At 50.9% G+C, this 51,587-nt stretch overlaps 1 protein-coding gene across 1 annotated transcript; it reads left to right on the top strand.

The window, feature by feature from the left end:
* Positions 1-6,010: 6,010 nt before the first annotated feature.
* EPS15L1 (epidermal growth factor receptor pathway substrate 15 like 1) lies at positions 6,011-51,231 on the top strand. Its single transcript, XM_056867538.1, has 23 exons — positions 6,011-6,115; positions 9,735-9,782; positions 16,921-17,016; positions 17,163-17,222; positions 18,423-18,548; positions 23,588-23,647; positions 23,905-24,144; positions 24,448-24,605; positions 24,792-24,948; positions 25,613-25,675; positions 26,182-26,267; positions 27,695-27,767; positions 28,439-28,600; positions 29,263-29,460; positions 30,477-30,641; positions 31,578-31,713; positions 31,818-31,868; positions 32,317-32,456; positions 32,646-32,706; positions 33,097-33,179; positions 34,563-34,695; positions 40,619-40,830; positions 51,084-51,231. The coding sequence occupies exons 1-23, from the start codon at positions 6,011-6,013 to the stop codon at positions 51,228-51,230; spliced, it is 2,760 nt and encodes a 919-aa protein (XP_056723516.1). The 3' UTR covers position 51,231.
* Positions 51,232-51,587: the final 356 nt, after the last annotated feature.

The raw sequence follows: 51,587 nt of genomic DNA, 5'->3' as shown, positions 1-51,587 counted from the left end.
ATTCACGTAGCACGGTACGTTCGGAAGCACTCATGGGATAAATCTTACTTTTAGGCAGTTTTTCATTTCCCACTACTTCAATAGCACAGTCTGTTTGGCGGTGGGAGGGCAGTACATCACATTCCTGCACATCAAGAACGTCCGCAAAGTCTTGATATTCAACAGGTAGTGGAGAGGATGAGGGAATGGCAAAACTTACGGTGTCGCTAAATCAAAAGGATGATAATGAATTTGCAAAAGAATGGGAGGCATGGTCTAATTATTGTAGAAATGAACCTAAGTGTGATATTAACAAACATATTTTGATCTAATTCAGAGCTGATGTATTGGATACGGATGTTTCTGTTATAATTGAATTAGATAAATAATACAAAGAGAAACAATGTAAATTAAAGGATCAGAGGAGGGGAGAGGGGAAGTTAAAGAATAATACTTTTTAATACGTGAAATGGAATGTATAATGATTTGGAAAAAATAAAAAAAATTTATTAAAAAAAAAAAAGAGAGAGGATGAGGGGGTGTCTGAGACTAAAGCCGAGGTCAACGGAGGTACAACAGCCACCTCGAGACGGTGTTGGTCGCAATTAGAATCAGAGAACTTTATAGTCCCAGCCCCCCAGTCAATATAAGGGCTGTGCCCCTTGAACCAGTTAATCCCCAACACCACTTCGTATCTGATAGGGGCTATCGTGAAGTCTATTTGTTCCCAATGGTGGCCAATGCCCATCGCCACTCCGCGAGTGCGACGATCCACTGGCCCACCCTTGAAGTCACTGCCATCCATTTGGGCGAACTGGATGGGAGTTGGCAGGGTTTCTGACTTGACTTTGAGCGCTTTAAAAGTGGCCTCGTTGATCAGGGAGCGGGCACACCCGGAGTCTATGAGCGCTTTGACTTGTAACTGGGGGGCCCTTTTATGGTGCCGTAACACTACGTCCACATACACAGTATCTTCGATCTCACCTTCACTGGAGCTTTGGGTTTTGCAGGAACAGCTCCACCTGGAGATTGGCAGCTTTACTCCCCAGGATATTCATCTGTCCCCTTCCAGCATTGTTTTCTGCCAGCGGGTCAATTTTTTTGTTTCCTTTGGCTTTGCTTCAATGGTCTCTCCTCCTGCCTTATTTTTTTTAAGTTGCTGTCCTCCTTTAAATATGTAATTCAGCTTTGTTTTTAAATAGATTTTATGGTGTATTTTATTATGCTGTTTTAATTGTTGGCATTTTTGGTGGCCCTGATTGGGTATCAAGGCAGCATGTAGATGTTGTAAATAAATATAAATAATAAAACGGGCCCAAAGTGGCTAAGAGTCCCCCTCTTCTGAGCGCCGGGGATCTAGAATGTGGAAACTCTGCTGAGCTTACCTCTCTTTCTAGCATACTCCCGGTTTTCTTCTGTGGAAGTTGGAGCCAGCGCAGTTTCCTTTTGATGGTTTCTTGCTTGTCCTGTTTTTTGAATTCCTTTTTTGGGAAGAGCTTGCTGTGCTGGTTGTCTTAATTACATTGCTATCAAGAAATTATCCTTTTAAAATGATAGGCTAAGCAGAAATGCCCTGACCTTGATGGCCCAGTACTAGCCTGATCTCATTAGATCTCAAAAGCTAAGCAGGGTGGGCCCTGGTCAGAATTTGGATGGGAGAACTCCATGGAAGACCAGGCCTGCTGCGCAGAGGCAGGCAATGGCAGACCACCTCTGAACATCTGTTGCGTTGAAAACCCTACAGGGTCGCCAGACGCCAGCTGCGACTTGATGGCCCTTTTCACCACCATCAAGCAGAAATAGATTTGGGGAGAGGAGGTTTTAACTACCCTCATATTGACTAGATAAATGCATGCTCCAGTCAAGCTAACGAGGTAAAATTTCTACACATCCTCAGTGACTAAATGAATTCTTCTCATCTGTTTTCACTGTTGAAGATATGGGGCAAATACCTTCTCCTGAACAGATATTTTGGGGAGGGAAGAATAAGGAACTGGGGCAAATAGTGGTAACAAGGCAGGAAGTCCCTAGAACATCTAGAAAAACTGTAGACTAACATGTCACACGGACAAGATGGCATACATCCTAGAGTTCTTCAAGAAATGGAAAACTGCTGAACTTCTAACAGTGATATGTAACATATCCCTTAAATCAGCCTCTGTACCAGAGGACTGGAGAATGGCCAATGTAACACCCATTTATAAAGTAGGTTCCGGGGGGGGGGGTCCAGGAAATTACAGGCCAGTTAGCTTAACATCTGTTCCAGGTAAATTGATGGAAAGCATTATTAAAGATAGAATTGTCAAGCATATAGAAGGGCAAGCCCTGCTGAGCAAAGGCCAGCATGGCTTCTGTAAAGGTAGGTCCTGTCTCCCTAACCTATTAGAAATTTTTTTTAAGTATCAAGAAGCATGTGGACAGGAATGAGTCTGTGGACATTGTGTATTTAGATTTCCAAAAGGCTTTTGACAAAGTCCCCCAGCAAAGACTGCTAAACAAACTTCATAGTCATGGGATAAGAGGACAGGTCCTCTTATGGATTGAGAGCTGCCTGAAAAATAGGAAACAGAGTAGGAATCAATGGTCAGTTCTAAATGGAGGGATGTGAGCAGTGCGGTCCCTTAGGACTGGTGCTTTGCAACCTGTTAATCAGTGACCTGGAGTTGGGGTTGAACAGCGAAGTAGCCAAGTTTGCAGATGACACCAAATTATTTTGGGTGGTTAAAACAAAATCGGACTGTGAAGAGCTCCAGAAGGATCTCTGCATACTGGAAGAATGGGCATTAAAATGGCAAATGAGATTCAATGTGAGCAAGTGTAAAGTGATGCACATTGGGACAAAAAATCCCAACTTCACATATGCACTGATGGGATCTGTGCTGGCAGCGACAGACCAAGAAAGGACTCTAGGGGTGGTCGTGGATCGCTCGATGAAGATGTCAACCCAGTGTGCGGCTGCTGTGAAAAAGGCAAATTCCATGCTGGCCATAATTGGGAATAGAGAATAAAACTGCTGCTATCCATACTGTCCTTGCACAAATCTATGGTTAGGCCACACTTGGAATACTGTGTACAGTTCTGGTCACCACACCTAAAGCAGAGCTTGAGAAGGTGCAGAAAAGAGCAACCAAACTGATCAGAGACTAGAGCAACTGCCCTATGAGAAGCAGTTAAAACGCTTAGGGCTGTTTAGCTTGGAAAGAAGGCAATTAAGGGGAGACATGATAGAGATCTATAAAATTATGCATGGTATGGAGAGAGTCTTATCATAGGGTTTTCAAGGTAAAGGTTGGTCAGAAGTGGTTTACCAGTGCCTTCTTCTGCGCAGTGCTAACCAGGGTTAGCAAGGCTGTCAAAGATAGGACATTTTGGAGGACGTTGATTCATAGGGCCGCCATGAGTTGGAAGCAACTTGACGGCACTTAACACACACACATGGAGGGAGTGGACAGGCTTTTCTCCCTCTCATGATACTATAACGCAGGGTCAGAGGGTGAGAGATTCAAAACAGATAAAAGGAAGTATTTCTTCACACAACACATAGTTAAATTGTGGAACTCCCTGCCCCAGGATGTGGCAATGGCTGCCAACTTTGAAGGCTTTAAGAGGCGAGTGGACATGTTCACGGAGGAAAGGGGTATTCATGGCTACTTGTTAAAATGGCTACTGGTTGTGATGCTTCCCCATTCTCTCCAGGATCAGAGGAGCAGGCCTATTATATTTGGTGCTTTGGAGCACAGTGGTGCTGCTGCAGTCGTCTTGTTTGCGGGCTTCCCAGCAGCACCTGATTGGCCACTGCTGGCCTTGATGGACCTTGGTCTGATTCAGCATGGCTTTTCTTGTGTTCTTACGTTCTTATGAGGTTGAGAAGGACTCGCAATAATTGTTTTAAACTACAAGAGGAAAGGTACTGGTTGGATTTTAGGGAGAATTATTGTACAGTGAGAGTAGTCCAGCAGGGGCAACAGAAAACAACTAAGCACCATCCTCTAAATCAGTGGTTCCCAACCTTTTTCGAGTCGCGACCCCCTTTTACAATTGCCAAGTAACCTGCGACCCCCGCCACATTTGCATAAAGCCCCCCATTCCTTTTTACCTCAGGCTCGCCTCCCCCATTGGTGGGGGGGGCGAAGAGACACAACAAGTGCCCCCTTTATCCTTTCCACCTGAGGTGCACCCCTCCATTTTGTGTGTGGGAGGGGCCCGAAGAGAAGCAACAAGTGCGCCTCCCTGATTTTCCCTCAGGGCGCGCGCCCCCCGTCCATTTTGGTGCTTCTCTTTCTCCGCACAAAGTGGGCCAGCTCGGCCGGCCCTCTGGTCTCTGCAGCCTCCTCCTCTTCCCGCCCCCGAAGGAGGAGGAGGAGACGGAGGGAGGGCCGGAGCGGCGCTAGAACCGCCCGCCGCGACTGGCTCCACTTCGCCCTTCTGAGGGGGGCTGACTCACCGGCAGGGAGAAGAGGCAGGCGAGGGGGCGAAGTCCCCGCCGGCCAGGGAAGCAGTGGTGCCTCCCGCGCGCGCCCCCAACTCCCGGCGCCGCTTCTGGCCACCCGGCCCCTCTCCTCCCCGCCGCTGCTGAGGTAAAAGCACGAAGGGGCTGCCGCAACCCCCCTAGAAAACACCCCCAGGGGGTCGCGACCCACAGGTTGGGAACCACTGCTCTAAACGAAAGCCCTTCAAGTACTTGAAGATGGTTATATCACCTCTCAGTTGTCTCTTCTCTAGGCTAAACATACCCGGCTCCTTCAACCTTTCCTCATAGGACTTGGTCTCCAGACCCCCTCACCATCTTCGTTGCCCTCAATCTGGAGCATGTCCAGAGGAACATGTCCAGAGGTCTACGTGCTTCTTAAACTGTGGTGCCCCAAACTGAACATGATTGTCTAGGTGAGGTCTAACCAGAGCAGAGTAAAGTGTTACCATCTCTTTGCGTGACCTGAACATGATGCTTCTTTTAACTGGATGATGTACATGAAGGTTCCTTGAAATGCTCCCTGTTTTCCTTTTGTCTGTTGTTGCATTCAAACACACTCTCCTGCCTCTACCTGGGAATCACCTGCTGCCTTTTGGTCCGGTTCAGCTCTGGCCTTCAGAAAAGGCCCACAATAGTTCATTGTTCATCCAAACCCCAATTAATCACACAAGATGGCACTTTCCCTTTTAGGAAGCTAAGACGACCTCAAGTTTTGATGCTTTAATTTTCCTTACTGGATGTTGTGGGTTTTTTGAGCAGTGTTTCTTACCTTGTGCTGTTGACGTGTCATATTTGAAGGTTACCCACGTGCTCTCCCTGCACAGAACTGGACAAATCTCACTGGCAAAACAAGGCTTAGAAGTTACAGTAGGAAGTCCCTTCCCCCGACCAGTTCTTTGACCATCACTTATCCAGTATATGAGCTGTCCTTTTTTGCTATGACTGCGGGGCTCATGGGCCCCTGCCTTTGTGGATGCTGGGCTTTGTGTGGATGGAGTGGGTTTTCACTGACCTTGCTGCTGCTTGAAGGCCCTCCCCCATTGGTGCCCAGGGTGTTGCTAGCTGTGGGGAGGGCAAATGAGAGGCACCGTGCTGGGCGCAGGAAAGGGCAGCTGCAGGGGATCCGGTGCTCTGACTTGGCCCTGAGCAGTGCTTCCTTTGGCGGCTTTGCCCTGTCCACTTGCTTTCAAGCCCCGGCCTTCCCACCAGGTTCTTGACCAATCCTGCTTCCTCCTCTGAAAAATGGGGAGAGGGGCTTTCAGGTGTGGCATTCCAGATGATGGGGGTGGGGTCCTGGCCGGACCTGGCTAGTAGGCACAAAGAAGTACATCCTCTCACCCTTTTTTCTTTTACCTCCTGCGTAGCTTTCTGCTGGGAGCCCTTCGTATGAGACCTATTACAAGCAGGCAAGTTTTTGAAGTTTCTACCCCCCCACACCAAAAAAAACCCACATTCACTTCTGATTTCCTTTCTCATTTGCTGGGTAGCAAATGCCTCTGGTGTGATTCGAGTGGCGGAAGCTCTTTCCCCCCTACCCCTCCTGGCTCACCTTTTGTGTTGATGTTTGTCTCACAGGTGGATCCGGCGTCCGTTGGGAGAATCGGGGCCAGTGAGGCTGCTTTGTTCCTTAAAAAGTCCGGCCTCGCAGATGCCATTCTTGGGAAAGTATGTGCTGCCTGTGCTTTGAAAGGGGCTGGGTCTTGTGTGCTTTGTTGAGGGGGTGTGCATGTGGTGGCTCTTCTGATGGCATGGTATATAGGGGCTAGTTTGAGGAGGAGGAGGAGGTTCCTTCTCTGCAACCTGATAGGTAGGTGCTGTCAAGATGCTTTGATTCGGGGGGTGGGGAAGGTGAACATAACATAAGAACATAAGAAAGGCCCTGCTGGATCAGACCAAGGGCCATCAAGTCCAGCAGTCTGTTCACACAGTGGCCTACCAGGTGCCTCTAGGAAGCCACAAACAAGACGACTGCAGCAGCACCATCCTGCCTGTGTTCCATCGCACCCAAAATAATAGGCATGCTCCTCTGATACTAAAGAGAATAGGTATGCAGCATGACTGGTATCCATTCTAACCAATAGCCATGAATACCCCTCTCCTCCATGAATATGTCCATTCCCCTCTTAAAGCCCTCCAGGCTGGCAGCCATCACCACATCCTGGGGCAGGGAGTTCCACAATTTAACTATGCGTTGTGTGAAAACATACTTCCTTTTATCTGTTTTGAATCTTTCGCCCTCCAGCTTTAGCAGATGACCCCGTGTTCTAGTATTATGGGAGAGGGAGAAAAACCTCTCCCTGTCCACTCTCTCCAAACCATGCATAATTTTATAGACCTCTATCACGTCTCCCCTCAGCCGCCTTCTTTCCAAGCTAAACAGCCCTAAGAGTCCTAACCACTCCCCATAGGGCCGTTGCTCTAGTACCCTAATCATTTTGGTTGCTCTTTTCTGCACCTTCTCAAGCTCTGTAATATCCTTTTTTAAGTGTGGTGACCAGAACTGTACACAGTCTTCCAAGTGTGGCCTAACCATAGATTTGTACAAGGGCAGTATATCAGCACTTTTATTTTCTATTCCTCGTCTAATTATGGCCAGCATAGAATTTGCCTTTTTTACAGCAGCCGCACACTGGGTCAACATCTTCATTGAGCTAACCACTACCACCCCAAGATCCCTTTCTTGGTCTGTCTCTGCCAGCACAGATCCCATCAGTGTATATGTGAAGTTGGGATTTTTTGTCCCAATATGCATCACTTTACACTTACTCACATTGAATCTCATTTGCCATTTTAATGCCCATTCTTCCAGTATGCAGAGATCCTTCTGGAGCTCTTCACAGTCCGATTTTGTTTTAACCACCCAAAATAATTTGGTGTCATCTGCAAACTTGGATACTTCACTGTTTAACCCCAACTCCAGGTCATTGATGAACAGGTTGAAAAGCTCCGGTCCCAACACAGATCCCTGAGGCACCCCACTGCTCCCATCCCGCCATTGTAAGAACTGACCATTGGTTCTTACTCTCTGCTTTTTATTTTTCAGCCAGCTCTCAATCCATAAGAGGACTTGTCCTCTTATCCTGTGACTATGAAGTTTGCTTAGCAGTCTTTGGTGGGGGACTTTGTCAAAAGCTTTTTGGAAATCCAAATACACCATATCCACAGGCTCATTCCTATCCACATGCTTATTGAGACTTTCAAAAAACTCTAATAGGTTAGTGAGACAGGACCTACCCTTACAGAAGCCATATTGGGTTTTGCCCAGCAGACCTTGCCCTTCTATATGCTTGATAATTCTATCTTTAATATTGCTTTCCACTAACTTACCCGGAACAGACGTCAAGCTAACTAGCCTGTAATTTTTTGGGTCCCCCCCTGGAACCTTTTTTATGAATGGATGTTACATTGGCCATTCTCCAGTCCTCTGGTACAGAGGCTGATCGAAGGGACATCTTACATACCTTTGTTAGAAGTTCAGCAATTTCCCATTTGAGTTCTTGAAGAATTCTAGGATGAATACCGTCTGGTCCCTGTGACTTGTTAGTTTGCATTTTGTCTAGACGTTCTAGGACTTCCTGCCTAGTTACCACTATTTGCCTCAGCTCCTCATTTTCCCCTCTCCAAAATCTCTGTTCAGGAGAAGGAATCTGCCCTGTATCTTCAACAGTGAAGACAGATGAGAATAATTCATTTAGTTTTTCACAATCGCTTTATCCTCCCTTACAGTTCCTTTACTCCCATTGTCATCCAATGGCCCAACCGCTTCCCTAGCTGGTTTCCTACTCCTAATATACTTAAAGAATTTCTTATTGTTTGTTTTGATGTGTTTAGCAATATGCCCCTCAAAATCTTATTTTGCATCTCTACTTATCTGCTTGCATTTCCTTTGTGCAAGTTTGTGTTTGCTTCTGTTCGCCTCCTTTGGGCAAACCTTCCAGTCTCTGAAGGAAGACTTTTTTCCCCTAATTGCTTCCTTCACCTTACCCGTTAGCCATGGTGGTGACCTCTTGGACTTATTACTACGTTTCCTGACCTGCGGTATACAAGCTAGCTGAGCCTCTAGTAATGTGGACTTGAGTAACCCCCAAGCCTTTTCAAGAGATTTAACCCTCTTAACCGTTCCTTTCAACTTCCTCTTTACCAGTTTTCTCATTTTAGAGAAGTTCCCTCTTTTAAAGACAAAGGTAATTGTGTGAGATTTCCCAGTCACTTTCCCACTTACATATAAATTAAATTTGATGCCATTGTGATCACTATTGCCAACTGGCTCAACTACATCCACATCCCGCACTAAGTCACTGGCAGCACCACAGAGTATTAAATCCAGGATCGCCTCCCCTCTGGTTGGGTCTGTGACCAACTGTTCGAGGGCACAGTCATTTAGGATGTCTAAAAATTTTATCTCTTTGGCTTGACCGGAGCATACATTTATCCAATCAATATGAGGGAAGTTGAAGTCTCCCATTATTACTACTTCGTTACCTTTACATGCTTCCCTAATTTCATTCTCCATCTCGAGATCACCGTGAGCCATTTGGTCAGGGGGCCGATAGAACATCCCCAGTCTTAAATCTCCTTTGGGGCCTGGAATCATCACCCATAAAGATTCTGTGGACGAGTCTGCCCTTTTGATGGTCTCTAGCTTATTAGACACTATGCCTTCCTTGATATACATAGCAACACCCCCTCCAATACGCCCTTCCTTGTCATTTCTATACAGTTTGTAACCAGGGATGACTGTATCCCACTGGTTCTCTCCCCTCCACCAGGTTTCTGTAATGCTCACTATATCTGTTTTCTATAATGCTTACTATATCGAGGTGCAATATAAACATTTTGAACATCTGTGACAACTTTGATTTTTACAAATCCTTCCAATTGCCAATGTAACCCCTGAAGTTATGTTGCTCAAGCTGTGTCTGGAGAGCCCCTAAAAGTCTCTCCTCTGCCTTGCTCTCCTTAAGGACGGCTCAGCAGCGCTACACAAATGCAAGGTCTGATTTGCCAGATTCTGGTAGTGGGGCTAAGAGAGGCACTGCCAAACAAGATTTCCAGTTCTGGGCTAGATGGGTCCTCTGACGGGATGTTGGCCGCTCCTCCCCAAATACAGGGAATGGGGGAGGGGTTGGCTGCAGGTGATTTTCTGTGCTGACCCTCAGACCCTCGGGTTCTCAGCGCAGAGTCAGGCTGCACATGCAGCGGGTTCCCATGATGATGCTTTTCCTTACGAGGAGGAGGAGGAAGAGAATTTTTAACACTGACTTATATTTTTGTGTTTCCTTAGATATGGGACTTGGCAGATCCTGAGGGTAAAGGATTCCTAGACAAACAGGTATGCAAGTGCGTGGTCCGGAAGAAGATGAAACTGTGTTCTGCCATAACAGGCCAGCCTCCTCTTGTGGTGTTCCCCTGCAATGCCAAACCCATAGCTGATAAGGGCTCCTCACTGGGAACATGTTTAAAATTGAGGCCTCAATCTCCAGGGCAAAGAAGGCCTTGTTAGCCGCTTGCTGAGTGTCCGACATCAGTACCTTGTTGCATCTCAGTAATAATAAACTTCACTCCAGACGTTGCAGAGAGTTTTTAAAAGTTTTATTAAGAAAGCAAACAGGTCTACACAAACTTAAGGTCAGAATGCCGATGGGGAGGATACAGGCTATCTATATAGAGAACACACACTAGAATTGGCTACAAGTAATCTTTGAAATTCAAAACATCAGGGTTCTTTCAAGTTTATAGAGGTGCCAGGTTTCTGGCAGAATTGACACCTTTAGAACAGATAGTTGATTTACACTAGGAAGGCTTTGAAGTGGAAGTGTTACTGCCTCCGGCCTTCGTCCCCTCTTCCCAAACTGAAGAGAACTTTCCCACGAGACAGGGAGGGGGGGAAGAGCACGGAGCTTGCTAACCGGGGTCCGACTGGGTGCCGTCGCTGACACTCCACCTCCCCAAAGACCCCTCCCAGGGTTTTCTCGGTTTGGCGGGGTAGTGCCGATGAAATTCTGCCACCAGGGTGGGGGCCATTACGTGCATAGCGGACACCCATTCATCGTGGCTGGAGTTCAGGTGTTTCCAATGCACGAGATATTCCAACTGGCCCCTTCGCACCCGAGTATCTAACACCTTGGAGATCTCAAAGTGCTGTTCCCCTTGCACCATAATTGGGGTCGCAGCTGCAGGTTCAGGGTGCCATTCAGGTGCCGATATAAAGGGTTTCAACAGACTCACATGGAATACCGGGTGCACCCCCTGTAAGGTTTTCGGCAGTTCCAACTCCATAATAACCCGGGAGATTGGAAACGGTCCCACAAATTTTTGACTCAGTTTCTTGCACGGACGTAAAGACCTGAGAGTCTTGGTGGAGAGGTAAACCTTCCCTCCGACTTTTAATTCCCATTGGGGCGCCCTGTGTTTGTCTGCCTGCGCCTTGTATCTCTCCTTTGCTTCTCCAAATTTTTTATAAGCCAGGGCCAAGTGTTCCTCACTGTGTTGGCCCACACTGACACCTCGGGGGGATCGCCGCCCTGCAGGAGGGGTACAGCCCCAAAGGCCCGAATTCCATTCCGTAGACCACTTTGAAAGGGCTTATACCAGTAGCAGAGTGTACTGAGTTATTATAGGCGTATTCTGCCAAAGGCAGCAGGTCGACCCAATTGTCCTGGTGGTAATTCACAAAACTGCGCATGTAACATTTGACTACAGTGTTAACCCTTTCGGTCTGCCCATCTGTCTGCGGGTGATAGGCTGAAGACAAGCCCTGCTGCACACCCACGTCCTAAAAACGCTTTCCAAAACTTTGACCCCCTGTCACTCATGACCTTCCGTGGGAAGCCGTGTAATCTGAAGACCTGGTGCACAAACAAGCGAGCCAGTTTGTGTGCAGAGGGCATTCCGTCGCACGGAACGAGATGAACTTGTTTCGAGAAGAGATCCGTGATCACCCACAGAACCGTCTTCCCCTGGCTAGATGGGAGGTCGGTTATGAAATCCATCCCGATTACCCGCCAGGGTGCTTCTGGGGTCTCTAGGGGTTTTAACAATCCAGGAGACTTCCCCATTAAGCGCTTGCTCGTTGCACACATGGGACAGGATTTCATGAACACATTGATGTCCTGGCACATTCCTGGCCACCAGAACTGCCTTCTTGCTAGGTGCAAGGTCTTCACAAACCCGAAATGCCCCCCGTTTTGGAACTGTGGCTCCATTCCAACACCTCTCGCCGCAGCTCCAGGGGGACGTAGTGTTTATCCTTGTGGGCACCATTCCCGTCCATAACCTGGGATAGGAGAGACTTATCTCCCCGCTCCCGCTGAAGAGCCTCCCCCCACCGTCGTGTGACGTCTTCTGGGAGGTCCTCCAGGACTGCCACGGATCGGAAGGTAGAGGCAGCCAACTCCTGAGGGGAGATAGGGACCGGCTCCTCCACCCTGTCTCCCCGCTCTCGCTGAGAGGACCCTGTCCCCTCCCCTGTGACTGCGCCCGGAGGATCCCCTGGGACCGCCGGGAATGGGGGGCAGGGGCAGCCCTCCCCTGAGAGGAATCCGAAACCGACTCTGTCACCGCTGCGTGGGTTTGGGCTCTGGTTAGAACTCCCACGCTTCTCCCCTCCGGAGTTAAGCCCAGGTGTTCTCATGTAAAGAGGGATCCCACCGGCCGTTCGACTCTACATTCATATTGCAGCATCCGGGACAGCCCGTCGGCCAGGCAGTTTTCCTTCCCGGGCATGTGTTTAATGGTGAAACGGAATTTGGAAAAAAAATCTGCCCAGCGCAGCTGTTTAGCCGATAGCTTTCGCGGACCCAATATAGTCTCAAGATTCCGGTGGTCAGTCCAGACCTCAAAAGGTACAGCTGATCCCTCCAGGAACTGCCGCCAGACCTTAAGGGCATGCTTAATAGCCATGGCTTCCTTTTCCCCAATCGGCCAGTTTAGCTCAAGGCCGGAGAATTTCCTAGAAAAATAGGCACAGGGTTTAAGCACCCCTTGGTCATCCCTCTGAAGGAGCGCACCTCCCATTGCCTTCTCCGAGGCGTCTACTTGAAGGGTGAATGGCTTAGAACAATCTGGGTGAGCCAGAACTGGCTCGGAAGTAAAGCGCTCCTTCAGAGTTTCAAATGCCATCAGTCCAAGGTACTTGGTATTGCACAAAGGTAGCCTCCTGCCCCTTCCCCTTGGTTTTGAGCAGATCGGTGATTGGCAAGGCTATTTGGCCAAAATCCTGGATAAAACCTCTATAAAAATTCGCGAACCCCAAGAACTGCTGGACCTGCTTGCGAGTTCTGGGGGGTTCCCACTCCCAGACCGCCTGAACCTTCTCAGGGTCCATATTCAAACCGTGGGGGGATATAACATATCCGAGAAAGGACAACTGGCTCTGGTTGAACGCACATTTTGACAGTTTGGCATACAAATGGTTGTCCTTTAAGCGACGCAAAACCTCCCGCACCAAACCTCAGTGTTCCTCGCGGTCCCTGGAGTAGATCAGAATGTCGTCCAGATAAACGATCAGTCCTTTAAACAGGAGGTATGTAGGATCTCATTAATTAATTGCATGAAACACGACGGTACCCCAGATAAACCGAATGGCATGACCATAAATTCAAATAACCCATAACAACAAGAAAAGGCCGTCTTTGCTTCATCCCCCTCCTTAATCCGCACCCGGTAGTAGGCTTCCGCCAGTTCAAGTTTCGAGAACACACAGACCACCTGGAGAGCACTCAGGAGGTCCGGGATTAAGGGAATGGGATAGGCGTTAGTCTCAGTAATAGCGTTAAGCCGCCTATAGTCAACACACAGTCTGAGATCAGAGGTCCCTGCTTTGGATGGCCGTATGAACCCCCGCGCCAAGTTCTTGTCAAGGAATTCTAGCAGCACCGCTTTCTCTTGGGAGCTCATGGGGCAAACTCGGGCTTTGGATGGCTTGATGTTCTTAAGTAGTTCTATAGCACAGTCCGTTGTGCGGTGAGGAGGTAATAAGTCACAGTCCTTCCCTTCAAACAAATCTGCAAAGTCACTATACTCCAGGGGCAGCGTGTGCGCCTCAATCGTAGCGGCATCCCCCCCTTCGCCTCCGGGCATGTAATCCTGGCCGTGTCTCTCGCATTGGGGAGCCCCAAACACAACCTGCCTCCAGTCGATGCTCGGGTTGTGTCCCGCCAGCCAGTTGCTACCGAGAACCACCGGGTAGGAGATCTTAGGCACTTCCGTGAAGTGGATCTGTTCCCAGTGGTCTCCCACCCCCAACAACACCTTGCGAGAGCGCAAATGGACCGGGCCCCCCCGCAGATCACTCCCATCCATTTGATGGAAATGCAAGGGCTGGTCCAGTTCTCGAGTCCCGACCTTCAGGCGTTCCTTCTCCACCACAGCCTGATCAATCAAGGTCCGGGAACACCCGGAATCCAGGATAGCAACAACAGCCACAGGTTCCTCTCCGTGGCGGTTCTGCAACACAACAGGCAGCAGCAGCGTTTCTCCCTGGTCACTCACCCTACTTGGAGCCGGTTTGGTTTCTTCCGAGGGTGCCCTCCATGCCGGCTCTCTCACAGAAGGCCGTCCTCGTTTTTTGCCGGCGAGGAATCTCTGGAGCGATCCCGAGGGCTAAGGCTGCTCGAATCATATGCCGTTCCCGCATGCAGGGCCACTGTCCCGCGCCGGCTGACAGTCCCCTCTGCTCTTCTCCGATCCAGGGTCCCCGTTGGGGTGGTTTCCCGTTTCTGGGATGCTCGGTTGCCTGACGACTCCGCCGATGAGCTGGTGCATTTCGCCGCAAAATGGCCCATCTTCCCGCACTGGAGACATGCTCCTTCCTTGAAACGGCGCGCCTTTTCCAGGCTGAAGCCCCCTCGGTTCCTTCCGTCTCGCCGCGGTTCCGCTGTATTGCCCCCCTTGGCGGGAGCCGCGGGGGGTACCTTTGACAGGCGATCCTTGGAAAACTGGAGGGTTAGCTTACGATTCTCCACCAAGGCCGCCAGTTTAATCCAGTCCTCTACCGACTCTGGATCTCCCAGGGTTAAACAGCCGCCAGCACTTCCCAACGCAATCCTTCGCGGAAGTGCTGGACCTTGGTGGCCTCACTCCATTCCCTTATCTTGCAGGATAGGGATTGAAAATCTTGAGCGTACTCACAGAGCGGGCCCCCTGCTTCAAACGACGCATGGCAATTTTTGCCTTCTCCCCACTGTGGGGATCCTCAAAACTGCGCCGCAGCGCAGACATAAATTCCGTTAGGGATTTCAAGACCCTGGGCATAGTCTCTGTCACCGTTACTGCCCATTCCACCGCCTCCTTCTCCAGTAGGCTGATCACGTATCTGACCCGGGCTTCTTCCAGAGGAAAGGTTTCCCCTTGATCCTTCATGAACCCGGACACTTGGAGTAGGAAGTGGGGTAGCTGAGTGCTTGATCCGTCGAAGGACACTTTCAGATCCCTGGCGGTAGGGCGCCTGGGCGAGGGTGCCTCTCTACAGACGGGTGGTTCCGCGGTGGCTCGGGGTTGCTGCGAGGCTGTCCGAGCTCTCTCACTGCCCCCAAAACTGCAGCCAAGTCCTTCCGCAGAGCGTCCAGCTGCGCCTGCATATCCCGTTCTGTAGAGCCAACGTCTGGTTCTGTCCGCGTAGCAGGGCAACTTCCTCTGCGGCGATGGTGACTGGGGTGACCGGAGTGCGGGTGATCGAGGGTCCCTCCACCCCTTCTCTAGGAACGACCTCCCGGCTTCACTCTTCCCCTTCTCCGTACCAAGTGGTTAGCGGGCCCCGGTAAAATCCGCCACATGGTTCAGATGCTGCCCGTTCGTTGGCCCCGATTCTCCGTTGCTGCTCGACTTGCGTAGGCAAGGAGGTCCATGTCGGTACCTCAGGAAAATCGGTAATCCCAGCCGGGCGCTGCTCCGGGGTCGTTGCTTCCAGGTCAAAATCAATAAGGGAGGTTGCCCCCCGTTCGTCGCTCTGGCGGAGGTCTTCCCCCGTTTTGAGCGAGTGTGTGGATTGCGCAGACATACTAATACTAACTATTTACTAATACAAAAATAAAAAAGAAGGCTAAGGAGATTCTGACCTACTGTCAGACTTCAGTACCTTGTTGCATCTCAGTAATAGTAAACTTCACTCCAGATGTTGCAGAGAGTTTTTAAAAGTTTTATTAAGAAAGCAAACAGGTCAGGGTCTACACAAACTTAAGGTCAGAATGCCGATGGGGAGGATACAGGCTATCTATATAGAGAACACACACTAGAATTGGCTACAAGTAATCTTTGAAATGCAAAACATCAGGGTTCTTTCAAGTTTCTAGAGGTGCCAGGCTTCTGGCAGAATTGACACCTTTAGAACAGATAGTTGATTTACACTAGGAAGGCTTTGAAGTGGAAGTGTTACTGCCTCTCCCCTCTACCCAAACTGAAGAGAACTTTCCCACGAGACAGGGAGGGGGGGAAGAGCACGGAGCTTGCTAACCGGGGTCCAACTGAGTGCCCTCGCTGACACTGAGGCAGAGAGAGCCTCTGGGCTCCAGCCTGGCCAGCGCTTAGAGACAGTCAAGGTGCAGAGTTGTCCTTCAGCTTTTCTGGAGCGGACGTTTCACACAAAGAGGTCTCCTTGTGAATCAGGCTAGTTTACTGCTTCTGAATGTGGAGGTTCCCTTTAGACATCGTGGCTTGAAGCTGTTGACAGACCGTTCCCTCTGGAATCTAACCTTCCCACTTTTAAAGCTATCTTTGTTAGTGGCTGTCACCACATCTACTGGCAGTGAATTCAGCCATTTCGTTTTGTCTGTCCTGAATCAGTTGCCTGTCAGCTTCATCAGGTGTCCCTGAATTCTGGTATTGTGGAGGAAGAAGAAAAAGTCCTCCCTGTCCCCGTCCTCCTCCACTTGCATAATTTTGGAAAGGTCTGCTTGTGTTTTGCCAGCTTGGTGGGATTAAGCACCTGGTTCCCTTCCGGTTCCCATGAAGCCCATCTCTTTTGGACAGGTTTGGCTTGTTTCCCGGGAGGTCCTCCAGTGCCTGACAAATCTAAGCCCTTCCTCCTGTCGCCACTTCCTTACCCGCTTGTTGAGGCTTCTGAGCTGTACCTGTCTGGCTGTCCTTGTAGCTGGAGCAGATCTGTATTCTGAGAAGGCTGCCTTTAAATCCTGGGCTTCACCCTTCAGCCAAGCCATTTAAATTTCCCTCCATAACTCTTTCGAGGGGCTATGGCTCAGTGGTAGAGCATCTGCTTGGCATGCAGAAGGTCCCAGGTTCAATCCCCAGTGGCATCTCCAGTTAAAGGGACCAGGCAAGAAGGTGATGTGAAAGACCTTTCTCTGCCTGAGACCCTGGAGAGCCGCTGCCGGGCTAAGTAGGCAATACTGACTTTGATGGGCCGAGGGGGGGGGGAGTCTGATTGAGTATAAGGGGCAGCTTCATGAGTTCTTCATGTGATTATTGGCAGCCCTTTAGGTGTGTCTCACTTCCTCGCTGTCTGTCTCATTCAGGGTTTCTTCATTGCGCTGCGGCTGGTGGCCTGTGCACAGAGTGGCCAGGAGGTCAGCCTGAGCAACCTGAACCTGGTATTGCCACCTCCAAAATTTGTAAGTCTCTCTCTCTTTCAAGCACTCCCTTTGGCGCAGCCCACAGTTTTCCCCTGTTGTAACAGGCTGGTAGTGGCCGCGGCTGCTTGCGTGGCTCTTAGAGCTTCCCGCGCGGAAGAGTCTGAATGTTCTGTTTGTATTTCCAGCACGACAGTCCCAGCCCCATGCAGGTCTCCTCTTCGTCAGACGGCCACTGGGCGGTCAGGGTAAGTTCCTGAGAGAATTGCATTTCTCCACGTTCCTCTGGAATGACCTCCCCTGCTGGGGCAGTTCTGAGCCTCCTAGCAAAAGGGCCCCTTCTCCAGACAAGTTTAGCTGCACTGCCATTAAGTCTCCTTCTGGTATCTTTAAAGAAAACCACAGATTCATTGTCACTACTTAATTTAAAACTTTATATTGTTTTAATTAATTATTAGAAGTGCCTGAATATAGTGGCTTCATCATGTATGGATGTTCCACACCTGATGACTCCAGCAGGAAACATTTTTCCTGCCACAGCAAATGTTTCACAAAATAGTTGTACTGTTGTGGCACAAGTCTGATAAACTTGGGACATCTGTTGGGTTAAATTTGAGGAGCCATCATCCTTCTGCCCTGACCTGGATGGCCCAGGCTAGCCTGAGCTAAGCAGGGTCGGCCCTGGTTAGTATTTGGATGGGAGCCCACCAAGGAATACCAGGGTTGCTGTGCAGAGGAAGGCACTGGCAAACCACCTCTGTTAGTCTCTTGCCATGAAAATCCACCAAAAGGGGTCGCCATAAGTCTGCTGCGACTTGACGGCACTTTACTCACACACACACACACACATCATCCTTCTGCTGGAGGTAAGGGCCTGCCAGACAGTTTTATTATGTAGGCCCAAGTCTGGATGGCATTTGTCAGTTCCTTTAAAAAAAAGTCATTATCTAGATCACTGGTTCCCAACCAGGGGTCCGTGGACCCCCAGGGGTCCGCGAGAACTAAATTAAGGTCCGCGAAACAAAGTTATAAACCCATAATAAATTAATATTTTCAATTAAAAGTTATCTATTATAAAAATATATATTTAAATATTATTCTAAGTTAAATGTTTAACAGTTATGATTAAAGTTTATTTTCAAATTCTTGGAATTTTTATTTTGAACCTTGGGGTCCCTGCATTGAACAAAAAAGTCCTAGTGGTCCCTGGTCAAAAAAAGGTTGGGATTGCAATTCCCTGCAAAGCCCTAAATGGGCAATAAAGAAAGAGAGACTCACAAAGTGTGTAGCTCTCCAGTTGTAATCTAAGGCTGACTGATTTTCTCATGATTGTTCTGTAAAGGTTGACTTAAAAACTGAGCTCTAGGAAGATGCCTGTACAGGCGCCTCTGAGTATTCACGCGCTCAGCTTGGGTTCTACCTGATTTAGGCTGTTTCTTGTCAAACAGGTGGAAGAGAAAGCCAAGTTTGATGGCATTTTTGAAAGCCTTTTGCCAGTAAACGGTTTACTTTCGGGAGACAAAGTGAAGCCAGTGTTGATGAACTCTAAACTACCTCTTGATATTCTTGGAAGGGTAAGGCAATCTCCTCTATTCTCTTTTGTCCTGTCTGGTTTGAGCGTGGTGTGGATCTACAGCCTGCGTGGTGTCGTAGTGAAGAGTGCTAGATTGGGGCTGGGCAGCTCTGTGCTCCAGCCCCTCCTCTGCCATGAAGCTCCCAGGGTGAGGGTGAAGCTTCCGCCCCAGCGCCCAACCGCCACTGCCCTCGAGCAAGCGAGAGAGGCCCAGCCCTGCTCAGACACTGGGAGGAAGGGGGGGACCTGCTCGTCCCAGCAGGGTTCTTTGGCAGCTCCCCCTTGCCCTTAGGGAGGCTGCCACCACCTCCTCATCCCTGCCCCCCTCCCTAGTCTGTTGCCTGGAGGAGCATCAAACTTGTGGGTGTCTTTGCAGCATGAGCTGCAGCAAGGCACAAAGGTAGGTCTCAAGGCAATTCTTTCTCTTAACCAATACAGCTTCGTTCTACGGGCATAACTCCAGAGTCAACAGAGGTTGCAGGACTAGGGTGCAGACTAAGAAAAGAAGCATGGAAAGATTGCCACCATCTCACACGCACAGGAGGGACAGCTCCTTTTCCAGTCTCCCCCACCCCACCCCCAGCATGTGTAAGAAGGTCTTAACCGATCTGGGCCTCAACAACACCTCCAGGACCGATTCAGCCAATCGAGAGGTGCATCTTATCCAGTGGTCCAGGGTGGGGGTGGCGGTTGCAACTCTTCATGGGAGGGGCATCTCCCACAATCCCCAGTTTCAGTTCTGTGTGGTTCACAGACTGTGTGGCTTTCTCACTGTGCTGGTTAAAGAGCTCAGCAGCTCCTTCCCCCCTCCCCCCCCCCGCAGTTTTCTTGTTTTCTCTGCCTACCTTGTGAGCCTTTGTCCTCTGTCACCGAAGGAGCAGGGGTTAGGGCTGCCTTTCTGCAGCGCCCGCCCCTTCACTGCGCGGTCCGCTCCCCAGGAGGGGGAGAACGCCGCAGGGCCTCCGTGCTTCAGCCAGGGGCTTCAGCCAGGGGCTCCCTCCCAGGCAGTGGAGGCGTGTCAGCGGCTGCAGCCGAGGCGCCTGTTCCTCAGGATCGGACTGAGGTACACTTTTCCTGGATGCCATGGATAAAAATTAGCAGAGGACAGAGACAAGAAAAAGGCACTGCCAAACCACAAGCGAGAGGGAAAGCCCAAAGAGTCCTTTCAGGACTCCAGACCAGAATTCCTGCTGGGAAAATGACGACAAGCCAGATCCTTAGTCTGCTCTCCAGCCTTCCTCCAAGTGCCAGACAAAAGAATCTCACCCCTCAGCCTGATGCCAAACAGCGACCCCCAGCAACGCCAAACAGCGAACCCCAGCGACATCACAGGGCCTCACATGTGGGAATGCTTCACTTGAGACCAGTGGGTGCTCGGCCCTGCCTCCGGTCCCCCTGCTCCCTAGAACTCGGACTTCTGCCTCCAGACAATTTCACCCAGGTCCCCTCCCCCAGGTATCACCACTCAATCAAGGATCACCTCATTCTCCAGGCGATAAATCATCTTCTCCAGATAGGAGCGACAGAGCCTATACCAGAGGGCATCTTAGGTCTACTCCATCCTTTTCTTGGTTCCCAAGAGAAATGGGGACACGAGGGCAATCCTTGACCCGAAATGGTTGAACAAACCGAACAAAGACAGACGGTTCCGGATGGAGACCTTCAGGCCAGCCGTGGCTGCAGTCCACAAAGGAGACTTTCGGGCATTGGTGGGCCTGCTGGAGGCTTGGCCTGCACATCCTGATCCTCCAACCTCAACAGTGCTTCCGGTGCTTTGCTGACACCGGCCATCATTTCCGGTGCTGGGCCCTCCCCTACGGGCCTGTCACCCCCCCCCCCCATCCCAGGTATTCATCACAGTGCTGTTTTCCCTGGCTGCAATTCTTCGTGCACAGGGAGTCTCTGTCTTCCCTTACCTGGACGACATCAGGTCCCCTCCTTTCCCCAGGCACTGCTGAATATGGACTGGACCATTCCCTGCCTTCAGACCAGGGCCTTTTTGGCCAGCTGGCAGAAGAGCTGCCTCCTCCTGCTGGCTGAGTGGCTCCTCCAACCTGAGAGTGGAGTCGAACACCTTCCTGGACGTGGTCTTCCTGCCAACTCCAGACCAGAGTACTAGTACAGCAGGAGTCTTTCTTGGCTCTGGCTGGCTCCCTGGGTATTCTGATGTCTTGCCAGGACGCTATCCCCTGGGCCAGGTTCCACACAGGCTCCCTGGGCATGCTGATGTCTTGCCAGGACGCTATCCCATGGGCCAGGTTTCACGCAGCGTCCCCTGCAGCGGAGTCTGTTGCCTTTCCAGAGGGAGATTGTGCAGCGTCTTCTGCTTTCTGTTCCCCTTCCCAAGCAGTTAATACAGGATCTCCAGTGGTGGATATCTCATAGAATCCTAGAGTTAGAAGGGACCACCAGGGTCATCTAGTCCAACCCCCTGCACAATGCAGGAAATTCACAACTACCTCCCACACACACACACACACACAGTGACCCCTACTCCATGCCCAGAAGATGGCCAAGGTGCCCTCCCTCTCATAATCTGCCTAAGGTCATAGAATCAGCATTGCTGACAGATGGTCATCTAGCCTCTTCTTAGAAACCTCCAGGGAAGGAAGGAGAGCTCACCACCTCCCGAGGAAGCCTGTTCCACTGAGGAACTGCTCTAACTCCGGGAAGGCTCCAGCAGGGATCTCCCCTGAGGGAGATCCCCCATCCCAGAACCCTGATCATCACTGATGCCAGTCTCCTGGGTTGGGGGGCCCTTTCTGTGGACAGGGTGGCTCAGGCATCATGGTCTCCAACCGTGGCGAAGTTGAGCATCAGTCAACTCGGACTCCGGGTGACTTTCTTCAGTCTTTGGGCCTTACAAGATTTGCTGGAGGGGAAGCGTGGTCCACACAGATAACAATGATGGCAAACACCAACAAAAATTGCCAAAGGAGCACCGATTCAATGCTGAGGAAACTCCGCTCCTACATCTGGCCAAGAACCGTCTGGCTTCCATCAAGGCCGTGATAAAGAGAGTAGCAGGCACTGCCTGGGCCTTAAGAGCCCCCCCCTTGAGGTATTGCCCCGACAGAACCAGCGCAGTACGAAAATCCAACCCTTTTCCCTTGTCTTCCAGGGAGGCCTTCCGTGGGCGCCAGGACATCTGTGTCTGCCACAGAAGGGTGGCTCTGAGGCGGCATAGGTCTGCCCTGCAAAGCCAGAGGGCCGGGAACCCCAGTGAGTGTGCGGGGTGACTCACTCTGTAAAGGGGCCTGCTACCTCAGCAGCGTTGAGGGGCTTCCCTTCACAGGGAACGGTGTGCCAGGCAGCCGCTCGGAGCCGTGTTGGTCGAGAGGCATCAGCAAGGTAGCTCCTTTGGGAGGGGAGTCCTGCTGCAGAATAATCCGTGGGCCCTCCTAGGGGTTCCATGGGTTGGGGCTGGCTCACCCTGGACCACTGGAGGATGGGAAGTCTGTCCTCGGACTGTGAAGTTCTCTCCTCAGTGGTCCTCGGGTGGGGCAGTCCCTCCCTCTCTCCCGTCAAGAGTCCCGGTGGAAGAACCTCAGTGGGCTGCCTTTTGCCGTCTCTCCTGTTCTTGACGGTCCTTTCTGTTTTCAGTTTAATCTTTGACTGTTGGAGTTTATGAGTCAATAAATTAAGTGATAGGAGTTGCACTGCTTCTGGACCAATCTGGGGATTGTGGGAGGAGCCCCTCCCATTAGGAGCTGTGCCCCACCCTAGGACCACTGAGAAGGGGGACTTCCCGGCAAAGGAACAGACTTCCCATTTTCACTCCTGGCTGTCTGGCAGGATGAGTCCTTCCCCAGCGCTGCCCCCATAAATGCCACCCCCCATATGCTCCCACCGTGACCCCCTCCCCCGGCTGCAGGAATGCATATGTGGGAAAGTGAGGCTCTGTCTGAGCAAGAGACCCCGTCTCTGCATGGCCGCTCACACTTATGCAGGGAGGGGGGAGGATAAGGAGGCAAACAGCAAGAATTCGGAGCACTTGGTAAAAAATCCCCTCCTCAGAGATCCTCTTAAGTTGCATGCGATATCCCAAATCCCAGCTACGCATGGCCCCTGGGCACAGGAAGAGTGTATATTATCATTGTAAAACAAGCTTCTGTCCCAAGGGTAAAAGGGCTGTTTACATGGTACAGGGGGGGTTTAACATCCGCATCAGGGACCTGAGACCAGACAATTCAGCTCTCCCACTCTCTGCTTAACCGCCAGTGGACCATCCCAAGCGGCCGTCAGCTTGGAAGATTTCAGAGGTTTTAATACCCTTCCTCAGCTCCCTTCCCTGGACTCAAGTAGGCCCACACCCGTTCTTATCATGCCACTGTTTGGAACCCCTCATCCTCCCTGAAGTTCGCTGGGTGGCCTTAGGCCAGGTCCCTCGGTCTCAGCTTAACCTACCTCACAGGGTTGTTGTGAGAACAGAATGGGGGAATGGACCAGGTTAGCTGCCTTCAGCTCCTGAAGGAAGGGTGGAGGTTAAAATGTAATAGATCTAGAGAAAGATTTCTATGGGAGAAGGCCTCTGAAAATGAACACATTGTCCAAATATCAGCATAAATGTTGTTTGCATAAATGTAAAGCCAGGCTTCATATTTTTTTAGATTTTGATTCTGGTTTGTTTCTCTAGTGCAGGGTCAGCAACCTTTTATAGTCAAGGGGCCAAATGACATCAAGATTCTCTTTCGTTTCCCTTTTAGGAAGCCTCCAAAAGAGGCCCTTCAGCCCCACACCGGCCTGGTGCCTGCCGTTCCCTTCGCCAACATCCCACATGTCCCCTCCCCGAGCGTTCTTTTTTCAGGAGCCACGTTTGGTTCCATGCTGAGCTGCATTTGGCTCTGGAACCGTCGGCTGTGGGCCTCTGTGCTCGTGGGCCGGGAGGAGCAAAGTCAGACGCGGCTGGGCTGAAAATCAGGCCTGTCTCACAGTTTTGATGGTGTCAGCTGAGTCTTGCCTGAGAATGTTAGTGTCTTGCCTGAGAATGTTCTTTTATAAATGTGTTAAATATCGTCACTGTTGTCTGAATTCCTGCAGGTCTGGGATCTCAGCGACATTGACAAAGATGGTCATCTCGACAAAGATGAATTTGCTGTGGTAGGTTTTCAGGATTCTCGCCGTTTGACCCCGGGGTCTCTGCAGGGACTGCTGGGCTGTGGGTTCTGCCGGTGTGAAAGGAGGCCCCATAGGGAATGCCCCTCCACCTCCTTAGGGGGTGGACCTCCCCCTTCCCCTGCTCTCCCTTGCCTTCTCCTGCCTCGCCGCCCTGATGCCGCTCGTCCTTGGAGCAGCCCTGCTGCATGTCACCCTCCTTGTTGCCCTCTGCAGACGTCTTTTCCCTCTGGGCCTTGCAGGCAATGCACCTGGTCTATCGCGCCCTTGAGAAGGAGCCCGTCCCCTCTGTCTTGCCCCCGTCTCTCGTCCCGCCTTCCAAGCGGAAGAAGATGCCCGCCTTCCCTGGAGCAGTCCCTGTTCTTCCTGCTAGCCCTCCTCCCCCCAAAGACAGCCTGCGCTCCACCCCCTCCCACGGCAGCGTCAACAGCCTGAACAGCACAGGGAGCCTCTCGCCCAAGCACAGCCTCAAGCAAGCTCAGGTGCGTGTGGGCCCCAGGCGGGAGGAGATGGCGCATGGCCCCATCTGCCCAGCCTAGCAGCGGCTGTCCGGTCTGTGGAGGGATGGCCGAAGTCTGACCTAGCACTACTGCCCGCCTGAGGGCTTCTTGGGACGGAGACCCCCGCCCTGTGAGCAGCCCCTGGGTTCTGGTCCCGCCCTCTCCTGTATCATTCAGGCCCTTTATGGGCAGAAGCCTCGGCGATGGGCGGCAGGCGGGCGGGCTGGCTCATCGTTGCCAGCTGGCATCCTCTGTGCCCAGTCAGTGACATTCTGGTTGTTTCAGGCCCCTGCGACCTGGGTGGTGCCGGTGACCGACAAGGCTCGCTATGACGAGATTTTCTTGAAAACAGACTTGGACCTGGATGGGTTTGTGAGCGGTCTGGAAGTGAAGGACATCTTCATGCACTCCGGTCTTTCCCAGAAGCTCTTAGCACACATATGGTAAAAATCTGTTTTGTTTCCCACAGCTTTTTGGCTAGTGTTAGGTGTTAATTAAGCAGTTGCTGTTCCAGAGAATGGGGGCGGGGAGGTGCCCCTCCGAGACTGTCCAAGCAGACGTTCTTCTGATTTCTGTAGAGTTAACTTTGGGCTCAGAGATGCAGTGCGATAACAGCAATTTCCTAACAGGGCCTTGGCCGACACGAGGCAGATGGGGAAGCTGAATAAAGACCAGTTTGCGCTCGCCATGTTCCTCATTCAGCAGAAGGTCAGTAAAGGCATCGATCCTCCGCAGGTGTTGCTCCCAGAGATGATTCCTCCCTCAGAAAGGAGCACTCCGGTACAGGTGAGCCACCCTGTTCTTAATATTGTCGAAGGCTTTCACGGTCAGAGTTCATTGGTTCTTGTAGGTTATCCGGGCTGTGTAACCGTGGTCTTGGAATTTTCTTTCCTGACGTTTCGCCAGCAACTGTGGCAGGCATCTTCAGAGTAGTAACACTGTCCTTCAGTGTTACTACTCTGAAGATGCCTGCCACAGTTGCTGGCGAAACGTCAGGAAAGAAAATTCCAAGACCACGGTTACACAGCCCGGATAACCTACAAGAACCAACACCCTGTTCTTCTTCGCCACTGGAACTATCTTGTAACGCTGCCTTGGAGCCCTGGGTTACCATCACCAAGATTCTTGCTCTGCTGCCAACTGATAGTTTGAAACATGCTTCTTCCAATGCGTTGGTTCTGAATGGTTTGTCCACTGGTGACCCTGGCAAAGGCCAGGAACAGGGGGATGGCTTTCCCAGCAAGCAATGCGGGGTGCGCCTGTCCTCTCCCTCCCATCCTCTGCCTTTCTATCACCCTCTGGCCAGGCCCCAGGGGTTGGAGGAGACTGGCAAGGCAAATGCTTCCGTTGGCTTCGATGCCCGTGCTCGCATCTCTCCTCGCCCAGGCGTTTCCCTGGGCCCTTTCTCTGCCATGCCGGAGCTGCAGTGACCCTGTCCTTTTCCCTCTAGACTCTCTCAGGCTACTTGGCCTCTGTAGGACCTGAGATCTCGACGCTCGCAGAAATGCGTCGTGTGAGTACCTGCAGTGCCCTGAGGATTGCAGCTTCCCCTGCACACACACCACCACCACCACCCAGCTTTCCGCAGCATGCCTCTTTGGATCTGCATCGAGGGCAGCGTAAAAACAGGCTCACCAAATCCTGGCCAGGCCGCTCTTCTCTTTCCTGTGGCCAGCAGTTGGCACCTTTTCGCTTGCACTCGCATCCTGCTCTCTTGCTTTGTTCACCCATTGCTTTATGGTTCTGCTTTGCCATTCTTTTGAGGCATGAAAGTCCCTTTTGCCGTAGGGGTCCCTTGCTTGCTTCACCTGAATGTCACCCAAGAGGCTGCTGTTCATTTAGCACAGGGAATAGGCCGTGGATTCTAATTCTGCTTGCCACCAGTTAGAAGGTTGGATTTAGAGGGGGAGCCATCCTGGAAATGCCATTCTTGAGCTTGAAAACAAGCTGGTTTTGTGAGGCTGGGGAAGCGTCTGGCTGACAAACTGTACCTCAGTAGGGTGTGCTGGTTTCTTACAGGACAGCTCGAGTTCCATCGGATCTGGGGAATTTACTGGTGTGAAAGAGCTGGATGACATCAGCCAGGAGATCGCACAGCTGCAGAGGTGAGTGGTGTGTGAGGGCAGCCTCGGCTGACAGCATCAGCAAGCTGCATGAGTTTGTGCTGTTTGTTTATAGAGCAGTTCCGAAGTTCATCATAACCTTTGTCCTCCCTTGCAGTGATGAAGAAGAAGAGTTGGTTTTTATATGCCGACTTTCTCTACCATTTAATGGAGACTCAAACCGGCTTACAATCGCCTTCCCCTCCCCACAACAGACACCCTGTGAGATAGGTGGGGCTGAGAGAGCTCTAAGAGAGCTGTGACTAGCCCAAGGTCACCCAGCTGGCTTCATGTGTAGGAGCGGGGAAACAAAACCAGTTCACCAGAATAGCCTCCGCCACTCATGTGGAGGAGTGGGGAATCAAACCCTGTTTTCCAGATCAGACTCCACCACTCCAACCACCGCTCTTAACCACTACACCACGCTGGCTGTTCTTGGGAGGTAGGCCATTCTCCTACTGTTCCACTGCAGAGAGCTGTGTACAGTACTGTCATTTATTTAAAAAATATGAGGTATTACTGTAGTAACCTTATTCTTAGCTGGGGACCTCAGACTAACAGAGCCAGCGTGGTGTAGTGTTTAAGAGGGGTGGTTTGGTGGACTCTGATCTGGAGAACTGGGTTTGATTCCCCACTCCTCCACGTGAGTGGTGGAGGCTAATCTGATGAACCGGATTTGTTTCCCCGCTCCTACACATGAAGCCAGCTGGGTGACCTTGGGCTAGTCAAAGTTCACTTAGAGCTCTCTCAGCCCCACCTAACTCACAGGGTGTCTGTTGTGGGGAGGGGAAGGGAAGGTGATTGGAAGCTGGCCTGATTCTTCCTTAAGTGGTAGAGAAAGTCAGCATATAAAAACCGACTCTTCTTCCTCCTCCTCCTCCTTCCTGAGGAAGTCTCATTACTGAGGAATTTAGGCTCTGACTTCTTAGGTCCAGCTGACTGCTCTGGGTTTGGGGAAATTTGATTTGCTACATTGCTAAAAATGCCAAGGACCCTGGCCCCATTCATTCATTCATAACATTCCTATCCTGCTTTTTCTCCTTGGGCTCAGTGCAGCAACCAAGCTGCAGGGAAAGAAAATTAATACAGATTAAAGAACACGAAGCCACCTCATACTGAACTCATACCCTTGGCCCACCAAGGTCAGTATTGCCTGTTTAGACTGGCAGCAGCTCTCCAGGGTCTCATGCTGAGGGCTTTCACATCACCTCCTACCTGATTCTTTTAACTGAAGATGCTGCCAGGGATTGAACCTGGGACCTACTGCATGCCAAGCAGATGCTCTACCAATGAGCCATGGCCCCTTCCAAAATACGCAAGTTTAAAAGCATTCAGATTTAATTGGAATTATTCAGTTTCTCAAGCGCTCGGCTGTACTGTATTGGAAGCAACACTCCCTCTGATGGTGCCATTGCGCTTTCCTCCTGCAGAGAGAAGTATTCTCTAGAGCAGGACATCCGAGAGAGGGAGGAGGTAATCCGGCAGAAGACGACTGAAGTCCAGGTACAGAACGTTGTGTGGTGGTGGCTAGACAGTCTGAGTAGGAGATCCAGGTTCAAAGGCCGCTCTGCCACTGAAGCTCCCTGGGTGACTTTCGGCCAGTCCCTCCCTCTCAGGCTCAACTGTCTTATAGGGCTGTTTTGCAGATGGAGGCTGAGAGGGGGATGGCCTGCCTCAGAGTGCACAGCTGGGCTTCGCGATGTGCCGCTCCGTCTGGAGGCCAAGGCCTTCCCCTGGCCCTGGCAGTCAGAGGCGTGCTGCTTCTGAATACGGAGGCTCCCTTCAGTCACCGTGGCTAGTAGCCAGGATGATCCTTTCCGCCGTGAGTCCTTCTTAAAGCCATAGTCCAGGAGCCACCAGCCTGCTCCTCCCATTTTTACCCATGGTTATTACTTACGATGCACTGCAGTGACCTGGAGGAAGAAGGAGCCAGCATATTTTCTGGGGGCAGAAGCTTCCCTTTTGGGGGGCAGCGACTTCTCCCCTTTGGAGACTTCTCCCACTGAGTGGCTTCTCACTACAGCTCTGTAGATTGTGGCTTAGAAGTTGGAATTCTGGCTGGTCATCCTTGCTCAGGAGTAGATTACTGCCTCTTTCTGCCCCTCCCCCAGAGAACCTCCCCTGTAGTGTAGCATCTCTCTCTGCAGCCGGCTAACCGACTTCTGAATATTCAGGATTTGCAAAACGACTTAGACCGAGAAGCCAGCAGCCTGCAGGAGATGGAGGCTCAGAAGCAGGATGCCCAGGACCGCCTGGACGAGATGGAGCAGCAGAAGGCCAAGCTGAAGGACATGCTGAGCGACGTCAGGCAGAAGTGCCAGGAAGAGACGCAGGTGGTGAGGAAGGGAGCCGGAGCCACCGGGGCGGGAGGGGGGGGCAGAAGACCGAAGCAGCTGGGCCCCGGAGGGAGCTGGAGGGCCAAACCTGGTGCTTTTAGGGGGGGGCATCTCATAAGGGGCTTCAGCGTAAGCCGATGGCCATGTTACATTACACTCCCCTGTGGGTTTTGTGTGTAAGGGTGTACATTGCTTGATCCACAGTTAACGTAGAGAATTAGTTGGATGTGGTGACCAATGACTGAGAAACTAAATGAATTCTTCTCATCTGTCTTCACTGTTGAAGATACAGGGCAGATTCCTTCTCCTGAGCAGAGATTTTGGAGAGGGAAGAATGAGGAACTGGGCAAATAGTGGTAACAAGGCAGGAAGTCCTAGAACGTCTAGACAAACTGCAAACTAACAAGTCACAGCTACCAGACGGCATACATCCTAGAGTTCTTCAATAACTCAAATGGGAAATTGCTGCCACAGCAGGTGCCCAGCTTGTGAGGTTCCCAAGTGAATGCACCTTTGGAGGGTAATTCTGCTTTTCCTGAAGGATCTGGGCCCTTGGTCAGCTTGTGAAATAAGGAAACCCGTCTTCCATTTTTGGTATCGTTCGTTAGCTTATTATTTTTTTCCTACTTTGAAGTCCGAATAGTGTTGCACTCTTCTTTCAGATTTCATCATTAAAAATGCAGATTCAGTCCCAGGAGTCAGATCTCAAATCCCAGGAAGATGACATCAGTAGAGCAAAAGTAGAACTGAATCGTCTGCAGCAGGAAGAGACCCAGCTAGAGCAGAGCATCCAGGCTGGGAAAGTGCAGCTGGAAACCATCATAAAATCTCTGAAATCAACTCAGGAAGAAATCAGTCAGGTCAGGCACAGCCTCAGTTGATGTGTCCTCCTCTTCTCCCCCTAGAGTCAAGGGCATTTCTACATTGAGCATTTCTTGGGAGGCAAATCTGTGGGGCCAACCATGTTGTTGTTTCTAGGAGTAGGTTGGATAGCTGTGTGAGCCTGCTGCCCCCAAGACAGCCGAGAATTTGCGGCAGGTGTTTGCACAATCCGGAGTGGTGTAGTGGTTAAGAGCGCTGGTTTGGAGCGGTGGAGTCTGATCTGGAGAACCAGGTTTCATTCCCTGCTCCTCCACATGAGCAGCAGAGGCTAATCTGGTGAACCGGGTTGGTTTCCCCACTCCTACACATGAAGCCAGCTGAGTGACCTTGGGCCAGTCACAGCTCTCTTAGAGCTCTCTCAGCCCCACCTACCTGTCAGGTCCTCTAGCCAACCTAGGTCGTCTCAAAAAGTCACTCGCTCAGACAGGCATGTCAGAAGCAGGTAAACGTTTATTGAGAGCATCTAGTAAGCATGGATAAACTGCAGCTCCGAAGCTGCCAATACAGGCCTGGGCTGCAAAGCCTAACTTAAAGCATGGTTACACGATTACATCACAGGTGCAAGATCAAACGGCTTGGGAAACAGCGAGATAGCAGAGCACAGGGGAAAGGAGGGAAGAAGGAGTGAAACAGGAATCTAAACACGGCCTGGCCGTTAGCTACTCAAGGTCGGGACTCGGGAGGGGTGAGGAACAGGGAGTGGGAATCACAGAGCAACTGAAAAGCAAAGACAGGCCTAAAACATGTCAAGAGCCTGAACCAGGATCTGACCGCTTGTACGGGCCAGACCTAACAACAGAGTAGAACGAAACAATTCTGAGTTGAAAGAAACAATTCAGCAGACGTCCTCACACTACCTCACAGGGTGTCTGTTGTGGGGAGGGGAAGATGGTTGGTTTGATTCTCCCTTAAGTGGTGGAGAAAGTCAGCATATAAAAACCAGCTGGCTATGGCTTGGACCTGCCATGGCCGTTTTGCTGTGTCGTTAATGCAGGCAAGAAGCAAGCTTGCCCGGCTGCAGGAGAGCCATCAGGAAGCCAGCAGAAACATCGATCAGTATAATGAAGCCCTGAATGGAGTCCACGGTGGCAGCATGACCAACCTGGCTGACCTGAACGAGGGAAACCCACCGAAGGACCGGGGCAGCTTTGGAACCTTGGTAAGGATGCTGTTAAGTGCAGTGGTTAAGGGCGGCGGACTCCAATCTGGAGAACCGGCTTTGGTTCCGCTCTCTTCCCGTGAAGCCTGCTGGGTGATCTGGGGTCAGTCAAAGGTCTCTCAGAACTCTCTCAGTCCCACCTTCCTCACAAAGGTGCCTGTTGTGGGGAGGGGAAGGGAAGGCGAATGTAAGGCACTTTGAAGCTTCTTAACATAGAGAAAAGTGGGGTATAAAAACCTACTCTTCTTAATTCTGATCGGCCCGATCCAGAGAGTTTGAAGCTGAGAGAGATGGTTCCCAGCAGAGACAGCATTTGAGTTGGGGGCTGCCTGGTTTAGAGTCTGGTCTCTTAGCTTCTACATTATGCAACATTGCTTAGTGGCCTGAGGATCATATTGCAGACAACAGATTCTCCTGGGCAGGTTTACGTAGGTCAGCGCGAGAAGGAAATCCTTGCCCTAGGAAATCTGATCCCATCGGAACAGGAGGTCTGAGGGCTGTGTGGAGTTCAGACGTGGGTTCTTCTGCACAGTCTCAGGCTTGGGTTGGAAGTTACTCACCTATTGCCGCTCTTGCTGGAATTCATCATTCTGAAGAAAGTTGTTTGGCAGGGAGGCGAGGGGGGAAGATCCCGCTTGCCAGGTATCTGGCCCACCTGGTCTTTCTATTTTTCATTTATTTAGTGTGCTAGCCCAAGAGTCATAGCAAGTAATACAGTAAAACAGTATAATAATTGCAATACATATAACCAATAAAATAAATGTGATGTTATACTTCAGTTTTTAAATAACAGACAGCCATAATAACACTTAAGGATCAGGACCAGCATTTAAAACCCCGGAAATAACATAGTGTTGTTAGCAATATTTGGCAACCTAAATCAAATGTCCGCCCAAGAATCTCCCAATTGCCGGATGTTTCCGCGTCTGATGGCAGGACGATCCGTTCAAGAACAAGGCCCTGTTCTTCGGCGGCGGCAGCAGCAGCACCCAGGAGCTGCACGTGGACCCCTTCCAGGCCGAAGACCCGTTCCGGTCAGACCCCTTCAAAGGAGCAGACCCCTTCAAAGGCAGTAAGTATCCCCTGGAGGGGATGGGCCGGCCGGAGAGGGGTCAGCTCAGCATCAGCTCTGCTCAGCCTGTCAGTTGCCACCGTCTGTCTCTCCGCTCTACCCAGGCGACCCCTTCCAGAACGACCCTTTCGCGGAGCAGCCGGCTGCAGCAGCTGGTAAGCCCCACGCACACCCTCCTCTGTGGGGCCCTGGCCTTTTTGCCGCATTAAGAATCAGAAAGTGTTCCTTCTCTGGGGAGTGGGGGAGACCATCCAGTGGAGTCACCTGTGCCTGCCCAAAGAAGAGGGCTAAAATATAATCAGGCTGTGTCCACTCAGGTACTCAGGTGTGGGTGATGGAATTTCAGCTCATTACAGCTCTGTTGGGAGCACATGGCATCATCAGCCAAAAAGGCAGATTATTGCCCCTTGAAATTTAGAAAGTTTGACAATGGGGAGAGGACTTGGGAAAGGGCTCTGTTCCAATTGGTTTCCCCCTTTGGACTGATCCCCTGATGGTCATTTAATGTTTGGTAGGTCAGAAAGTGGAAAAGGCCCTCCCCTCTGGAGGGATGATGCGTCTCGGTGCGTGTAGCTGTTAATTTGTCTGTTCTGCTTCTGCCAGATCCATTCGGAGCAGATCCATTTAAAGAAAGTGACCCGTTCCAGACTTCTGCGCCAGAGGATTTCTTTAAGAAGCCTGAGAAAAGTGATCCATTTGTGTCTGACCCATTCTCAAAAAATCCCACGCTGCCCTCGAACAAAGTAAGGACGATGGGCCTTGCCCCGCAGGGAGCTTTGGTGATGGGTGGAGGCTCGTGCCTCATCTGCCAAGAGCTCTGGGGGGGTGGTAGAGGGGATGGGAACAGCCCTTTCCTCTAGCACTGGGAGGGGCAAAGCACGCCATTCCCTGAACATGCGTGACCCTCTTCTCGTTCTGCTCCTGTGTTGCAGCCTCACAGCTTTGAGAACTCCGATCCTTTCATGACAGCGAGTCTCTCTTCGAAAGGCCCAGGTACGAGGAAAGGGCCCTCTGGACTAGCTGTTTTCTCAGGTGCTGCGTTGCACCGTTGCAAATTCACAATGACGTTCTCTTTCCTTTCTTAAGCTGTTCTGCTTGTATTCCTTTTCCTACTTGCAAAAAGTCACCAGGGGTTGCTTCAAGTTCTGCCACACCCTACAGTTTGAGCTTTGCCCTGAAGGACGGGCATGCTGCGGGTACTGGGGCACAGCTGCATGCCATTCCCAAGATGCTCCCGTTCAGTGAGCCTCTGTTGGCAGCACTGCGTGGGATCCTGGCTTGTCAGAGCTTCCTGGCCCAGCCTTGCCAGGAGCTTGTCCTCCAGGGTAGACACTTAAAAGGAGCTGGTTGGAAGTCATGGGCTTGTTAATGTTTTGGTTTCAGATCTTTTTGGGACGTTGGATCCCTTTGGCAGCGGTGCTTTCAATAGCAGTGAAGGATTTGCAGATTTTAGCCGAATGTCAAAGGTAAGTTTCTTCCAGAGAACCAGCACTTCCTAAAGACTGTCCCCCTTTCAACACTGAACAGAGATTTCACCACCGCGTCTCTTACAACTTGACTTGATGCCTCCTCGTCTGGCAATATTGGCGGTTTTCATTGTGCCCCAGGCTGGTTTGGAGCGGTGGACTCTGATCTGGAGAACCAGGTTTGATTCCCCACTCCTCCCCCACATGAGCAGCGGAGGCTGATCTGGTGAACTGGATTTGTTTCCCCACTCCTACACATGAAGCCAGTTGGGTGACCTTGGGCTAGTCACAATTCTGCCCGACATCTCTCAGCCCCACCTACCTCACAGGGTGTCTGTTGTGGGGAGGGGAAGGGAGGGTGATTGTAAGCCAGCTTGAGTCTCCCTTAAGTGGTGGAGAAAGTCGGCATGTAAAAACCAGCTCTTCTCCTCCTCCCTCCCTCCCACCAGGGGGCAGTGTCTGCCCTGTCCTCTGAGGCTTCGGCTTCGCTGGTCAGAGCTGCCAGGCTAGCAGCTGGTTGCAGGTGGTGGCTCCCAGCGGCTCTTATTGCAGTGCCAGGCTGGCTGCTGAGCTGCAGCTGGGAACGGGGCCTGGCTGCCTTGGACATCTCTGTTTCCCTTCCTGAGCAAGTGCGAACATCCCCGGGGGGGGCCAGGGTGGGTGCCTCGGGGAAATCCTTCCAAATTACTGGGTCGGGTTCTCGGGCTTGTCTGTTGTTCCTGCAGTGTAGAGTGTGGGGCTCTGGGCTGCTTCTCATTTTCAGAGAGGCTGGGTCCAGGAGTCTCGGTTGTGATCCGAGCGGTGGCAGCCATCCAGAGAGAAGTCAGATGTGCTTGGTGCCAGGGAAGAGGTGAGCATGTACTAGGGAATACAAGCCCGGGGCATTTCCCAGCACTTTGCTCACCTCTTCCCTGGTGCTGCGCCTCACGTGTCTGAAACTACCGAAAGTTCCACGAGCAGTTTGCGACGTGGCATGAGGAAGGACTCGCTTTATGAAGGGAGGGGGCAAAGTCGTATGAAGCATTTGTAAGCTGCCTTCTGACCATTACTCCATCAAGTTCAGTGTTGTCTACTCTGACCCACAGCAGCTCTCCAGGGTCTCAAGTGGTGGTCTTTCACATTACCTTCTGCCTGAGCCTTTGAACTGGAGATGCTGGGGAGTGAACCTGGAACCTTCTGCATGCCAAGCAGGTGCTCTGCCGCTGAGGCACGGCTCCTTGGGTCTGGAGTCTCCCGACTCCTCTTTGCAAAGCCCGCATTGTGTCATGTGGCTCATTCCAAGTGGTGGTTTCACCAGGGAAACAGTTAACAGACTGGACCATGGACACCTTCGCAGGCTTTGCTCCCACCGCGGCAGCTTGAACCGGCCTCTCTTTCTTGCAGCCTCCAGCACCAGATCCGTTCAACTCCTCTGTCGGAGGGGGTGGCTTTCCAGATGACCCCTTCAAGAGTAAGCCCGACACTCCTGCTCTGCCGCCAAAGAAGAACATGCCCCCCAGGCCCAAGTTACCAAGCGGTAAGTCCTCTTTCCTTTTTGGGTCCTTAGGAACCTGTGGCAGGGAATAGATTGACTTCTCCAGCAAGGTGGGCTGGTTTTGGGCTTGGTGTCTCCAGGACTTCTGCAGTGGGCAGGCTGTGGCACCGCGGCCCCTTCTGTCCTCCGCTCCCATCCTGGGCGCCTGGGACTGCTGTGGCCCATCCCTCGGCCGTGTGTCGAAGCAATGCAACCTTTCTTTGCATGCTGAAAACACATGGGATTCAGTCCTGCAGCCGGCGCTGTTCTATATTGCTTGGTTATATTCTGTTGGATATTCATACCATATTTCCTCAAATGGAAGAGTTTTTAAATAAGTATGCCACTTAACAAACATCTTGTATTTGCATACAGTGCCCAATAACAATTTTTTGTGTGCGTGTATAACATTTTAAAGTGGTCTTCTTACATTCAAAGTTGTCTTCCTTTTGAATAAATATGGTAGTATGTATGTATTTATTTACTTCATTTATACCCTTTTCCCTGCTGGGGACTCAAGCAGAGTTCAGCATTCTCCTCTCCTCTGTTTTATCCTCACAACAACCTTGTGAGGCAGGTTAGGCAGAGAGTGTGTGAGTGGCCCAGGGTCACCCAGGAAGCTTCCATGGTGGAGGTGGGGATTTCGAGTCTGGGTCTCCCCGGTCCTAGCCCAACACTCTGATTGCTGTACCTTCCTGGCTGCCATAATTGTAGGAATCAAATAAAACAACACTAGGCTATGTAAACTAACATTTTATATTGACAAAAATAATCATAGTCACAATAAGGGTCAAATGTACCAATGGAAAATAATACAAGTTAAACGCAGATGCGCCCACCCCACCAAAGAGGTAAAATTAAATCAAGTCCAACAGGTATTTTTACCTCTTTGGTGAAGTTGGGTGGCGCATCTGCGTTTAACTTGTATTATTTTCCATTGGTACGTTTGACCCTTATTGTGACTACGATAGTCAATATAGAATGTTAGTTTACATAGCCTAGTGTTGTTTTGTTTGATTCTTGCATCTTTGTATACAACACTTATTTTTCTGTCATAATTGTAGGGCAGCCACTTTTTGAGGGTTCCCCCCCCCCAACCGAGTGCCTGGGCTGCACATATTTTAAATACATAATAAGTACCTTGGACGTATCAAACCAAGGTAGGGCTATGACAGTGGGCCGTGAGCTGCTGCTGTGGGAAGCTCTCCAGCAGTGTGTGGACACACCGCTGCCCCCCTGGCTCTGTGGACGTTCCGAGGTGGCTGCTGGGCTGAGCCATTGGTGGACTTCTTGCCCCCCCCTCCACTGACACGTCTGGGCCGCTTTAAAAATCATCTCAGCCCGCAGCCGTCAGCACTTCCTGCTACAACGAGTTCCATAAACAAACTGTTCATCGTATGAAGAACTTCCCTTTACCTGTCCTGAGTCTTACTTCCTGTCCTATTTTGTTGGGTGACCTTGAGGTTTTGTGTTATACGAGGAGAAAAAGGTCTCTTTCTGCATGCCTCCGCACCATTCGTACTCTGACACACCTGTGGTCCTGGTCCCTGGATGGTTCGAGAAACTCCGCTGGCCTGGCAGGTTCCCATCCTTGGCAGCATCCAGGACTTGTCAGTCACTGGTGTTACTTGGGCATGAAAGGCTTCTGACTGTAAAGGCTTCACTTCAGTTTTGGGCACCACAATTTAAGAAAGATGTAGAAAAGCTGGAACGTGTCCAGAGGAGGGCAACCAAGATGGTGAGGGGGTCTGGAGACCGAGTCCTATGAGGAAAGGTTGAAAGAGCTGGGTATGTTTAGCCTGCAGAGGAGAAGACTGAGAGGGGATATGATAACCATCTTCAAGTACTTGAAGGGCTGTCATGTAGACGATGGTGCCGAGTTGTTTTCTGTTGCCCCAGAAGGTCGGACCAGAACCAACGGGTTGAAATTAAATCAAAAGAGTTTCCGTCTAGACATTAGGAAGAATTTTCTAACAGTCAGAGCGGTTCCTCAGCGGAACAGGCTTCCTCAGGAGGTGGTAAGCGCTCCTTCCTTGGAGGTTTTTAAGCAGAGGCTAGATGGCCATCTGTCAGCAATGCTGATTCTATGACCTTAGGCAGATAATGAGAGGGGGGCATCTTGGTCATCTCCTGGGCGTGGAGTAGGGGTCATTGGGTGTGGGGAGAAGGTAGTTGCAAATTCCCTGCATTGAGCAGAGGGTTGGACTAGATGACCCTGGTGGTCCCTTCTGTGATTCTGTGAGTCTACCTGTTATGATGCTCCCCCCCCCAAAAAAAACCTCTTGTTTTGTGAAGTGACAGCTAGCCTGCAGGGGGTGTTCAGAGAATCCTCAGAGGGGCTGCTAAGGCTGGGTGCCGCTCCTTTTGACCCGCTGTTGGCTTGCACCACAGATGTAAGTGGCAGAAGGTGCAACGAGGGAGTTGTGCCACCCAAGGGTTCTCTTTCCAAGCATGCCTGGCTTGAGCCTGGCGCTGCACGTTGAGTGTGGGGCTGGTTTCTTACGCTGGTCATGTTTGGGGGGGGGTTGTAATTGGAATCTGCTGCAACCAGCCAGTTTAACAGAGCTCTCTTGGAAGTGCCAGCTGGTTATTAGGATTGCCTGTTTGTTGTTTTCTGATAGAAATCTGTCAGAGCTCACTGCATACGAGTTTCTAGGTAAAAGATGTTGAATCCTCAAAGAGAGAAACAGATTTTTTGTTGTTGTTTAAAGCGCAGGAAGTCTCTGTGTGGGTGCCAGTGATTGTCAGTCAGTTCAGTCTCTCTGGGCTGCTGCGACCGTGGGACCAGCTGCAGCAGCTCCACCCTGACCCACTTCCTCTCGGCACCCTTCCTGCTGCGGTTGGAACCGCGCTGCTCTCCAGAGATATCGAGGGGGAACCTGTGCCACTCACCAGCGAGTGACCTTCAGCCCCGGGTTACGTGCCAAAGGCCAGGGACCTTCTGGGTCGGGCGACGGGGGTTCCAAAAGCCACCCCCCTTGTTTGTAAAGCACTTGCTCGGCTTTGGCGGTGCCATTTCCTCTGCACTGGAGGGCTTCTGGACCCGCTCGTATGGTCTCTCCCCACTTTTCTCTCCAGTTCACATCAAGTGCTTCACGTGTGAGCGTACCCCTCAGGCATTCTCTGCTTCCCCGTCTCATGGGACAAAGGGGGCCTTTCCCGTCTCCGCCTCGAGAGGGCTGAGCTCCTGTGTTTTCTCTGCTGGGGGAGATGCCTGAGGTGGGGGGTGCAGGGAAGCCCTGCAGAGGAGCGGGGCTGAGAAGGCCACTGGGCACCCTGAAGCATGGACCAGGGCAGGCAGGCAGGAGTTCAGAAGTGCAGTCCTTTGGTGCAGTCCTTGTGTGGTGGAAGAGCCTGGCAAGGGGGTCTGTCAAAATGGTTTTCCTGCCTCCAGGGATCCCCAGGAGGAGGGGCCCACCCAGCATTTGGGGAATCACCCCCGAAGGACGACTGAGGGCAAACCAGAACGCTCTGTGTGAGTTCAGGGTGTCTTTGTGAGCTGATCACTGGGCATTTCGCGGATTCACTTTGCAGATTGCCATGCCTGAAAGGTGCTTCACTCCCCCCCCTCAAAGGGACTGTCTTGTTCTGTGAGAGCACCTAGAACAACAAAACAGCCCACATCTTTTATCACTTGTGGTTGAAAAAGGAGGTGACCTTTACTGTTTCCCTCAGCAGAGATCTGAAGCAGGCAGGGCCACACTCCTCTTCTAGCCAGAATTATGGGGCTGTTGCAGATGTTTACCGTTACAAAGCACCAAGATAAAGTGAGGCCGTTGTGCGTGTGCATGCGCACGCATGTGTACGTGTGTGAGCATCAGAGATGCTCACTTCCAGAGTGGTTTGCTACCAGATTTTCCCTCTAAATTTAGATAACCTCGAGTAGATGCTGAGCGTTATGGTCCTGCTCCTGGTTCTTGCAGGCTGCTCCTCTTGTGCAAGCTGGCATCTCATATCAGTGGTTAACACCTCTGCTTTTAAGTGGAGGGCCTCAGTTCCGTTCCCACTCCGGGGCGGAAATATTAACACTTTCCATAACATGCAAAAATAACAAGAGTTCGACAAGGTGAAGACCATGTATCTGTAGTTGGTCACTTGGGCAAAGTTCAGGGGGCAGTCAAATGATACCTTCATCTTAGAGCTAGTTGGTGTACAATGTGTATGATACAAGCTTCCAGGTTACCCAGGACTCTTCCTTATTCTCAGTGGACTAAAAATAAGAGGGAGGGAGGGAGGAGATGCCTTTTGGGAAAGGACCAGGGATTCATTTCAGTCTTAAAATAGAGCGAGAGAGAAAAACCCTTGTCCATCTCAGAACTGCACCTTGTATCAAAGATCTCAGACAGTAATGTGGTGGGAGGACGGAGAGGCCATACTTATATTTCCAGAGAGCGAGAGCGAGAGACCCCGTTACATTGAACAGGTGGGCTTTGTGGTCCAGGAGTGGATAGGGGCAGCCAGTGAGAGAGGCGATTGCAGGTAAATGCAGCATTCGTGGACTTTAAGAATCGATTGAACGGACTGCCTGTGTGGAGCCTCCCAAGGGCCTGATGGCGAGCCCGAGGCTAGCTGTGAGCCAGAACCCCATCTTCAGAGGGGGGGGGGTGTCCTGCAGGACAGAGGCATCTCATGCCTGTCAGCATCAGTGAGGGGAAGGGTGGAGCAGCTAGCTGATTGCCTTACCTTGCAGGAGGGAGATCAGAAAAAGATCAGAAGGAGATAGGGCAGAAACTACAGCCAAGCCTCAGAGGAAAACTCTGAAAGTGGCACTGAGAACTGAGCTCTCTCTACCCAGATGGCAAAATTAAGGTCCCTGGGCCAAGAGAGCAGAGGGTGCCCTCAGCTGATATTTGCAATTTTTCTTGTACAAAACTGAGGCATTTATAACTTTTAAATTCCATAAATATGTCAAATATTGCAATTTTATAGGATAAGTAAGTTATAAATGATGCATCTTATGTTGTTAGAGCAGTAAAATTAGTTTATTGTGTGCAGAGGGGGGAATGGCAGGGGATGCGCCCCGGGCAGAGGCGAGGCCTGCCCTGGCACTGATGCTGGGAGTGAGGCACCGTGTGGAGGAGCTGGGCCTCACTGGACTCTCCCATTTCCCCCCCCCCACACACACACACACACGTGGGAATAACCCCCAAGTTAGACCCCGGGCACTTCCTTCCCCCGCCACCTGGGCAGTCTCTCCCACCTCACCCCACCCCACCCCCGAGAGCTGGGGGGGGGCTGTTGTCCCTGCAGCTTGGTAGCGGCACTTGGCTGTGGTTCATCTTCATTTTGCTGAAGTGAGCCTTCGGTGCGGTTTGTGCGCACTCCTTGGGCAACTGCTGAAACTGTTGTGGTTTCACATGAGGGATCTGTTTTGCTTTGGGGGGTCAGGGGGGGGGAGAAACTATTTCCTCAAATCTAGGAGCCGGCAGTCAAAAATAACATCCCTTGAAGTAACAGCAGCATGTTGTTTGCAGCAATTGGCACCCCCCCTCCCCCAGTCAAGAGCGTGCCTCTGGTGTCTCCGGCCGTTTCCTTCACGGAGGAGGCGGGGGGGGCTGGGCTGGGGGGGGGAGCGGGTTTTCCTTCAGACTTGTACATTTTGTGTTGGTGGCTTATTTTTTTAGCAGCCAGATGTGTGTGTTGAATAATCTAGGTGTGGGGGTTATTTGGGGGGGGGTTTGCTAATTATAGACCCTGTAGAGACAGAAGAAGTGTGTCCCGGCCCATCTCTGAAAAGCTTTCCTCTTTGGCCAGCATAATGTAGCCAGCTCCAGGGCCTTGTGGGGGGTGGGGGGTCCATCTGGGGCTAGAAGCAAACGTTTTAGCCTTCCTGGGGGAGGGTTAGTTTTTTTTCTGTGGTAAGTAACTCCCTTTCTTTCTTTCTTTCCCCCCCTCCCCCTCCTCCTTTTTCTCTCAACCCTTCCAGGTAAAAGTACTCCTGTAAGCCAACTTGGGTCTTCCGATTTTGCCAAGCCCCCCGATCCATTCCAGCCATTTGGGTTTGACAGCAGTGACCCGTTTCAGAGTAAAAAGGGGTTTGGGGACCTATTTAGTGGAAAGGACCCGTTTGCTCCTCCTCCTCCCTCTTCAAGTAAACCTTCTAAAGACTCTTCCCGGGGGTTTGCTGACTTCAGCTCTGTAAGTTGAACTCCCTCCCTCCATCCCTCCCTCCCTCCCTCCCTCCCTCTCTGAGCCATCAGAGCCCCTCCCTCTGCTCCTGGGCCTTGGGGGGCTTTCTGTTTCAGTCGCGTTCTCCCCCCCCCCACCTTTCCACTGACTCGTGTCTCGCAGTCCCTCGGGCTTCCTGCCTGCCTGCCTTCCCCATTAGTTAGTGCTGTATTAATCTGTATGTTACAGACTGACTTGCCAATAAAAGAGCTCTGAGTTTGATGCCGCTCGTTGGAGAGGTTCGTCTGCTTGCTTCTAGCATTCCTCCTCCGTTGTATGCCGCCTTGTCTCTTCACTCCCGTCCCTTCCGGCAGGGCTCAAATCTTTGCACTGTGTTGTTGCACTGAGGTTGGGGGGAGGGGGAGCTGCAGCAGCAGCTTTTCAGCTTCTACTAACAGCCCTGCTCAGGGGTATAGAGCTGTGCATGCGCAAAGCCCTCAGTTCAAATCCTGGCATTTCCAGTTGGAGGCAGCTCTCTGGCCACTGGTTTTGGGGGTAGCTAGATTTGAAATCCGGCAGCACCTTAGAGACTGACAAGATTTTCAGGGTGTCAGGGCTTAGACTCTCAAAAGCTCATACCCTGAAAATCTGGCTGATCTCTCAGGTGCTCCTGGACTCGAATCCCGGCTGTCCTACTGCAGGCCAATGCGGTGACCATCCGGTCACTGGTTTTGGAGGAAAAAAAACCCTCTGCCTGAGACCCTAGAGGCAGCACCAGATAGGGAACAGTTTTGAGCTTGATGGACTTGGTATGTGGGCACCTTAAGATGTACCAAAAGGTACAGAAACATGTTAAAAGTGCAAGTTGACTGTAAGCAGTTCAAATTACTTTTCGTTTGTGAATTGGCCTGGTTTTGATTCAAACAGAAGGAAGGATAAAAATATTGTGGCCCCTGGGAATATGGATATAAAACCTACAGACATTTTCAGATGCTTCCAGTTGGCCTCTAGGTGGGCTTACTGTTGAGAGAATAATTTTCCGGTGGAAATCAGTAAAGTCTTTCATTTAGGAAAGGATGACAGACACTGTGGCTCAGTGTGTAGAGCCTCTGCTTGGCATGCAGAAGGTCTCAGGTTCAATCCCCAGGGGCATCTCCAGTTAAAGGGGACTAAGCAAGCGGGTGATGTGAAAGACCTCCCTGAGACCCTGCAGAGCCACTGCCGGTCTGTCTAGACAACACTGACTGATGGACCGAGGGGGGGGGGTTCTGATTCAGTAGAAGGGCAGCTTCATGTGTGTTCATGTGTGATGGGCCCCAGAGGGGGAGGGGTGGGCCGCAGAGCTTCCGAGGGAGCCTTCAGAGGAGACAGCGTGTTTTGTCAGCTCAGCGGTGTGTTTCCTACCGCTCTGCTCCCCAGCAGCAGAAGAGCCTTGTAAGTTGGAGGGAGGCTCCTTCCCAGGGCTGGAGGGAGGCTCCAGACTTTGCAGAGCCATGCAGTAGGACGAAGGGAGTGGTGCAGGGCAGAGGCCGGAGCTCAGCTGGTTGCAGAAGGTCCCCAGTTCAGTGGTGAGCGCCTTTAGCAGCAGGGTTCTGCCTGAGACCTGATATCAGAGTAGGCAGCGCTGAGCAAGGCAGACAGGCTTGAGAAAAGGAAGCGGCACTGCTTTGGGAGCTCTGGGATTCTGGTTTCGTTTGTCGCCATTGTCAATCCAGTAGAGCTGGCAGGGGCCTTGACAGAGAGCTCTTAGTGTGGCCTAGGACTGGGACCTAGGCATGGAAGGATAGGGTTTGGTGGCAGGGGCCCATTTCAAATATTTAGAGACAACCTCTTGCCTTCAAAGCAGCACGGAGGAATGAGAGCAGAATATCCTAAATGGGAGCGCAAGGTCAGCAACGGAGTCAGGAGGTAGCTGCGGAATTTCCTTTCTCAGTGGCTGGCTCACCATCTGTCAGGGGTAATTCAGGAACAGGTTCTTCTGCTTGAGGGTGAGTCACAAAAGGTGTTTCCAACATGCATGATGAGGATAGTAGAACTTGAAATGAAGAGAAATTCCAGTGAGAAATTCCAGAGGGGCCGCTGTGTTAGTCCCAACGTGGGTCCCGTGTCCCCTTCAAGACAGACAGCTTTGTTGTGGTGGAAGCGGCAGAGGTGTGTGGAGCATGTCCTCAGTTGGCAGGTGGTGGGGCTAAAGAATTGCGGATTGCGAGATCAAAAGGGAGTGAAACGCAAGAGGTCAGCCTGGGACATCTCTTTGCACAGCCCAGATTTATTAAGTAATTGATGCAAGTAAAGCAGCACATCCCTTCACAACAGCAGTGATTGTCCATAATGACAGCACAATCTTCCTAGTTTTACTGTGCTGATGAAATCTCAGTGGAGTGTGGGAAAACTTTCGTCTCCATTGAGACTTGGAGGAAAACCATTCTAAATGAATAAATTCTAAATCAGCAATTTCGCACAGCGCAGTTCCTCTGAACTTCCTTTATTCAAGAATCAAAATTTCCAGGACAGGAGCAATTTGTCCCAGGAGACTGAATTATCCTTCCTCTGGTTTCTGAAAGATGACATTTTGAGTGTTAAATTTTGGTCAGTTTATTGTTTTGCCTGGAGACAGACAGATGCATTTTGCCCAGTGGACGCACCTGGAGTGGGCTGCTAGACTACAAACACTTTTGCCACAACAAATCTGTTAGTCTTCGGGGTATTGCAAGATCCTCTTTCATTTTTAGTGAAATAAAAGGGGGGGAAATGTTCTGGGAAGACGAGGGGGAGACAAGCTTTATTCACTGTTGCACAACTCAGTGAAAACTGAGGTTTCATGTATTGTGGGGCTGTTGGGCTGTTTGATCATCGAGCAAATGCAAGCCATTTTGTTTCTGCTTATTGAACCTTTTAAGGTGTCTGAGTTGATCCTGCCATCCCTTTGTGCTCCCGCTAAATACACCTTGACACACGGAAAGGTGCACAGAAGGAACGGAGACCTGTGTACACTTTAGTGCTTGTATGGAGGCTCACGCAGCCCTTCTCAGAAGTGCTTCAGTGGAATGGGGTGGGCTGGGCTACCGTGCGCGTAGTACTGATCTGATTCCTCCACTGAGAGAGGCTACACAGGTGCACAGTGTACCTGGACCCCGGTACATTCCCTCCACCTCTGATAGATCACTATAGAGCTAGAGGAGTCCCTTCCAGTCAGCTGGTATGTGTTTTAATGTGACAAAAGAAAGTTTAATAAATGAATAAAACAAATGCACGTTATTAGTTCAGACATTCAGGCTGAGCAAGGGTACAAAGATCAGGTAAAAACACACCTTTCAGAATATATCCTAACTGATGTTTAATTAGGGCAGACTAGCTATACTTGAAGTTGTGGTAGTTTAAAGTTCTCATGAACGTCTCCTTGATGTCCCTTGCTGCATGGACAAGTTGGATTCCCTAGGTAAAAGCTGAGTCATGCATGGTATGTGCCTCCCTGGTCAGAAACCATAGAAGAGAGCGCTTCTTCTCTGTGTCCAGAGGGGTCATTTGCAAGCAAGATAATGCATTCTAGCGATTTGCTTCCTTCCCTCGCTGCCCCTTGCAACAGGCTGTGAAACTGTTGGCCTTTCTTCAGCCAGAGCTCTTAGCCTCATCAAGAGCTTGAGTGCTCCTGTGCTTGGAGCTCGCTGGCTCCTTCTGACAGCTATGAGTTTGCAGCTGGGTTCCTGTTCATGGACAGAGTGTAGTCACAGTAATTGAAGTATAGGAGTGAATTCTAGGGTGGAGGGCATTTCGTCACACCTCCCCCTCTCACTTTTGGAAGTGGAAACACTCCATTGAACAGCATGGCGTGTTGGAGTGCACAAAAAGAAAATTAACAGACTAAAAGAAAGATTAGCTCTCACGTTGCATTCTACAGATTACATACTACAATCCAATGATTATTCCCATACATATCAGAACAAAAGTGTATCTCCTCTAGTGCAGTATCTGAAACCAGCCGGGTCAATGTCTTTTCCGGATAAAGCATTAGCAGTCACATTATTCTTCCAGAAACTTGTTCAGTTTTTATGTTAAACTGCTGTATTTTCCAAAACATAGGTTGGAGTTTTGTGTTAGAATCTTTCATGGTTTGTAGACACTGCAAAGACGAGTGATCAAGCAGGAGAGGGAACTCCAGGTCCCATAATATGTCTAAATGTATCCAAAGCCCTTATATTTGCCAAACGCTCTTGTACTCAAGACAGGTTTCTTTCCCTGGGGATGAGCTCCTTGCTCAGATGTGCTGCCACTTATTTGGTTCCCTCATATTCCTGCATCAGAACCAGCCCCCAGGCCTTTGTCTGAAGCATCTGTGGCCAAATGAAAACATATGCTGTAGTCTGGAGCCTTAAAAACAAGCAAGAAAATTTAAAAACCCTTCAGTTGGCCAGAGGTGGTATGACACTCTTGGTTCCGGACTGCCTTGTCAGGCATTGTTTTCTCTGTGGTCGCGTGAAGCGGGGAGGCTGCAGTCCCAAGCTGGGGCACAGATCTGCAATACGGAAACCCCGCGGAAGCCCTGGCCTCCCTCTTGGTTCTCTTATCACCTCTACCTTGTCCCAAATTGCTGTGATGCTCCAACTTCCCACTCCTGTGTCCTAAATATACTACGTCTGGCATCTGTTCAGTTTGATGGTGGGGCCCCCTTCTTGGATAGCACTTAACACCCTGACTAAAGGCTCTAAATGCAAATTAAAATCTTTGCTAAAAATCACTATATCATCCATATAAGCGACCGCAGACGCTGACATCCCATTCAGCAAGTTTCTTATTAGCCTCTGGAAGGATGCAGGTGAATTCTTAAACCCAGATGGAAGTACAGAAAACTCAAACAGATTATCTTGAGTAGTGAAAGCAGATTTAGTTCTTGCTTCTTCCTCCAATACCAGTTCCCCAAAACATTTACACGGTCAGTATCACTTTAGCAGACCCCCCTGTCGTATCCAACAAAGTGTCCGTCCTGGACACGGAACAAACACCTTCCTTTGTGATGCTCTTTGTCTTCCAGTGGTCCGCACGAAACTTAATAGAACAGTCTGGTGGAGCAACCCACCAGCAGGAGATGCCCGCGGACAAAGGCTGAGTCACTCATAACTCCAGCGTTTCTTGAATCTCTTCTCACTCCACTCAAAACTTCCCTATTTACTCTATAAGGTGAGCATCTAATAGGTGGGTGAGAGACCCTGTGTCAAAACCATTCTTCCGGTTTTGTTTCTAACGACATTCTCTAACTGATGCAAAACTAAACAGATTTTCTCTCTGTCCTCAACCAACACACCTCGTAGCCACTTCAAAGCCTCCCGTTCTGCAAAGTGAGCTAACGCATCCATCGGACCTGTTTCCAGCGTATCTTCTACAATTTCACTTTTACTCATAGTCAACACCACCTCTTTCCTGTCTTAGAAAGCCTTAACAAATTCACAGGGCCCACCTTACTTCTCCACCCCCCAAACCCTCCATGGAAACAGTGTTAGAAACAGCACCTCCACAACTATAGGAGATCATCTCCAGGCAGTTTTCAGCGGGCAGGGGCAGGAAAGCCATTCACCTCCTCCCTTGACTCAAAAGTTCTAAATTCTGCCCCCTGTTCATCCAAATCTCAGACCGAAAGCCTAGCTGACAGAAGGCCTTGAGGGCCTCCTCTGTCACCGGGCTTCAGCAGAAGCGAATGCAACTCTCCCAGGGGACCTCGTGGCACGGCCCCCAAATGCAGCATAAAACCCTTTTACCTCTGTGTGGGTTGGGGAAGGATCCAACAAGGTTCCTACCCTCTTAAAATCCTTGTCAGTTATGGGGAGCGGCTGCAAAGGTTATATTAGGTGCACTGGAACACAGGCAGCAGAATACTGCTGCAGTCGTCTTGCTTGTGGGCTTCCTAGAGGCACCTGGTTGGCCACTGTGTGAACAGACTGCTGGACTTGATGGGCCTGGGTCTGATCCAGCAGGGCTTTTCTTATGTTCTCTCCAGTGTCAGAAGAGCATGCCAATTATATTAGGTGCTGTGGAACACAGGCAAGATAATGCTGCTGCAGTCATCTTGCTTGTGGGCTTCCCAGAGGTACCTGGTTGGCCACTGTGTGAACAGACTGCTGGACTTGATGGGCCTGGGTCTGATCCAGCAGGGCTTTTCTTATGGAGGACATAACTATCAATGGCTACTAATCAAGATGGATACTAGTCATGACGCATACCAATTCTCTGTAGGATCAGAGGAGCATGCCTATTATTGGTTCTTGGCCTCACCCCCTCCATTCTGGGAATAGTGCAAAGGTCTCTGGTAGCACCCTTTATTCTATAAGTCAAGTTGAGTACAAAATCAGAATGAGATACCAGGTCATAACACACTAGAGAAACAGAGGCTCCAATGGCCAGCTGATGACTGAGGCATGTGGGAAAGCCTCTTCCCTCTCCCCCCAGCTTCCGCTGGTTCAATAATAGTGAAGCAGCAATAAGGATCTACCCTGGTCCCTTGCTCCTCTTTAACCTTTTCAGCAGCTGGTGGTTGTAGCTTGTAATTTGGGGGCAAGGCAGTTGGATGTGGTCCGTACTCCTGCCATTAAAGAAAGCGGTTCCTCTCTTCGGGGTGGTTCTGGTGAGCTTTCTGGTTCTCCACCTGTGCAGAGCCCCTGCTGCTGCTGCCACCTTTTCAAATGAGGTCCCCTCACATTCCTCTGGGACCTTTTTCTTTGTCTCCTGAACTGGGAAGTCCTCCCTTCCAACTCCTCCCTATTCAGCGTCAGCTCACCTGCGAGGTCACACGCTTCCAATAAAGTTTTACAGGCTTTATCTTTTATTCGGTGTTTCAGTTCCCTGGGGAGGTGAAAATAAAATCCAGCTTATTCAATTTCTTAAGCTTTTCCAAAAAAGCTGATTTTCCCTCCCTCCAGTTTTGCCCCAACTCATGATAAGATTTCCCCCTTGCTGAGGCAAAGCAGACCTGTACTGTTGGCTGCGGTGTTGGATTCGGAACAGGCTTGGCTTTTGCTTGACCTTGCAGTTGTTTGAGGTTAAGCATGACCTTAGATCTCCTGGTTGGGACTTCCTTCCAGAGTCCCTTTCCATGTGGACCAGGCGGCCATCCAAAGGGGAAAGCTGAGGCCTGCTTGGCATTCAGCTCCCTGGTCAGAAGCTGTGGTAGGAAGAGCTTCTTCTGTGTCCAGAGAATTCATAGTCTACTCTGGGGCGAGTCATTCTCTTCCCGCCCCCGCCCCCCGGTCATTCAGACTTTCCTGTCCCACAAGGCAAAGAATGTACCCTCGCAGTTGTCTGTTTCCCTCCCTGCCCCTGGGTGTCACCTTCCAACAGGGTGGGGAACCCCTTGCCCTGCTTTGGCCGGAGCCAACAATGTACCCAAGAGCTTGAGAGCTCTGTAGGTTAGATGGCTCCTTCCTTCGACCTCATAAGAACATAAGAAAGGCTCTGCTGGATTAGACCAAGGCCCATCAAGTCCAGCAGTCTGTTCACACAGTGGCCAACCAGGTGCCTCTAGGAAGCCACTAACAAGACGAGTGCAGCAGCACCATCCTGCCTGTGTTCCACCGCACCCAAAATAATAACAGGCACCTCCTCCTTTCTACAAGCTATGAGTTGCAGCTGCTCATGGGACACAGGTGTGGTCAGAAGAGGAGAAATGTTGGGGTGAATGCAAGGGTGGGTGGTGGGCATTTAATCCGTAGGTGTAGTTTAGGAAGTTACTTTTCATCCGCAGGTGTAGCTTAGGAAACATAAGAAGGCCATTAACACTGTTGTCTAAGGATAGATCCATTTGAGAAGAAAATGATGCCGTCTCTTTGTAGGTTGGTTTGGACTCCTTCCATTTATGTATTAAATTTGACTCTCTGTCCTCCTTTAAAAAAAAAAAAGGCACAGTTATTTTCATGTTCTGTAAATGTGCATGAACTGCAGCCTTACAGCCAGGTTTCTTATAGGAATCCCTAAACAATCCCCAGAGCCCTGTAGTGCAGAGGGGAAAGCTGCAGTACCGCAGTCAAAAGCTCTGCTCACAACCTGAGTTCGATCCCGATGGAAGTTGGTTTCAGGGAGCCGGCTCATGGTTGTCTCAGCCTTCCATCCTTCCGAGGTTGGTAAAAGGAGTACCCAGCTTGCTGGGGGTAAAGTGTAGACGACTGGGGAAGGCAATGGCAAACCTCCCCATAAACATAGTCTGCCTAGTAAACATTGTAATGAGACGTCACCCCATTTGGCAGTAATGACCCGTTTCTTGCACAGGGGACTACCTTCACCTTTAAACAATCCCCAGGGTTTAGACCAATCTATAATCCTAGAGAACATGGGAAGCTGTGTGCTTCCGTCACTGATGTTATTTGTTGTGGGTAACCTCCCAAATGGGACCCTTTCCTGGCTGAGTTTGACTGACGGATGGGGCCAGGCTGCTTTTCTTCTGGTCTCCAGTCTGGGGAAGGTCCTTTGACTCCTTGTGGGAGTTGCTCTGCAGGATCAGCTGGGAATGGTTTCATTGGCACACGTCACCATCTGCAAGGACCTCTGCAGCTGGCAAAATGCCTTCGCGCATTGAACAAAACCTCACAGCCTGAAGCAAAAACAAGTTTTTAACAGCTGTGTGATTGATTGAAACGCATCCTGCCCCCCATACTCACATGCACATTCAGGTGTCTGGAAATTTGGAATTTCCTGCATTGTGCAGGGGGTTGGACTAGATGACCCTGGTGGTACCTTCCAACCCTGTGATTCTGTGATTCTATAAATCATAGGATTTTGCTTAGAAGTAGGTGGAACTCCTGGGGCTTGGGATCGCTGCCTGCCTTGCTGCACTTTGCAAGAAAGATGTGGGAGCCTGTTGGCTGGGCTGCATCTCATCCATATTTTGCTCCAGGGATATGTTAACCCAGGATGCTCCTGCAGTGAAAATTTGTGTCCCAGAGGGTGTGGGTGTCATTAGTTGCACTTTGTGGTGATTTGGGCTGGCACTGTGTGTGCTGTGCATGTTCTGATCGCTTCAGCGATGGCGCAAACCGTTCTAGGATGGGCCCCCCGGAACTGTGGCTTTTGCTGCTTCTGTTTAAGAATTATGTTGTGCAACGTCTCCCCCTCCAAGTTGAATACTGCTGCTGGGGGTGGGGGGTGGGGGGGAAGCAGAATCTCTTAAATCAGATGCAGGTGATGCTTAAGAAGGAACTGACCGGTTCTGGGACTCTTGATCATTTGCGGGCTCTAACACAACCTGGAAGTTACTGTTATGGTCATGATGGCCACTGCTTATACCCTGGCTCATCTCCACAGACTAAAGACTACGTAAAACACAGGCTTACCGCTGAAATCACCAGACAGTAGTTATAAGATTATTTAGGTAGTTAGACAGCTTAGGAGTTATATTATGTGTGTATAGTTTGGTGTGAACAGTCATACACTGTTATTTCTTGGAGCTAGCGTGCTGTGTTATTTTGTATAGCCGTTTCGTAGTCTCAGCATAGGTTTTGTTGTTTTCGATAACATACAACTGAAATCAGGCAAGACATACCAGGGAAACGGCAGACGTGTAAGATCAGGGCTGTATGAAGAGGTCAGTTTTCAGCAATGCGAATGCCAGGAGATCACAGGGCAAAGTCATGTTTATGGGGGGGAGGAGGTGTCATTAGTTGCACTTTGTGGTGATTTGTGCTGGCACTGTGTGTGCTGTGCATATTCTGAGCACTTCAGCGATGGCGCAGCCAGTTCTAGGATGGGGCCCCGGAACCGTGGCTTTTGCTCCTTCCGTTTTAGAATTCTGTTGTGCAACGTCTCCCCTTCTCCATATACAAAACAACAACAGGGGCCTGGAAAGTGGAGAAAACTGTGCAGTGACCTAGAAGAAGAGAAAGGTGAGAGAGAAGGAAAGGAGATCAGGCAAAGAACGGCAGAGCATAGCAATTATTCTGGAGACCAAGAGCAGGAGGAAGAATGTGCGAGGCTGAAAGTCTTAGGGAATGCCAGCAGAGAGTAGGAAAGAGGAGGAGAGAAGGGACCCAGCTGGAGCCCAGAAGGGACAGAGCCATTTCCACGCCAATCTTTCGACCAACGAGTTCCACCAACCCACCCCCCCTGCAGGCTGATGGCTTCCCTGTTGCTCCTGGGTGAGCCCTGCTGCATTCTGGGAATCCAGTGGGGGAGGGGGGCAGTTGTCAGCACCCCTCCTGTAATGCTGCGGGGCATTGCTGTGGGGGGGGGGTGCGCGTGGCTTTGCCACCCGCCACCAGGGATTCTGTGTGGAGGTCCCTTAATGAAGCATCTGTCTGTCTTTTCAGCTTGGCAATGAGGAGCAGCAGTTGGTGTGGGCCAAGCGTGAGAGTGAGAGGGCGGAGCAGGAGCGGCTGGCGCGGCTGCAGAGGCAGGAGCAGGAGGACCTGGAGCTGGCCATCGCCCTCAGCAAGGCAGACATGCCCGCCTCCTAAGACTGGGGCGGGGGGGTGGCCCGCCTGAACCCCGAAAGGAGCCTGTCTAGACTTTTGGCGGCCGGTCAGTTTGTTTCCGAATGTTCCAAAGTGAGTCTGATTGCCTACCGGGACTGGCTGGCTACAGCCGCTGCGTTTGGGGGGCATGCCTTCAGCCCCCCGCCACACCCTCCCCAGGACAGCACCTGATCGGAACCGTGTGATCAGCTTGATCTCTCGCAAGGCTCATGGCCCACGGCCCCTCCCGGAGCCACTTTTTGCCAGGACTGCAGCACCAATGCCGTGATGACGGAAATGGCCACTCTTGGATTAACTGGACCAGCGATGTTCAGGGTGACCACTGAGCGGTCATCCTGT

Source organism: Euleptes europaea, chromosome 2 (genome assembly GCF_029931775.1).
Source record: "Euleptes europaea isolate rEulEur1 chromosome 2, rEulEur1.hap1, whole genome shotgun sequence".
Classification (NCBI taxonomy): domain Eukaryota; kingdom Metazoa; phylum Chordata; class Lepidosauria; order Squamata; family Sphaerodactylidae; genus Euleptes; species Euleptes europaea.
Note: the sequence above shows the minus strand (reverse complement) of the source record. Positions and strands in the feature narration are given on the sequence as shown.

Bases quoted from the DNA above. Each gene is read 5' to 3' on its own strand.
- EPS15L1 (XM_056867538.1), top strand. From the start codon at position 6,011: ATGTTTGTCTCACAGGTGGATCCGGCGTCCGTTGGGAGAATCGGGGCC. The intron at 6,116-9,734 runs GTATGTGCTGCC...GTGTTTCCTTAG, and splicing joins CAGATGCCATTCTTGGGAAA to ATATGGGACTTGGCAGATCC. The intron at 31,714-31,817 runs GTAAGTATCCCC...CGCTCTACCCAG, and splicing joins AGCAGACCCCTTCAAAGGCA to GCGACCCCTTCCAGAACGAC.